General features: G+C 38.6%; 3 protein-coding genes and 1 long non-coding RNA gene across 8 annotated transcripts; 3 read left to right on the top strand and 1 right to left on the bottom strand.

The window, feature by feature from the left end:
- Positions 1 to 31,149: 31,149 nt before the first annotated feature.
- Positions 31,150 to 33,066, bottom strand: LOC121984769 (protein IQ-DOMAIN 22-like). Its single transcript, XM_042537899.1, has 3 exons — positions 32,665 to 33,066; positions 31,998 to 32,303; positions 31,150 to 31,928 (listed from the first exon to the last, which is right to left on the bottom strand). Exons 1-3 carry the CDS (start codon positions 33,025 to 33,027, stop codon positions 31,356 to 31,358), a joined length of 1,242 nt encoding a protein of 413 aa, XP_042393833.1. The 5' UTR covers positions 33,028 to 33,066; the 3' UTR covers positions 31,150 to 31,355.
- A 4,505-nt stretch (positions 33,067 to 37,571) lies between these two features.
- LOC121984768 (protein COFACTOR ASSEMBLY OF COMPLEX C SUBUNIT B CCB2, chloroplastic-like) lies at positions 37,572 to 51,971 on the top strand. Of its 5 annotated transcripts, none has more exons than XM_042537894.1 (6): positions 37,572 to 37,830; positions 37,908 to 38,020; positions 38,125 to 38,196; positions 39,615 to 39,755; positions 39,870 to 40,020; positions 51,653 to 51,971. In XM_042537894.1, exons 1-6 carry the CDS (start codon positions 37,596 to 37,598, stop codon positions 51,688 to 51,690), a joined length of 750 nt encoding a protein of 249 aa, XP_042393828.1. In that variant the 5' UTR covers positions 37,572 to 37,595; the 3' UTR covers positions 51,691 to 51,971. The 5 variants fall into 5 exon arrangements, with proteins under 5 accessions (XP_042393828.1, XP_042393829.1, XP_042393831.1 ...); XM_042537895.1 differs by having other exon boundaries at positions 51,646 to 51,971; XM_042537897.1 differs by having other exon boundaries at positions 39,860 to 40,020.
- Positions 51,972 to 58,105: 6,134 nt separating this feature from the next.
- Positions 58,106 to 59,052, top strand: LOC121984767 (dehydration-responsive element-binding protein 1G-like). The gene has a single exon (XM_042537893.1). It carries the CDS (start codon positions 58,169 to 58,171, stop codon positions 58,817 to 58,819), a length of 651 nt encoding a protein of 216 aa, XP_042393827.1. The 5' UTR covers positions 58,106 to 58,168; the 3' UTR covers positions 58,820 to 59,052.
- A 1,493-nt stretch (positions 59,053 to 60,545) lies between these two features.
- Positions 60,546 to 61,861, top strand: LOC121987581. The gene is made up of 3 exons (XR_006113665.1): positions 60,546 to 60,629; positions 60,736 to 60,944; positions 61,616 to 61,861. It is a non-coding gene; the product is annotated as an uncharacterized LOC121987581 (long non-coding RNA).
- Positions 61,862 to 72,089: the final 10,228 nt, after the last annotated feature.

Here is a 72,089-nt window from a genome sequence, read left to right as displayed (position 1 = left end):
AAGAAAAGTCCAAGTAGGTCTTAGGGAGTGACCGGATACTTGGCAAGAAGAAAAGTCTAAGTGGGTCAAAGGGATTGACCGGACACTTGGTGAGAGAGTCCTAGCTGGCCAAGGGTGACCGGATGCTAGGTCTTATGTACCAACAAGTCATGGTTGACTAGATGTTGGTTTAGGGGCTTGGGCTTGGTTTTGGGCAAAACCAAGGTTCGATTGATCCGTGGATTGATCCAGAGGTTTGGATTGATCCGTGATTGATCCAGCAGGTTTGGATCGATCGCTGAATCGATCCGGAATCCGGATCGATCCATCGATCGATCCGGTGAGTCCTCAGAACCTCGGATCGATCCGTGGATCGATCAGAGGTCCCAATCGATCGCTGGATCGATTGGGAGGCCGTCACCAAGTGCCGGATCGATCCGTGGATCGATCCGAAGTTTTTTCAGAGCGAGGCGCCCGATCGATCCGTGGATCGATCCAGCCTCCCAATCGATTGGGAGCAATCCAATCGATTGGGATTCGACCGTTGGCATAGAATAGGCGTGCGATTTCTTCAGCAGAACTTCACCGATTCATTCCAGCTCAACACCCCCCGGACTCTCTAAGCTCCTCACCGCCAGTTCTTGAAGGTTCTTGGAGGTTCATCCAAGTCAAGAGGCGAGTTGCAACGAGAAGAAGAAGAAGCTAGGGTTTTTACTGCATTTCTTGTAAGCTTTTGCTTATTCTTTACTACCCTTTCTTCTTCTTGTACTGAGAGTCTTGTAGGGCTTCTCCGCCCTCGGTAGTTACCGAAAAGGAGTGTTTTCATAGTGGAGGGTGCGTGCGTGGTGTGGATCCTTGGATTAGTCATCTCCGTTGGAGGTGGATACCAAGTAAACTCCTAGTGTTAGCGTGTTTGTGTTTGTTTATGTATTTTCCGCTGCGCATTCTTGAAGAAACAAGCAACACCGAGCAACGAGCATGCGACGAGCTATTCACCCCCCTCTAGCTACTTTTGGTCCTAACAAGTGGTATCAGAGCGAGGTCGCTCTTCATCGGATCAACACCCGTGGGAGCAAAGCTAGAGAATGGATCTCTATGGAGAAGACATCACCATTCCACCCTTCTACGAATGCGGCGACTTCGCGTATTGGAAGGTAAGGATGAAGTACTTTCTTATGACTAACATAATGAATTGGTTTTGTGTACAAGAAGGTTTTACTCCTCCGGTGGATAAGGAAGGAAAACCACTTGAGAAGAAGGAGTGGACAAGAGAACAAATTCACAAATCCGAAATCAACGAAGAGGTAACGAGAATAATTGAATTTTCATTGCCTACTAACATCTTGTGTAAGATAGGTTACAACAATGCCAAGGAATTATGGGATAACTTGGCCAAGTACCATGAGGAGAGCTCCACTTCAAGCCATGAAGAGGAGCCTAGTGAGCCAAGTAGCTCACATCATGGAGGGAGCGAATTGGGAGTTGAGGGCTACTCAACATCCAAGGAAGAAGAGGAGGAGAGTTCTTCTTCAAGTTCGGAGCAAGAAGAAGAAGCTTCTACCTCCGAAAGGGATGAAGAAGAGAGCTCGCATCCACCCTCAACCCTAGGTAACTCAAGCAATTTAAGTTCAATTAAATTACACATTATGTGCTTTGAGTGTAGGGAACATGGACATTACAAGAGTAAGTGTCCGAAGAGGGTAAGAAAGACTCCACCGGCGCCAAAGGTCAAGGGAGCCGGAGTCCCGAAACGCAAGGGCAAGGAGCACATCGTGTGCTTCCAATGCAAGCAAAGGGGACACTATAGGAGCCATTGTCCGAGGGGGAGGCAACCTCACAAGGGCAAGAGACCGGGCACATCGATAGGGGGAGCTAAGGCAAACCCTAAGGTAACCTCTAAGGTTCATTTTTGCAATTCTAATAAAATGCATGCTAGGAATTTTATTGCACTTGTCGATAATAACAAGCATGATAACCTTAGGAATCAATACATGTGCTTAGGAGCTAAACATGTGAGTCTAGATAAGGATAATTCTAGAAAGGCTAACCCTAGAATTAACTCATCTAAGGCTAAGGAGAACCTAGGTAGAAACCCCAAGACAACTAGACATATGCCTAGGAATACCTCAAAGAAAAATGATAAATCAAAACTTGAGGTTGTTGGTGCAACATCCCTCAGGTCAAGGTTGACCTGGTTGACCAAGCTAAGTTTTGGTTTGGGTTTAGATGTTTGAAAATAAGATATTGATTGAAGAAGAGTCAAGTAGGTCAAGGATGACCGGATACTTGACTGGGAAGTCCTAACTGGGATGTTAGGCAGGAGGAAAATCCTGGTGAGTGAAGCCAGGTGAAAGACCTAGTGAGTGAAGCTAGGCAATTGGGAAGTCCTAGTGAGTGAAGTTAAGCAGGAGAAAAATCCTGGTGAGTGAAGCCAGGTGAAAGACCTAGTGAGTGAATCTAGGCAATTGGGAAAGTCCTGGTGAGTGAAGCCGAGCAAGAGAAATCCAGATGGGTCAAGGTTGACCAGACATCTGGTGAGAGTCCAAGTAGGTCAAAGGGATTGACCGGATACTTGGCACGAGGAAGAAAAGTCCAAGTAGGTCTTAGGGAGCGACCAGATACTTGGCAAGAAGAAAAAAGTCCAAGTGGGTCAAAGGGATTGACCAGACACTTGGTGAGAGAGTCCTAGCTGGCCAAGGGTGACCGGATGCTAGGTCTTATGTACCAACAAGTCATGGTTGACTAGATGTTGGTTTAGGGGGCTTTGGGCTTGGTTTTGGGCAAAAACCAAGGTTTGGATTGATCCGTGGATTGATCCAGCAGGTTTGGATTGATCCAGCAGGTTTGGATTGATCCGTGGATTGATCCAGCAGGTTTGGATCGATCAGTGGATCGATCCGGTGAGTCCCCACGAACAGAACCTCTCTGGATCGATCCGTGGATCGATCCAGAGGTCCCAATCGATCAGTGGATCGATTGGGACGCTGCTGCTTCGCGCGATAAGTGCTGGATCGATCCGTGGATCGATCCAGAAGTTTTTCCAGAGCACAGAGGCGCTCTGGATCGATCCGTGGATCGATCCAAAGCCTCCCCAATCGATTGGGAGCAATCCAATCGATTGGGATTCGACCGTTGGCGTCGTTTATAGCTGTTGGCGTGCGATTTCTTCAGCAGAACTTCACCGATTCATTCCAGATTCAACACAGCTCCTCCCCAGCACTCTCTAAGCTCCTCACCGCCAGTTCTTGAAGGTTCTTGGAGGTTCATCCAAGTCAAGAGGCGAGTTGCAACGAGAAGAAGAAGAAGCTAGGGTTTTTACTGCATTTCTTGTAAGCTTTTGCTTATTCTTTACTACCCTTTCTTCTTCTTGTACTGAGAGTCTTGTAGGGCTTCTCCGCCCTCGGTAGTTACCGAAAAGGAGTGTTTTCATAGTGGAGGGTGCGTGCGTGGTGTGGATCCTTGGATTAGTCATCTCCGTTGGAGGTGGATACCAAGTAAACTCCTAGTGTTAGCGTGTTTGTGTTTGTTTATGTATTTTCCGCTGCGCATTCTTGAAGAAACAAGCAACACCGAGCAACGAGCACGCGACGAGCTATTCACCCCCCCTCTAGCTACTTTTGGTCCTAACAAGTGGTATCAGAGCGAGGCCGCTCTTCACCGGAATCATCGCCGGAAGGGTCAAGCATATCAAGAAAAGCTAGAGGGTGAAGAAGTTGAAGCAAATTCTTCAAGTTCAAGACTTTATCAAGCTCAACTTCAAGATGCAATTCCAAGATGGACTTGGATTTGACACAAGGGTGGCTCCACCATACACTTCTACGAGTTTCGATTCTTGGAAATCAAGAATCGAAAATTTTCTTATGATGGAGATAGAGCAATGGTTTGCTCTAATGGAAGGCTTCAAGGCTCCAAGAAATTCAAAGGGCAAAGTACTTAAGAGGAGCAAGTGGAGCCAAGACCAAATCCAAAGGTGCGAGGCCAATGACAAAGTGACCAAGCTTTTGGTCAATTTATTGCCAAGCACCATCCTTTGCAAAATTGGAGAGTTTGAAGATGCAAAGGAGCTATGGAGCAAATTGGCCAAGCTTCATGAAGAGATCCCCTCCACTGTACAAGATCATGAAGAATCCAGAGAGGGTGACTCTTTGGAGCAAGACCAAGAGGAGGACTCCGAGGTTGAGAGATGCTCAACCTCCGAAGAAGAGGAAATCCAAGAAGCTTCATCCTCAAGGGAATGCAACGAAGGGAACAAGGAGGGAGCATACTCCTTGTTTCATGTTCAAGATGATGAAGTCTCCACCTCTAGGATTGAGGGGGAGCAATCCTTGGTGACGCCGGATCAAGAAGAAGGAGAAGCTTCTACATTCGGGTCAAGAGACGAAGAGGAGGAAGAAGATTCTACCTCCACAAGTCAAGAAAAATCAAATGGAGGAGAATCAAGGTCCGATCAAGAGGAAGCTTCTACCTCCGGATCCAAAGGAAACGATGCCACCCCTACAAGCAAAGGTATAAATATTTCAATTAATAATAAAAATCATATTATATGCTTTGAGTGTAGGGAACATGGGCACTACAAGAGCAAGTGTCCTAAATTGGCCAAGAAGAAGGGCCAAGTGGCACAAAAAGGTAAGGTGAAGCCCAAGGAGACCATCCCCGGAACAAAGAAGAGCAAGGAGCACATTGTGTGTTTCTCTTGCAATCAAAAGGGGCATTATCGGAGTCAATGCCCTAAGGGGAAGAAGATGGTCAAGGCTCAAGGAGGAAGCTCAAGTCAAGGGGGAGCCTCTAAGGTAAAAAGGAAGGTAACTTTTATTGAGCCTACCCCTTTACATTATGGTAAAAAGCATGATAGTTCCAACTTATATCATTTTAATGCTATTTACCATGAAAATAGAAAGCATGATAGCGTTAAAGAAAAACATATAGCTTTTCATGCTAAAACTACTACACCTAAGGCTAGGAATGTAGGTAAAAGTCTAGGCAAGAACTCTAAGGATTGTAGCTACAAGCCTAGAAACAAAAATGCTCATGAACTTAATGGAAAACCAAAAACTAAGGACTTAGTGATGGAAAATCAAGTCTTGAGGTCAAGACTTGATAAAATGGAAAAGACCCTAAAAAGGATGGAAAATATCCTATTAGGGCAAAATGAGCATAACCTAGGTTTAGGGGTACAAAAGCCATCCAATGGCCATAGAGGTTTGGGATACAAACCAAAGGCTAAGAAGGATGTGCCCTCTTACCATAGAGTTCCATATAGTTATGGAACAAACCCTAGGTCTAGTGGTCAAGCCAAAAATACTAGGGAAGTCATCCCTAAGAGTATTTTTGCAATAAATGTGACTAAGACTTCTAAGAAGTCTAAGAAAGTCACAAACAAGGTCACAAGGGAGGCTATCCCTAGAGTTGACCTAGAAAGTGTGACCAAGGCCTCCAAGAAGCCAAACAAGGTCACTAGGAAGGTATCTAGGGAAGTTATCCCTAGTGAATACCTAGAGCATCCAAGGAGCACCAATAGGTGTTGGGTTCCTAGGAGCATCTTCTCTAACCCATAGATGGGTTAGAGAGTGTCAACTCCGATTAGAAGGGTAGTTAACCCAACTTTGAGGAAATTGACACTCAAGGAGCATTTTCAAGGTTTTTGTTAACCTTTGAAAATGAAATGGAATTATTATTTACTCCTTGAAAGAGTAAAATGTATCTAATGGTGGAAAATTGATTTTATCTTAAAAAGGCATAAATTGGGAAAACCTAGAGAAATACCAAGTTGGGATTTTGGTATGTTCTTAAGAAATTTAAGGCAATCCGGGCCTTAATTTAAAAGTGCTACTCTTGTGGAAAAATGGAATATACCAACATTTGAGGATAAGCTTAATTTCAATTGGCATAAATTAATCAAGAGAATTAGAAATGCCCATTTAGGTTTTGGCACTCTCTTGAAGCACTTTGGGCAATCTAGGGTTTAAGTTTTAGGATTAACTAAGATTAACGATACTTAGATAGGTAATCTAGGTATATTTTATTTATGCTAAACCTTGCCATGATTGTTTGCTCATAATATGCCATGACATCATATTTTATCTTATTTGTATTTTGCATTCATGACTTATCATGAAAAATACAAAAATACCATGTCATGCCATACATACATCATGTAGTTATAGGAATCTTTCTTTTGAAAGCTATTTTATTTTGATGTATGCCATAACATTATCATGCATTATGTTTATTTCCTTAAAAATTAAGGACATATGGCATTAGTTAAACAAGTGGCATTTGTTTACAACAAGTGGAATAAACAAGTGACATTTGTTTAACAAGTAATCAACAAGTAACATCCTTTGTGGATGTCTACCTCTCAAAATGCCTAGATAGATATGCATGATCCCTAGAATAGGGCAAAACCAAAATCTTACATCTCACAAAGACCTATAAGATGACTTGTATGTGTTTCAGTGCACATTAGATATAAGTGAGATGTTAGGATGATGAACAAAACTCAAGATGTTGATTTAGTGCATTCTTTTGAGTTTTAAGTTCATCAAAACACATAGTTATGTGTTTTCCCATCATTGGGAAAGCTAATGTACAAGTCATGTGCATTATGCCCAAGGAACATGATGGGATATTGGTTTTGAAAATGTTTTTAAAATGTTTCTGGAAAACTTTGGTGAAGGCTATCTTTTGATAGTAATCACCATTGAATAGTTAGACACAAACTTGAAGAAAACGCTAAAGTTTTTGCAAGTTTTCAAGTTTGTGTCAATCTTTGAAAATATAAAGTATTTTCATAGAAAGCTATTTTTCCATGATTAAGTATGCCCTAAATAATGTCTACACGAAATTTCATGATTTTTAGATTTTGTAGAATTTTCTAGGGGTTTCTGTTGACCGAAATGGAATTTCAGCAACTATCGAACTCCGATCGATCCATGGATCGATTGAGTTCTGAATCGATCCGTGGATCGATTCGTGGATAGCGAGCGGAAGCTCGCTGGATCGATCAATGGATCGATCCACACATACCGAATCGATCAGTGGATCGATTCGGTTGGTTCAATCGATTGGATCCCAACTCAATCGATCCAAGTTGCTGATTTTGGTGGGAAGGCCTTCAAGATCTTTGAACCATGGTTAGTCTATGTAACCATTCCAAACCCTTAAAATACATTTGTATACATAAAAGGGTGTTTTCGTGTTGAAAACAAGGATGGAATGGTTAAGGAAGACTTCATTGAAGTTTAGGTTGAGGTTTGTTTCAAATTTTGAACATTTGAACCTCAAAACTTCTAAATCTGGGTTTCCTAAAGGTTTAGGGATTCCAAGTCATTGTTGGTGCAATGACAGAAGTTACCACCATGTCTTTAGGGAGGGACTCTTTAAAGGCATGAAAATTATTTTTCATGAACCTTGGAAGGTGGTTAACCTTCTTTAAAGAAAATGCTCATGGACGAGCTTTTGAACTTGAAATGGGGAGTGGATATCCTCATTATTTCAAGTGGGAACTCAAGATGTTAGAAAATGCTCAAGGTTGGGTATTTGTCTACATTGAGGAAGAAGTTAAGGATAAATGAAGGGTATGGGACCTTCATTATCATGTTGGTTCAACGAGTGAAGTTGTAACCAATGATGAGCAACTCTTCAGGGGGAGAGTTTTCAACAAATGGATTTGTTGAAGTGTGCCCAAAGAGGGGGCATAGGTTGATGTGTGCCAATAGGGGGAGAATGAAAGGACGTGTGAAAGGGGAGTAAGTTAGGCTTTCATTATCTAAGAGGGAGTTTTCCCTCTTAGGGGGAGAATGAAAAGCTTAATTTATGCTTTCATTACCTAGTGGCATGAAGAATGAGGCTATGGGATTAGCCTAACTTACATGTGGCATTGTAAGTGTTATTGTGGTATTGTCAAACATCAAAAAGGGGGAGATTGTTGGTGCAACATCCCTCAGGTCAAGGTTGACCTGGTTGACCAAGCTGAGTCTTGGTTTGGGTTTAGATGTTTGACAATAAGATATTGATTGAAGAAGAGTCAAGTAGGTCAAGGATGACCGGATACTTGACTGGGAAGTCCTAACTGGGATGTTAGGCAGGAGGAAAATCCTGGTGAGTGAAGCCAGGTGAAAGACCTAGTGAGTGAAGCTAGGCAATTGGGAAGTCCTAGTGAGTGAAGCTAGGCAGGAGAAAAATCCTGGTGAGTGAAGCCAGGTGAAAGACCTAGTGAGTGAATCTAGGCAATTGGGAAAGTCCTGGTGAGTGAAGCCAGGCAGGAGAAATCCAGATGGGTCAAGGTTGACCAGACATCTGGTGAGAGTCCAAGTAGGTCAAAGGGATTGACCGGATACTTGGCACGAGGAAGGATAGTCCATGGAGGTCAAAGGGATTGACAGGATACTTGGCAAGAGGAGAGAAGTCCAAGTGGGTCAAAGGGATTGACCTGACTCTTGGTGAGAGATTCCTAGCTGGCCAAGGGTGACCGTATGCTAGGTCTTATGTACCAACAAGTCATTGTTGACTAGATGTTGGTTTAGGGGCTTTGGGCTTGGTTTTGGGCAAAACCAAGGTTTGGATTGATCCGTGGATTGATCCAACGGTTTTGATTGATCCGTGGATTGATCCAGAGGTGGATCGATCGGTGAATCGATCCAGAAGATGGATCGATCCACCGATCGATCCGGTGAGTCCCACGAAAACCTCGGATCGATCCGTGGATCGATCAGGTCCCAATCGATCGGTGGATCGATTGGGACGCCGCTGCTTCGGTCTTTGGATCGATCCGAAGTTTTTCAGCAGGCGCTCTGGATCGATCCGTGATCGATCCAAGCCTCCCAATCGATTGGGAGCAATCCAATCGATTGGGATTCGACCGTTGGCATCGTTTATAGCTGTTGGCGTGCGATTTCTTCAGCAGAACTTCACCGATTCATTCCAGTTTCAACACAGCTCCTCCCCAGCACTCTCTAAGCTCCTCACCGCCAGTTCTTGAAGGTACTTGGAGGTTCATCCAAGCCAAGAGGCGAGTTGCAACGAGAAGAAGAAGAAGCTAGGGTTTTTACTGCATTTCTTGTAAGCTTTTGCTTATTCTTTACTACCCTTTCTTCTTCTTGTACTGAGAGTCTTGTAGGGCTTCTCCGCCCTCGGTAGTTACCGAAAAGGAGTGTTTTCATAGTGGAGGGTGCGTGCGTGGTGTGGATCCTTGGATTAGTCATCTCCGTTGGAGGTGGATACCAAGTAAACTCCTAGTGTTAGCGTGTTTGTGTTTGTTTATGTATTTTCCGCTGCGCATTCTTGAAGAAACAAGCAACACCGAGCAACGAGCACGCGACGAGCTATTCACCCCCCCCCCTCTAGCTACTTTTGGTCCTAACATGGGGCTCGGTAACCCCTCGGCAGGCTTTCTTTCAAGATCTGGGCAGAGAAAGGTACCTTATCGTCAGGATTTTCGGGCAGATCCTCAGCCAGGATCACGGCCTTCCCCTTTCCTGAATCCCGAGGCGGGTGTAGAGAGCTTTCCGCCACTGAGGCTGGCGGCTCCTCCTTCTTTGGACTATGCCCGCGAGGTCCGGACCGATGATAATCGCGGCGGGGCTCTCGGAATGAAGCATGCGGAAGTTCTTCCGGCCGCTTCCTCTTTGAGCTCCTGTCGGAAGCGGGAGCTAGTTCTTTGGATGCCTCAGGGGCTAGGCGAGGTCGTGAAATTGTGCCTTGTCTTTCGGAGGCGGCCTGCTTCCTAACCTCCTTGAAAAGCTCGTACTCCCCCGCAGTCATAGTTACGTTGATCCTCCGGCTAGAGCTTCGACCGGAGTCCTCCATCTTCACGCTCCGGAACAGGTTCTTGTGTTCCCACAGACGACGCCAAATTTGATCCCGTCCGGAAGCTGAGTCGGACGGAGGCCGGTCGCGGTGGACTGGGCATTGACGAAAAGTCGCGGGCGGTGCAGGCTCCCCACGGGTGGCTGATGCGGCTGCAGGACCCTGCGCACACTCAGACGATCGCCCCTCTCACGTTAGAGACCAAAACCCAGGGAAAAAGTCCCCGGATCAGGCCCTCCGACGCTCAAGTCAGGTCCTTTTTCCCCAGAAAAAAGCAGACAGAAGGAGAAAAGGAAAACAGTTGTGGAAAAAAGTGACAAGGGAATGTGTGCGCGTACCTGCGTACGAGGGATTTCTCCCCTTTTATGCGTCCTCCTGCTAGAACCTGCCCCCCTGTCAGAAAACGTTAGACGCCCGGCTTTGTCCTCTAGTCCTGGACACCTGTCGCGCTGCTATTTGTTGTGAAAGCATCTTTCTGTTTAGGAACCTCCGCCTTCGCACTTGGGTTTTGTCCTGTAATGAGGGACAGCTGGCAGGCTACTACTGGCTATGAGAGCATCTTTTCGTTTCAGGAACCTTTGCCTTCGCCCGCATCGTTGGTATGTAATGATTACCCCTGACGGACCGTTGAGATTCTCCGCTCCCGTATTACTTAGCTCCTCCGATCCATTGTGTCCCCGCACCAGCCGGCACCTGTGGTTGGCATTTCCAGGCCTCCAACTCGCAGACCTGCAGCCCTAACTGTCTAGACATAGCTACGCTGATCTTCAACCTGCATCCTGCGCTTTGTACTTCCTGGCCCTCAATCGCAGGTCTGTAGCTCGGGCTGCTTCTGATCAGCTCTGCCGCTTCCGACCCATTGGCCTGTACTTCCAGTTCTTGGCCTCTGCTTAGCTCTGCCGATCCCGACTTGTATCCTGCGCTTTGTACTTCCTGGCCCTCAACCGCAGGTCTATGGATCGAGCTGACTCCGCTCAGCTCTGCCGATACCGACTTGCATCCTGCGCTTTGTACTTCCTGGCCCTCAACCGCAGGTCTGTAGCTCGGGCTGCTTCTGATCAGCTCTGTCGCTTCCGACCCATTGGCCTATACTTCCAGTTCTTGGCCTCTGCTTAGCTCTGCCGATTCCGACTTGCATCCTGCGCTTTGTACTTCCTGGCCCTCAACCGCAGGTCTGTGGATCGAGCTGACTCCGCTCAGCTCTGCCGATCCTGACCGGCCTCTGTGCTCTGTATTTCCGGGCCCTCTACTGCAGGCCTGTGGATCGAGCTGACTCCGCTCAGCTCTGCCGATCCCAACCCGCTTCTGCCTATGCTGAGCCCTGACTGCCCTGTCAGCCTGCCTTTTTGACCGTCAAGTCACCATGACTATTGACCGCCACCTCCTCGTGACTTTTGACCGCCACATAACCTGGACTTTTCTAATCCTTTCCTCTTGGGCCTCTCCATCACTAACCGTATCAATAATAATAATAATAATAATAATTCAAAGGCATTGTTTACTATAAAACAAACAAATGGTTACGTTGATTATGAAAAAGAATTACCAATAAATTATATAAACCTCAACGAACTTTGTGCAGACATTTGCTCCTAAACATCCATAAAGCATTCTGATCTGTTGAATTTCATTAGCAGGATCCAAGGACCTGGTTGATGGTGTTACAGGATATCCTTAAAAAAAAAAAAAAAAAAAAAAAATATGGAATCGTCGCACCTTTAGAATTGATCTCACAAATATGAAAAAAAATAAATATAAAAAATTTTAAACTTTTATGACATGTTCTACAATTGGATGGGTAGAAGCCTATATATTCTCATGATTGACTATATATCCCTGGATGATTGATTTAATCTTATGAAAATTTTCTATTGATTATCAGGATAAATTGAGAAGTATACGTGACGATTAACCTAAAAATCTAACATCCTTTAATTACATCTTTTATTTTAAAAAAATTAATAAATAAATTATAACTGAAGATTAAATTAAGCGTGAATTCCTACAACTTAAATATCCTGAGGGATCATATGTGCTTCGACACGACGAAGCTTACCGAGAATCAATTCATACATTCATCAAAAAAAATTAAATCACATGCCAGCTCAGCATCATTATCTCTTCTAGGCTAGCCTCCAAAATACACAACATCCAATAAATAAAATGGCAAATAAATATTTTTTGGACTCAATCACGTGGAGAAATATAATGCACCACCAACCATTCATAATTAATTAATAATTATCACTAAACTCATCATCAATCATCATTTTGCCACCCCATTAATTCCAACACTCAGAGAGTAACATTTTTTTTTTTAAAAAAAAAAGGTGCTTTTTAGTATTTAATTTCATCAAATAATATTGGGTAATTAAATTTTTAAAATATAATTGTTTATTTTGAATAATAAGGTGATCATGGAATAAAAATAAATAATACTTTTTTAGTTCTATATAAAATCAAATTTAGTAGGCCTTAATGAGTACTAGAGATGAGAAAGTATAGTTTGAGCTCTTTCATCTCTTCATTCTCTTCATTGACTAAGTCAAAACACAATAATCAAATGATTCCATAAAATATAAGAACAAGTTGCTAGGAAAACGATGCTACTTAGACTTAATTGATCTTTTTATAAGTCTATAAACGTAATCTCATCCTACTGTCGGCGCGATCAAACTATACATCTAATCATTAATTTTCTGTTTTCTTAAGTTTTTCTCAAGGCCCCAAAAGAAAACACAAAGTCACAATCCTCTACCTTTCACTTCTTTCGTCCTTGCAAATAAACAAGTTCATATGTGGCTTTAGATTGTGACGATCCAACAAAAAGCTCATTATAAACCAACTTAACTTATAATAATAGTTGCTTTTTGTTGGAATCAATTTACATGAATTTAATTAACATACAATGATCTGTACATTAATTTTTAAACCAACCTTTTTGCTAGATTCGCTTGCCAGTTGCCACATGATTATTTTTATTTAAAATTATCTTATTTAATTTTTATTCGCACTTTGAATGATTTCTTCTTGTTGGTTTCACACGTTCTCAGGATGTACAGACTTTAGACAATTCGTAGAATCGGTCTGCATTAGTCAAATAGGCATGAAATAATTCATAAATTTATATTTTAAAAAATAAAAAACTAATTATTTAAATAAATTTACAATTAAAATCAGTAGGCCGGCAAAACACTATCTTTGACTGAAAATCAAGCGCCGACAGTATCTTTCTCTCTATATGCCGGCAGGTGTTGTTGTTGACTTTGGCGCCTTACAGCATTAATTAAATCTTCGAATTCAAATAGAGGGAATTGAAGTCTCCTCCAATTAACCTCGTCCTCTCTCCTCCTCTAAAATGGATCAAATATTCTCTCAAGGGATCGATCCCTGCATGATGGTGGAAATTAATACTTAGCAAGCGTGATAAATGCCTCCATCGATGTCATTAGGGATCGTAATTTATCTTCTTTATCAGACCGACGATGAGGAGCACTAATTAATATGAGCATTATCACCTTGCCACAAATATTATCAAGGGTCCCAACCGTATAGTTGAGTTGATTTATAAAAATGGATATACGGGTCATGAAGCTAGCAAAAATATCTTCCTAGGTGATGACTTATTCAATTTTTTTAATTTACTTCTCTACATACGACTATAGGATTGATTGTGTAGGATACAAAAGGTTCGTGTATGACCTTTTAAAAATAAATATATTATTAAGGGAATTGAAAACCTGATAATGGTGCAGCAATAGACTATCTTCTTAGTTTATTAAGTATTTAAGAATCGAGTCCCAGTTTTCGATGAATTAACATATGAATTTTTTTTAATGGGCGGTTGATCTAAAAATGTAATTAGGTTAATGAGTTACTCACTATAAGTGTTTCTTAATTTACCCTGGTGACTGATGAAAAACTTCTGTAGGGTTGGTCAATCACCTGCACTATTAGTCAGTATAAATTGAATATCTGATATCTACTAAAAAATTATTAAGGGAAGTACCTTGAGATATAGCTCAATGGTAAAAAGTGGGACGAACTTACAAGATAATAAGAGCTCAAATCTCACCCAGACACATTACACTTGTGAAGTTTAAAAATTTATGACGTTGCCCCATCTGCCATGACCCATCTATACTTTTCAATTTACTTTGGTGACTTGTAAAAAACTTCCATGGATCTGGACCAATCACCTTCAGCATCGAATTATAAGAGTTGGATATTTGAATTACTAAAAAAAATATTATTAAGGGAAGTGCTCCCAAGCTACAGTGCAATGACAAGGAGCTTTCGCAATTAATCAAACACCAATGAATCAATTCCTAGTTACGACACACTGCGGATTAATTAGCTCTAGTGGGAAGACAATCCTAGGGAACTAGCTGTGAGCGATGTGTCGTTCGCACCTCCAAATTTATTCAAGTGGTCGAGGGGAGACTTCCATTGGACGGAACTGTGTTTGTATATAAGAGAGAGAGAGAGAGAGAGAGAGAGAGATTTGTGTTGGTGCAGTGTGCACTAATGGTTTAACTCAGGATTTGATGAATGATAAATGAGTTAAGTTGGTATTGTTGTTATCTAATTACTTAACCAAGTGTGCAGGAGTTGACGGGTTGGAGGACTTGACACCAGGCTAAAATTCAGCTAGGTCCACGGGACCCGATAGTTGGTGTGAAGCCTAGATAGATTAAAGGGCCGACCAGATATCTAACAGGAAGTCTGGTTGGGTTTGCAGGATTTGACGACCGGCAGAAGTCCAGTTGGGTCTGCAAACCTGACAACTAACATGAAGAAATGGTGGGTCAAAAGGCTAGTCAACCAACTGTAAGTTGGTAAGTGAAAGTAAGTCACTGGAGGAAAGGGACTCAATGAGAGTGCGTCCCGGTTAAGGGACAGTAGACGTCAGCCCAATTTAGGTTCATTTTGGATCTTTAAACTAAGGTCTTGACTGGTTTCTGGTTCAGGGAGGACAGGAGCTAATTATTATTACTCATGATTATTGTGCTAACACTTGCCTTGCAAGTTATTATTTTGTTTATTGGACTAACATGTTTTACAGGACAAAAAGAGCACAAAAGCCTCGAGTGAACGATACTCGAGGCGCCTTCAAGCATTGGAAGGTGTCTTGATACTGTTCATGGAAGGCGCCTTCGGCCTATGGAAAGGGCCTTCAGCAGAATAAAATTCTGACCTCTTCGACGACAAGGATCAGCTCTTTTTGGCTTCAAGTTATACACGCTGGAGGCACCTTCAACCCTATAGAAGACGCCTTCCACAGTCTTTATAAGAGCATCTTGACCACCGACGGAGGCAGGGGGGCGCGAGGGGGTGCGGAAGCACCCCCTTGCTTTTGGAGAAAAAAACATAAAAAAATTAATTTTGATTAAAAAATAAAGGAAATAATTATAATTTTTAAAAATTATTGGACTTTTTCACAAAAATATCATTAAAAACATCTTTTTCTCTCTTTTTTTTTTTTTCAATTTCGATTCTTTTCCTGCCGCAACTTTTTTTTTTTTTTCAGCCGCCGAACCTTTTTTTCCCTAAGTTAATCCTTCTTCTTTAAACCAAAAACCTTAATCGCACTAAGAGATTTCATTATTTCTCCTTGGTCTCCTCAAACCGTTGCCCTCATCTTTATCACCTCTTCACTTCATCGACGCCTCACGCCAGTGACGCCACTACTGTTCACGGTTCACCTATTTCGTCAACGCCGCTGCCAGCCTGCCACTGTCGACGCCGCTACCACTGTGCTCCGCCGGTGATTCTCCACAACAAGCAGAATCTCTTCAATTTTAGGTGAATCTTGTACCTTATTTCATCTAATTTCTAATTTCATATGGTTCGCCTATTTCGTCGACGCCGCTGCCAACCTGCCACTGTCGACGCCGCTACCACTATGCTCCGCCGGTGATTCTCCACAACAAGCAGAATCTCTTCAATTTTAGGTGAATCTTGTTCCTTATTTCATCTAATTTATAATTTCATAATTTATACTGGGTAGTACATTAATTTGTTATGTTGATTGCATAAATTAATAATTTTGAGAAATTGATATAAGTTATAGAGAAAATTTTAAAACGAAGTATTGAGTCTTCTAAGAATTCTATGGAAGAAAATAGTAAGAAAAAAATATTCTCGTGTTGAATTCAACTCGGATGATGTTGTTAGTGACCCAGGGCTACGCACTTGTAGGATCCAGTTGCCTCCTCTTGTTTGTATGTCTAGATTTGATGCTGGTGGTTCAAGTATTAAAAAATAATTCCTTTATTGGTATGCCCATATTTTTATGTTTGTATCATTATCATTATCAACTTAGTATTCTTTTAATATTTTTGTTGATAGCAAGAAATTTTTTTTAGTCTCTTCTTTGAGCACCCTTCTAAATTTTTGTCTGGATCCGCCACTGATCTTGACCAAGCTTCAAAACATAACTTATACACAAGCTTCTATGCATCTGATTGAGCCCCCGACTGCTCCAACTTCCTACTGTGACTCTGCTACAACGCTGCTATGCCCGTCTACCACTGAGAAGCTGTCTAAACAACGAGCTCAAGCCTACCAACTTCGAAAAGAAAGTGTTTGGTAACTTTAAATTCTATATTTAATTATTGTAAAAGGACAAGTGTAGTGTTGCACTTGCTCCGACTTTCTTTGTACTCAATCCCCTCTTCCGACGCTTTTGGAAGAGGTATTTTAATGGATTACCCATCGATAGGTACGCGAGACTTGAGTCTTGGAGTAGGAGTCGATGAAGACTCCGAACCAAGTAAAATCGACCATGTATGTGTTGGATCGTGATGTTTCGATAGAGGGGGGGGTGAATATCGATTACGAAAAATTCTTCGATAAGAGTTAAACGCAGCGGAAAAATTAATCAATGCTAACATAGACCAATTTTACTTGGTTCGGAGCCTGTGTTGACTCCTACTCCAAGGCCCGCACTCTTTGAGTGCTTTCGGTGCATGGGCAATCACTAGCAATTCGAAATTTATTACAAATTACGTACATGAAATGCTAATGAAAAAGAAATACCGACAAAGGAATAAATCGAAAAGGAGAATTGTGTTGTCGGAACTTCGTTAGCGTTGCAGGAGCGCAGAGCAGCAGAGTAAGCAATAGAAGATCTTCTTTTCAGTTGTTGTTTTGAGCTCCACCCCTGACCCTCCTTTTATTTGAGGCTCGGGGCGCCCTGGTGAGACGTGGCAAGTCCAACCAGCGAGCTCCAAGTGGCGACGACGCGATAGGATGAAACTTGCCTCTCGGGCGCCCTGATCCCCTCCGGGCACCCGGACCACCTTTCTCCAGAAAACTTCTTCTCCTGCAAGACAAGGTTAGTCCGAGGCAAATATATAATTTATAACCTGCAAAACAGAGTGTTAGTTCAGTTTATAGTTTAACAAAAAGAGTATGACTTAGATTCCGTCTTTCCGAGACCGGAATCTAGTCACGATCTTGACTTAGATATCCGAAATGGATCTAAGTCGGATCGATGCCTAATGTTTCCTTCCTGGGAACGCGCCCTCACAGCCATTCCCTTCCAATGTCTTACCTTTACTCACCTGCCAGACGTCCGGTCAGCCCTTCGACCCGTCTGGACTTCTCGCCAACTATCCGGTCAGCCCGTCGACCTAGCTGGACTTCTCGCCAAGTGTCCGGTCAGCCCGTCGACCCGCTTGGACTTCTCGCCAGCTATCCGGTCAGCCCGTCGACCTAGCTGGACTTCTCACCAAGCGTCCGGTCAGCCCGTCGACCCGCTTGGACTTCGTGTCAGACATCCGGTCAGCCCGTCGACCTGTCTGGACTTAGCCTGCACACTCGTTCAGAGTGTTAGATAACGACAAACCTAACTTAACCTGATTTGTCATTCATCAAAATCTGAGTTAGACCGTTAGTGTTAACCGCACCAACAATCTCCCCCTTTTTGATGGAATGACAACCTTGTTAAGTTAGTGAAAAAAAATATGCAAGTAAATAAACAAGCATGATTTTTAAGGTTTAAGTTAGGTTTTAAATTTGATATTTTGTTTCTCTAACTTAACCACCTATCCCTCCCCCTTTGGCATTCATCAAACAAGGACATAAGTCAAACACTTAAAAAATACAGAATACAGACAAAGTTAAAATGTAAGAAATGATGTCAAGTTAACTTGGGGGAGTTTTAAATTTTAACGCATAGTAATTTAACTTTTGTAACATAACTAAGTTTTGAAAAATAACCAATTTAGCAAAATAACTTAGTATATTTTGAGTAATTTTTTTAAAAATAATGAATTTGCAAACTCAAAGAGAAAGCTAATTTTCAAGTATAAGTTTAGGGAAGTTAAGTTTAGATAGTCTAATTTTCAAACATAAGTGTTTAAGTTCCAAGTTTCAAGAAATTGAATTTTCAAAATAAGTTTCGACTTGGAACACTTTACAAACATGAGTTTTTCAAGATCAAAGTTTCACGATCAAGGTGTAAATTTTTCTCTCCAAGTTTCAACTTTGAAACGCTTTTCAAACTTAAGTTTTTAAAACCAAAATTTCAAAATTAAGGTTTAAATTTTCAGAATAAGTTTCAATTTTGAAATACTTTTCAAACATGAATTTTTAACACCAAAATTTCAAGGTTTAAATTTTCAAAATAAGTTTCAACTTTGAAACACTTTTTAAACAAAAAATTTCAAGGCTGAGTTTAAAAACTATTTACTTTTCAAAACTGATTAAGACTAAGTTTGCAAAAGATTCTATTTTCAAAACCTTAGTTTATAAAATCCAATTTACAATCTTAGTTTTATAAAGTCTAGTTTTAAAAAAATAGATTTTATCAAATTAGATTTCCAAAGATCAGATTTAAAAAGAAATTTTAAGAGAGGACATTATTTTTAAAGCGGGGAAAATAATTTTTGTGCTAAGTATGAAAATAAGTTGATTTAATCCTCCCCTAAACCTGACATTTAAAATAAATCTTTTGAAAATATTTGCTAAGAATATTTAATATAAGATTTTCAAAGTAATTTTTTTTTAAGAAATTGAGGTAGAATTTTCTAAAGAGATTTTTTTTATAAAAAAAACAACACTTAAGGAGATAATTAAAAGAAATAAACCTCCCCCTGAATTTGATACTCCTTTAATTAATTAATCCTCCTTTAATTTATTAATCCTCCTTATTTTATTACTCCCCCTTAATATAATGCTAAGGTTTGGGTGTGTTAAATTTCAAAGCCTTAACACATTTTTCTACCTGAGTGTTCTAGGGTATATAGTAACACTTATATTATTTACATAATTATCTTTGTATCCTTGGTATAATTGTTTATTTGAGTTTGATTAATCAATAATTAATTTTAGATTCAGGTGCTTAAGCTTCAGTTTAAGATTAAATAGGATTAAATTTTATTAATTCGGTAACAGTTAACCATTATCAATTATTTATTGATTAATTTTTACTTGATTTGATACTTAGTAAAATAATTTAAATTTCATATTAATTGATTGAGTTGGTCAATGAAAATGTTAATTAATTTTTTTTTTATTAACTTCCTTTTAAGTAGGACTAATTTAGTTTGAAGTTAGCATAAATTAAGTTGAAATTATTAAACACAGTTAAGTAAGGTTTAATTCAAGTCAATTTTAGTTCTTAAATAAAGTTAGACTTAAACAATTAAGTTCTACTTATTAATTATATAATTAAGTTTAAAGTTTAAGTTAATGGAATTTAAGTTTTTAAGTTAGGTGTCTAAGTTTTAATTTTTTTTATTATTATTATTTTTAAGGGATTTCTAAAATAGTGTTTAAAAGGATTTCAAAATGATTTTCATAATATGTTTAATGGCAATTAACATATGTTCAATTCATTTTAGATTTAAATTAATATTAGTGGTTAATTTAAGTTTAAGGTTAATTTTAAGTTTAAGTTAAGTTTTTAAATATTAATTGTAATTTCAATATTAAGTTTTAATTTTTAGTTAAGTTAAATTAAGTTTGAAAATAATTTTAAGGTTAAAATAATGTGTAAGGTTAAAAATAAGTTTAAAGGCTAAATAATAATTTTTAAAGTTAAAATAATCTATAAAAATATATTTTTTTTAAGTTAACAAAATTTTATTAAAGTGAAAATAATAATTAAAAGATTTTTTTTTTAAAAAACACTTTTAAAAGAGTTTTTAAATATTTTTTTTAAAATAATTTTTAAATAAATTTTAAATATTTTTTAAAATAATTTTTAAAAGAATATTTAAATAATTTTAAAAATAATTTTTAAAATGATTTTTAAATGTTTTGAAAATAATTTTTAACATGATTTTTCAAAGTTTTTAAAATAATTTTTAAAGAATTTTTAAAATGATTTTTAAAAGAATTTTTAAAAGAATTTTTTAAAATGATTTTTAAATGTTTTTAAAAAATTGATTTTTATATGTTCTTAAAATAATTTTTAAAAGAATTTTTAAAATGATTTTTAAAAGTTTTTAAAAGAATTTTTAAAAGAAATTTTTAAAAGTTTTTAAAATAGTTTTTTAAAATGTTTTTTAAAAGTTTTTAAAATAATTTTTAAAGAATTTTTAAAATGATTTTTAAAAGTTTTTAAAATAATTTTTAAAAGTTTTTAAAATAATTTTTTAAAGAATTTTTAAAATGATTTTTAAAGTTTTTAACATAATTTTTAAAAGAATTTTTAAGTAAAAATAATTTTTAAAATAATTTTTACGTTAAAATACTTTTTATGTTAGAATAATTTTTAAAATAATTTTTAGGTGAAAATGATTTTTAAGTTAAAATAATTTTTATGTTAAAATAAATTTTAAAATAATTTTTAAGTTAAAATAATTTTTATGTTAAAAAAAATTTAAGTTTTAATTTAATTTTAATTTAATTTTAGTTTAATTTAATTTTAATTTTAATTTTAATTTTAATTTTAATTTTAATTTTAATTTTAATTTAATTTAATTTTATAGTTAATGTCCTTTGTCATCTCACCCGATCTATGTTTTCAATTAGGTAATCATATAATTTTGTGAGATGAATTAGGTTAAATTTTAGGATTTGTTTTTAACTTGTGTTAGATTCAGGTTTAACTTTGGGTTCAACAAATAGGCATTCTCTGGATAAACTTCTGGGCTATGGTGAGTCACTTTGACATCATTAAAGTAACCATGCCTTCGAGGTTTTCCCATCCACTGAACTTAATACAAAACATTGGTCTAACTGGTTAAGATCCGTAAGGGGTAGCTTCGGCTAGTTCCACTTTGCCAAATGCACCAGGTCGAAGCCATATCTTCCTAGACATGCATAGACTGAGCTTCCCTAACGTACTATCATCCAAAACTTTATCAGTACCATTTTTCAAGTTAAACTCGAACCCTTTTCTAATTAATCCTAAGTACCCTGTCGGGTAGATATGTTTGGGTTACCCTTTCAGGTAGGTTAGTTTCGGAGGTGCCAGCTATTTTGGAGCCTCCCCTGACTTATTGGCTTTCCTTTTAAGATTTTTGTATAATTAGAGGTGGTTTTAGTTAAGTTTTAATGTTTCATTTGTAATTTTAAATTTAAGTTTTTAATTTTAAATTAATTAAATTTATCAAATTATCTTTCTTTAAAAGAGTGTATTTAATATTTAAATTTTCATTCAATTTCAATTTTATTAGGTTAATTGAATTATCTTTCTTTAATAGCTTCTTTTTAAAGTTTAAGTTTTTATTAATTTTTAAATTTGAATTAATTAAATTGTTTGAATTATATTTCTTTAAAGGTTTATCTTTTAGCTTGTTATTAATTGTTAATTTTGAATTTTCTAGATTATTTTTGTTTGATATATTATCTTTAACATTTAATTTTAAGTTTGTTAAATTTCGTTTTGATTTTATCAGAGTGTTTGAGTTTATCCTTATATTTTCTTTACCTTTTAAGTTGATATAATTAGTGGAATTTATTAGATAAGTTTTATCTTTAATATTTAATTTTTTGTTTGAATTATCAAATTTGTTTAGGTTTAAATTCAAATTTTTAGATTTATTAATTATTTTCAGATTTTCTGTATTTTCTGAATTAACTATATTTGTTTTATCAGAAAATATCCTAGGGGTATTTTCTGTATTTTCTGAATTAATTATATTTATTTTATCAGAAAATATCCTAGGGGTATTTTTGCAAGTATTGTCATGTATGCTATTTTCACATATACTTTCAGACATATCCAAATTAACATGCACATATTTTAAGCTACTACTAGCAAGGGTGTTTTGGTAAATATTACTAATCTTGAGCGCAACCCCTAATTCAGCAGGCTTCTCCGTTGGATCTGACTCGAGTTCGGATTCGCTTTTGACTTGATCGTCTGACTCCAACGGCTTCTCGTGAAGCTTGATCAACTGGGTCAAAAGCTCACACGCATTCTTGCACTTTTCTAGTCTGCATAAAATATTGTTAGGTAAAACACTACAAATAATTTTACTTATATTTTTGTTCAGTTCCGAGTCCTGAGAGGGTTTTCTCAATATTAGCACATAATCGAAATCTAAGCTTCCTAAGAAGTATTCCATTAATTGCTTTCAGTAGTTGAAATCTTGATCGTATGGTGGTGGTTCGTGAGGGTTACGTCCTTCTAGAAGAGTCATTGAATGCTGAAGATGGAAAACTAAAAAGTGGTGCCAAGACTTGGTCATGGATTAGCAGTGCGGGAAGAAAGAAATATAGTATTGCACTAATTTCGAGAAAAATAATAAAATATTAATAAAAATATTAATAAAAAATATTATTTCAAAAATTTGAAAATGTAATATTTTGTCAATACTAAGCAATGGTGAAAAGATGTCGATGTATTTTTCAAAAACAGTTTTGGAGGGAAAAAAACGGAAGGCGTAAGGTTTTATTTTAAAGATCAACGATATCTAAATTTTTCTTTAAAAAATACCCCCTATGCCTGATTGGTGGTTGCACCAAATCAGAGCGGTACCTGCTCTGATACCACTTGTTGGATCGTGATGTTTCGATAGAGGGGGGGTGAATATCGATTACGAAAAATTCTTCGATAAGAGTTAAACGCAGTGGAAAAATTAAGCAATGCTAACACAGACCAATTTTAATTGATTCGGAGCCTGTGTCGACTCCTACTCCAAGGGCCGCACTCTTTGAGTGCTTTCGGTAGGCAATCACTAGCAATTCGAAATTTATTACAAACTACGTACAGGAAATGCTAATGAAAAAGAAATACCGACAAAGGAATAAATCGAAAAGGAGAATTGTGTTGTCGGAACTTCGTTAGCGTTGCAGGAGCGCAGAGCAGCAGAGCAAGGAATAGAAGATCTTCTTTTCAGTTGTTGTTTTGAGCTCCACCCCTGACCCTCCTTTTATTTGAGGCTCGGGGCGCCCCGGATCCCTTCCGGGCGCCCTGGTGAGACGTGGCAGGTCCAACCAGCGAGCTCCAAGTGGCGACGACGCGATAGGATGAAACTTGCCTCCCGGGCGCCCGGATCCCCTCTGAGCGCCCGGACCACCTTTCTCCAGAAAACTTCTTCTCCTACAAGACAAGGTTAGTCCGAGGCAAATATATAATTTATAACTTGCAAAACAGAGTGTTAGTTCAGTTTATAGTTTAACAAAAAGAGTATGACTTAGATTCCGTCTTTCCGAGACCGAAATCTAGTCACGATCTCGACTTAGATATCCAAAATGGATCTAAGCTGGATCGACGCCTAATGTTCCCTTCCCGGGAATGCGTCCTCACAGTCACTCCCTTCCAGTGACTTACCTTTACTCACCTGCCAGATGTCCGGTCAGCTCTTCAACCCGTCTGGACTTCTCGCCAGCTATCCGGTCAACCGTCGACCTAGCTGGACTTCTCGCCAAGCGTCCGGTCAGCCCGTCGACCCGCTTGGATTTCTCGCCAGCTATCCGGTCAGCCCGTCGACCTAGCTGGACTTCTCGCCAAGGGTCTGGTCAGCCCGTCGACCCGCTTGGACTTCGTGTCAGGCATCCGGTCAGCCCGTCGACCTGTCTGGACTTAGCCTGCACACTCGTTCAGAGTGTTAGATAACGACAAACCTAACTTAACCTGATTTGTCATTCATCAAAACCTGAGTTAAACCGTTAGTGCTAACCACACCAACAGTATGTCTCTATCTTCTTACTTGTTTTTATTTCTGTGTTTTTTCGCTGCATAGTTTGATCTCAAAATGAAAAGAATAATTTTTTTTTAAAACCACGTAATTCACCCTCCCATCCCCTCTCACGTGCGACTCGATCCAACAATTTGTTAGCCTACATACCCTTACCCTACACACTCATGGGCGACCTCACAAGCCGGGGCACTCGGATGCGCCTCTGGCCACCTCGATTCATTTTTTAGAATCAGGGCATCCAAGGGTGCCTTCGGACATTCGAACCTGTGAGGGTCACCATGAGTGTGCAGGGCAAGGGTGTTATATATATATATATATATATATATATATATAGGGAAGTGCCCCATGATCGATGCAACGACAAGGAGCTTTCGTAGTGAATCAGACATTCATAGGTCAATTTTTAACTGCGATTGTAGAATAATTTCCTATAGTGGGAAGACAAGTCTGAGACATTGGCACCTCTAGCAAATTGTCGGGCCGGTTCCAGTTTCATTGGTGTAAAACCGGTGGACGCTGGCTCGGCCCGCCGGTTCAACCTTTGTTTTTTTTTTTAACGGCTTGAACCGCCGGTTAACCGACGGTTCATAGCCGTTGGGAGAGGGTGGGGGGTTTTTTGGGCATTTTTTGTAGGTGCAACGGAGGTCGGCAAGAGCAGGTGAATTGCTTCAAAAAAATATTCTCCTCAAGACTTTCAACTCAAAATAATAAGCAACAGTAAAATAAACAAAGAAACAAACTCAGCGATTTACTTGATTACAACCAAGACGGTTGTTAATCCAAGGCAGAAGAAAAGCGCTTTGAAAAGATCTCTTTCTCTGAAGGCGGAGAAGCCTTTTACAAATGGAAAGCTCAGACAAGTTGCTAGGAATGACTACTGAGTTGAAAGACCAATTGATGAATAATTCCTAGCTCTAGGGGCCTTTATATAGCCTTTGGAAATTCTATCTCGGAGGTCCAAGGCGCCTCCAATAGAGGTCCAAGGCGCCTCCAATAGATGTCCAAGGCGCCTCCAAGGGAGTGAGTGGATAGAACTCTATCCACAGCGCAAATGGTCATTTTGACCAGATGAAGGCGCCTTCATCAAGCCTTGAAGGCGCCTTCAAGGTGAAGGTACCTTCAAGCCATGATGAAGGCGCCTTGAGCTGCCTTTCCAGCTCGTTTTCTTCTTTGCTTCAACTTCCGAAGTTCTACCCTTTTGGGTGATTCCGACCAACCGAAATAGGGCTCACCCGAACCCAGTTTCCGGCCTTCTCCTCGAGTAGTCTTCCAACCCGACTTAACGTCCCTCGAACGCCGCACACGTTCTTCTTGCCCACCGGTGTACTCTTCCGCAGCTCTCTCATCCTTCGGACGCACCGATCCCATCGACTCCCTTCCCGTGCCGTCATTCTCGCTAGCTGCATCTTCCGCTCAACTTCCTACGCTATTAAGCTCCTGCACACTCAGACACAGGGGTCAAACACAAAGCAGGACCTAACCAACTTGGTTGATCACATCAAAATGACCACGGGGTCTAACAATCTCCCCCTTTTTGATGTGCATCAACCCAAGTTCAAGTTAGGGGGAAAAATAGACAAACAGTAATTTTAAAGAAATTACTAAACTAACATTTTTAAGCATAAATTTGCAATTAAAAAAATTGCAACTATTTAATTAAGAGTTTAAACATAATTTTTCAAAAATATTTTTAAAACTCAGAGTTTTGAAAAAAATTCTCTCCCCCTAAACTTGTATGTTTCTCTCCCCCTTTGATCACAGCAAAAACGGGATAATAATAAGAGAATATGATATTTATTAAAAAAAATATTTAGCAAATTCTTAAGTTAAAAATATTTATGAGCAAAATGAATTTTTAGAATTTTGAAAAAAAATCTAAGTAAAAATGACCTTAACAAAATTCTAAGTAAAAATTTTGAAGATTTTCAAAGACAATATTTGAAAAACTTTCAAAGCATTATTTAATTCTTGTTTAATGTTTTTTCAGAAAGTTAATTAAACATTTTATTTTAATATTTCAGTTTCCAAGTCGTGGCGATGCACTAGACCTTCTTGATTATTGTAGCAACAACCACTTCCTTAGACAAAGACTCATAGAGAAATTTTAACGTTTAATTTTCTTGTTGGAAGCTTTAATAATAAAGGAAACTTAGTCTAATAAAGCTTTTGGAACCCAATAGAGATTCCTTCCTATTGGATTAATCAAAAACTTAGGGGGCATATAATTCTTGGGTATTTTCCTAAGTTGACCTTGATGATGTTTAACATACCAGTTTAATTTTCCATAAATCCTAAGTTTTGACTTTTGAAAAACATTTGTTTTAAAACATGCATCAGTTTTCAAATTTTCAATTTCTAATTTTAAATTATCATTTTCTAATTTTAATTTATCTAAAATTCTATTTAAGTCAGCATTCTCTTTTTCTAATTTGAATAAATCTTTAGAAAAAAACTTAATAAATTGAAATGACTGAGTCGGGGTTAGATTACGTACCTTACTTACCTGATTTGGTGATGCTCCCCCTTCACTGCAGCTTTCTTCCTCTGATGTTCCTCCCCCCTTCATCTATGCTCATCTCTGAGCTTGACTCTTCTTCCAGCTGATGGTTAGCCATTAGCGCTAACCCCGAGAAGGCTTCGACGTCTGATTCGGAAGAAGACAAATCTGACCAAGTGACCTTCAGGTTCTTCTGTTTGGAGGAAGATTGTCGCTTTTCCTTTACTCTTCCCTTTTTCTTTAATTTTGGGCAGTCATCTTTAATGTGCCCTTCTTCGTTGCAGTTGTAGCAACGAAGCATTCTTCTCTTTCGCTCATGCCTCTTTATCTGCGATCTAAATTTATTAGAATTAAAAAACTTATTGAAACGCTTTACTAGTAGTGCCGCTTCTGATTGGTCAATCGAGGCTTCGGAGTCAGAAGAGTCAGAATCGTTTGTTCTTGCCTTTAAGGCAATGTTCTGACTTGTTTTCTCCACTTCATTGGGCTCTGCAATCCAAGATTCATGAAGTTCAAAAGTTGAAAATAAATTTTCTAAAGTACTTAGCTCGAAGTCTTTAGAGATGTATTATGCATCTACTAAGGACGCCCATGCTGGAGTTCTGGGGAAGGCGTTGAGCGCGTACCGGATTGAGTCCCGGTTCGTTACTTCTTCTCCAAGGTTGCTTAGTTGAGTTATTAGCTCCTTAATCCTTGCTTGGAGTTGCGCTACCTTCTCGCCTTGGTTCATCCGGATGTTCGTAAGTTGAGTTCGGAGGATATCACGTCTTGCAAGCTTCGCTTCGGATGTACTTTCGTGAAGCTCCAGGAATTTTTCCCAGAGGTCTTTCGCGGAGTTGTAGCTTCCGATCCGACTGACCTCTTGTGGTGGCAGCACGCTAAGCAGGTGGAACTCTGCCTTTCCGTTGGCGACAAAATCGGCTTGCTCCTTCTTGCTCCACTGATGCTCTTCTTTGTCTTTCGAAACTTCAAAATCATATTTCATAGTTAGTAAAATATCGAAGTCGATTTTAAAAAATACCTCCATCCGACGTTTCCACGTCACGAAGTCTCCGTCAAACTTCGGGGGATGAATGCTTGTTCCGACCATCTTCTTGATCTTCATGCTTCAGTCGGCGGTTAGTCCTTCTGAGGCAGTCTGACTATGATACCAATTGTAGGTGCAGCGGAGGCCGGCAAGAGGGGGGTGAATTGCTTCAAAAAAAATACCCTCCTCAAGATTTTCAACTCAAAATAATAAGCAACAGTAAAATAAACAAAGAAACAGACTCAGTGATTTACTTGGTTACAACCAAGACGGTTGTTAATCCAAGGCAAAAGAAAAGCGCTCTGAAAAGATCTCCTTCTCTGAAGGCAGGAAGCCTTTTACACAGTGGAAAGCTCAGACAAGTTGCTAGGAATGACTACTGAGTTGAAAGAACAATTGATGAATAATTCCTAACTCCATGGGCCTTTATATAGCCTCTGGAAATTCTATCTCGGAAGTCCAAGGCGCCTCCAATATGACAGGAACGGAAAATGGAAGTAAGTGACAATGCAAAAGAATGAAAATGTAAAAGAACTATGTGGGTTTTGACTCCCCTAAAGAGATACTTAGGCAACTTAAATAAGTGCAAGCCCTTTTTTCTAATAAATTTTAATTTGTAGTTTGTAATGTTTATTTTTAATTTTTAATTTTTAATTTTTTTAACATAATAATCTTGAACTGTGACGAACCGTGAACCGGTGGTTCCGAACCGTGAATTATAACCATCTTGGACGGTTAAGGTTAAGGGTCGACTTGCTTAGAATCGTCGAACCGGCGATTTCAAATCGTCGGTTCCGAACCGTGGTCAGGTCTAGTTTGTAGCCTTGGTGCACTACTAAGGTGTGGTACTGGTTTGTAGAAATTAGCACCACCTTGGTGCTAATTTCTTAGTGGTGGTTTCTATAAACCAGCACCAAGATGGGTGATACCCGTACCACCTTGCATGCAAAACAAAGTAGAGAGAAGAAAATTGTTGCATGCAAATAAGAGAGAGGAATAAAAAAAATGGATTTTAGCTGTGTCAGATCGTCCATGTTGGATGTCGACCCCCCTCTTGTAAAAGTGTGCAGGATATATAGCCGTGGGCGACATCCCACGTGGATCATTTGACATGGCCAAAATTATTATTATTTTTATTCCTCTCTCTCATTTGCTTCCAATTCTCTTCTCTTTCCTATATGTAAATCTCTCTCCAGCATGTAAAGTGGTGTTATTTTTTTTAAAACATCACCATGCGATGCTGGTATGAAATCAAAATAGCACCGCATGGTGCTATTTTGAAAAAAAAAAGGCACCTCGTGGTGTTGGTTTGAAAAAAAAAATAGCACCATGCAGTGCTATTTTGATTTCATACCAGCACCACACGGTGTTGTTGGGAAAAAATAGCACCACTTTGGTGCTATTTTGAATATTTTTTTCAAAATAACACCAATGTGGCGCTCAAACTAGTACTGTGTGGTGTCGATATGAAAAAAAAATAGCATCATGTTGGTGTTATTTTGAAAAAAAATAACACCAACGTGGTGATGTTTTGAAACATGGTGTTATTTTGAAAAAATAATAACACTACGTTGATGTTGTTTTTAAAAAAATAGCACCAACATGGTGCTGGTTTTTTCAAAACAACACCATGTGGTGCTATTTTGAAAAAAAAAATAGCACCGTGTTGGTGTTATTTTGAAAAAAAATAGCACCAACGCGGACGTGATGTTGGTATGAAAAAAATAGCTTTAACATGGTGTTGTTTTGAAAAAAAAATAGCACCATACGGTGTTGTTTTGTAAAAAAAAAAATATCATCACTTTGCATGCAGGAGAGAGACTTGCATGCAAAAAGAGAAGAGAATTGTATGTAGATGATAGAGGGGAGAATCAATTTTGTCGTGTCAGATAATCCACATTAGTGTCTAAATACATATATATATATATATATATATATATATATATATATATATATATATATATATATATATATATATAAAACAACGCCACTGTGGTGCAAAAACCAACATAGCAGAGTTTCACAAACCAACGTCATGTGGTGCTGATTTTCTTAAACCAGTACCACTTACATGCCATGGAGAGACTTGCATGCATGCAAGAGAGAGAAGATAATTACATGTAAATGAGAAAGGGGAATAAAAAATTTAATTTTGACCACATAAGATGATCCACTTGGGACCACGATCATTCGCCTAGGATATATATATTCAATTTATTAATATTTACTAACATGTTAAATTTGTTTTATATAAATTATGTACATTAATAAACTTCCCATCAATACAATAAATAAATAAAATTTTAAATTCAAATTCATTTACCAACTATACAAATCTAAAAATATAATAAATTTAATTAATCAAACCAGCTTAATTTAACTAACTAAATTCAATTTTTTTTTAAAAAAAAAATCAAACCAAGTATCCTTACTATTTAATTTAGAATATGACCCTATAATAACCATCCTTCAATTGATTTGGTAAAATTTAAAATTAAATTATGTTAATATTATTTTTATACTTTTACATCAAAAATAATTTCAAAACTTATTAGTAATTTTTAACTTCTTATCATTTTCAAATCATAGACGCATAACCTAATTTTTACTATCTACGTCGATTCTTTTTGCCGCCTCAATCCTCAACGGTTCTTCATCGTTCTCTCCTCCCCTCTCCTTCTCTAATTTTTGCTATAACTTTATCCTACTTATCTGTTTCAGCTTTTCTGTATATCAATATAGTTGTATCAACTCATTTGTATCTTATCGATTTTTTGAGAGAAATCACAACCGTATCTATCCATTTTTATATCTCATCAATTTTTCAAGTGATATAAGATATTCTCGCTACATAACTTAACTTAATGTATAATTAATAACCTAATTTCTATTTTATTTTTAGATTAAGATTTTTATAAAATAAAATCTTGAATAATATTGTATAATGATTATATTCACATGCAACACATGTCCGTGATGACTAGTTTGAATAACTATTCCAGCTAATTCATTTTAAAATCGATTTGAACCCGTCTTACTTTTTGATAAACAATCTTGATCATGATGGCAAAAGGCGAATACGCTATGTAAATCATGGATGACTACTAGCCTTTGGTAAATCATGGGAGGTAAATCTTGATCCTGGTGGCAAAAGACGTATACGCTCGCCCCCAGCGCCCCCGTCAATCCGTCCGAGGGCTAACACGAAGGAGGTAAATCTTCCAGGGCTAACACGGAGGAGGTAAATCACAGGCGACTACTAGCCTTTGGAATAGTAACTAGCACATAAGGGAAATATTTACCTCGACTTTACTGAGATTCGAACCCCAGACCTCATGATGACAACATCTCATATGCTAACCACTAGACCCATCCGAAAGGACAATAAACAATCTTAATCCTGTCCCTACGAGTAGTTGATACGTACATAAATATTTACTTCAATAAATATTTAAATTAATTCTCTATGATTATAAAATACCACATCTTCTCTCACAAAAGATCTATTTGTATCTTATCATGAAATCCACAATATTAAACCGCTTAAGATAAACAATGTCACCCTATAAGCAACCTTGATCCACTCTCGTTTTAAAACATATTAAAAGCACAGGGTTGATTCTAAATGGGAACTAATCTTATCTGGTATAACTTAAGATTATTATTCTTTAATTATTTTTTAAAATAAGTATTTTTATTTTTTGACTGAACACTCTTAAATCCTCTCAGTGCTCAACTACGGTTTGGATAGAATCCACATTGTTAGTTCAGTTTGACAAATTCAACTCTGGCCTCGCATGAAGCCATGATCAAGATCGAAAAGCAAAACATCTGAACCCAAATAAAAATGATGGATCATAACCGATCGCATAATACGCTAACTCGATCATACTCTATGAGATCATAGATAGATACTCCATCAATCGCAGTTACAACGCCATCAGATTCTTATCGGCGTCCCCAATCTGTCCAACCTCCCCGATCCTGGATATGCTTTGTTGGTGAATTTCGCATGCAAAGACGATGAAGAAGATGAAGAGGCACTCCTCTGAGGCAACAATGGCGGAAGCTGACCGCTTCTCACCAAGGGCCCCTGCTTTTCCATCTCCGGCCTCTGCCTCGGCGCGCTATAAGACCGCAGTTTCGCCCTCGACGACTCCGTGTTCGCCATGTAGCTCGGGCAGCAGTCCATGTAGTCGCTCCACAAGCTCTGAGCACAGTCCTCGTCGGCGGCCTGCTTCAGAGACGACGTTCCGTAGTGTAAGAACGGGCTCTCGCCGGAGGAGTAATTCGACGGCGAGGCGAGCACGGTGGTGAAGCTCCGGCTGTTGCCGGAGTGGTTATGGTGGAGGTTGCTCTTCTTGCGGATGTGGGAGAAGCATTCTATGTCGACTTCCATGATTTTGGCCTTCTTCTCGTCGCCGGCCGGCGAGAAATTTGTGAGCTTCCTTCCTGCGGCGCGGTCGCCATCCCACAAACATGCTCTGTCGACTTCCGCTCTCGATGAATTCCTCTGCAGAGATTGAAGCAAATTTACCAAAAAATTTGAGCGTTAAAGAACACACACCCGAGATTCACTTGCCCTGAGAGTGAAAGATCCATCGGAGGCAATTGGTCGAATAGCACGTTCATAATCCTCATCAGTTGGAGGAGAACAGAAAGCGGGGAATTGAGTAGCCGAGCTCCCGCGCGCGCGGGGACGGGAAGCTTTTGCCGGTGGACGGCTCCTCGACAAGCAGAGAGCCCGACACGCCCGGGCTCTCGCCTGGACGCGCACCAGCGCCTGCATGCACCGGAGAGTCTCCGCCGCCTGCTTCCTGACGATGTTACCACGGACCAGAGCCTGGAGCTTCACCAGTCCCCTCAACGCCTTGAGCGCTCGCCTCGCCTTTTACAAAAACCACAAAGATAGCAGGAATCAATGGACTGGAAGTGACGAATCAGAGAGAGCGGCAATGGAAGGCAGGCAGAGCTTAAAGACTTGGATGAACTGGAAAGCGTCTTTCAGCGGCCTGAGCAAAGATGGGAACTTTGAAGAGACAAGCTCTACTGGAAGCACACAAAGCATCTCTGCGCTCCCAGTGAGCCCTCTGTTGCTTCGAAATCCAAGATCAGATTGGGAGAATTGAGAAAAGATGCAATTTTGCTTCAAAAATTTATACCCTAATTTCCCAATTTCGCCGGCGCAAGGAGATCAAACGAAGGCGCAAAATCGAAACTTGGTATGGGAATAAGGGTTGAAGACAAACCAAGTAACCGCGGAAGCCGGACTGGATCTTGACCGCCGCCCGCTGCTCCTCCCGCTTCCGCTCCGCCCTTCCGCCGCTCGCCGTCAATCTGACCACCACCGCGGCCGCCTGCGCCGCGGCGACTGCGGCCTCCGCCACCGCCGCGGTCGCAGCAGCCACGGCGATCGCTCTCTTGCTATGCTCCCCCGCGTCCGCTTCCGGCACGGGGAGCCGGACCTCCTCGCCGGGCGGCTGGAGGTGCCGCTGCCGCTGCTTCTCCCGGTAGGATTTCCCGAAGCCCCACCACCTCTTCTCCGCGAGCGGCTCGCCCGCCTTCTTCCCGCCGAGCAGCAGCCCCCGGATCCACCTCGCGGCGCGGCCCATCACCGCTCCTCCAGCGACTCCGCAATCACCGGCGCAAGCGCAATTTATAGAGGCACTCCCGATGTGCTCGCGACTTGAGTCGTGGGGTGGTGGGTCCTTGGGGACCGCGCCTATGTTAAAAGAACTTAAGTTTAGTGCTCGGCGATCCTGTTCGGAGTATCAGTTAAGGTCCATCGAGATATCAGTGGTATTGAATATCCCTATGTATATGTCTGAGAAAATGAACCCGTGTGAGATTAACAGACTGCCGTGATTAAGTCGGTGGTACTTAGATTCTGCGCATATTCAGATAAATACATGGAAGGTTAGAGATTAGAAATCAGGAGAAAAGTTCTAGGCAAAGGTTCTTCAACGCTCAAGTCAGATATTTTTTCTTTAGAAAAATAGTGTACGAAGGAAAAAGAACTGTAGAAGACAAGTGCGAATGTGCACGTACCTGCTCAAGGGAGAGGACCTCCAATTTTATATGACCGTGTGTATGTCTGGAGTCTGATCGATGTCAGAGAATGTCGGGTGTCAGAGTTTGTCGGGTGATAGAGGACGCTTGACACCCTCTTATGGACTGAAAGAAAGTTCCATTCGCAAATGACAATAGACCATTGGAATATTCCTTGGCATATGACAACTATTCTCTGACAGTCAGTTACGATTCCCTGACATTGTTGTCGCCTAATGCCTTCTGTACCGCCCATGTTTAGCTACGGGCAGCTCGCGATAACTGTTAGGATGTGGCGCCTGGTTCAAGTCTTTATGAGGGAGACGAGCTGCGATGGGGGCACCCTCTTTTACGCTCGGAGTACTAAAAGGTCGGCTGGGGAGCTATCTTACTGAAAGTTCCAAACCTGTATATGCAGATCGGATTGAACGAACTAAACCAGTCGAGGAAGGTCAGGCCTTTCTCCAGGCTACGTCTTATGCCTCTAATATGGGGTCTTGATCTGTAAGCACCCGACCGGGAATTATGTACTTGATGAGTCAGGCGGTCCTACTCCTTCTTTCCCTAATTGCTGATTGTCACGTCCTCTTGACTTCTGACTGCCATGCGCCCTTGACTTCTAACTATCATGTCCCCTTGATTTCTGACTGTCACACTCTCTTGACTTACGACTGTCACGTACTCTTGACTTATGATTGTCATGTCCTCTTGACTTCTGACTGCCTGACCTTATCAGACCCTACATTTATACACCGTATCATTCAACTTGGTAAGAACTTATTTATATTCGTTCAATATAAATAAGATTAGGTAAATAAATAAATATGAATAACTTATTAGACTAAACAAACAAACTTGAACATACATATGTTCAGCTCATTAACATTAGTGAACAATGTTTGTAAATAATATTCATGAACTATATTTATTAATAAAATTCTTTTCAATGTGATAATAAATAATAAAATAAATAAATAAGTTTGAATTATTAAACTCAATAACCAATTAAACAACTAAAAGTTTCAAATAATCAAATAAACTTAAATTGAGAGATCGATAACACTAAATAAATCAAACTCAAGTCAAGCTTAAATTAAGAGCTCGATAACATGTAAACGAATCAAGCTCAAGCCAAACTTTAAATAAGCTCAAACTCATAAAAAATAAACCAAGTCAAACTTGAACGATCATTTCAAAGGCTTAATTCATTTTAAGTTTGGCTCGGTTACCTTATCAAATAAGCTTGAACTCCCTAAAGCTCGGCTTGGCTCGACTCATTTACAGCCTTAACCATGCGTAGAAGAATCAGACCATCTTCGTAGATGAAAGTACGAGGCTGCCCCTGTGTGGTCTCTGCAATTTCATGTTGGATATATGTGAATGGAGAATAGGTGGAACATGCATAGAGCTCCATTATGAATGAGACTTTAGTCCCACGTTGGGAGTTTCAAGGTAAATTGGTTGTAGGGGTGTAAATGAGGCAAGCCGCTCATAAGTTATTCAAAGCTCGATTCAATAAAAGCTCGTTTGAGTTTGTTTAATGAGGCTCGTTAAGATAAACAAACCAAGCTCAAGCTTCACAATATTCAGCTCGTTAGCTCATGAACATATTCGTTAAGCTCATGAATAAACTTTTAAATAAAAAAATAATAGTTTTGATATTTAATTTATAAATTTTACCCTAAACATATAGATAAATATATTAAATTTCTTTATTAGAATAAAATTATAAATTTTAATAAGAATATTATATTTTTTTCAAATATATAATTTAGTTTTTAATAAATATTTAAATTTATAATTTATATTTATTAAGCTCGTTTATGCTCGATAAAAGTTCGAATAAGCTTGTGAGTCATGAATATAATTGTTAAATAAAGTTCGAGCTCGGCTCAATTATAAATGAGTCAAACTCAAACATTCAAGAGTTTGGCTCGGCTCAGCTCGATTACACACCTAATTGGTTGGTTTTATATTGATTCACATACTTTGATGATGTGAACAAATGCATGGAGAGAGACTCTCTTTCATGTATGGGTGCGCAGGTAATGCAAATCCAGGGCTCGGATTGCACTGAACCATGTTGACTCGTGTGCGAGCACGACCTGCACGCTCCGAATGTCGGACCGGTCGGGGCAAAATTTGTCCAAGTGGAACAACCAATATTTTACCATGTAAATCTTTTTGCTGCTTGTGTAACGGATGTATTAAAAAAAGATTAATGCAGCCGAGTGAAACGTTGCATATTGGTCTTAGCTCATATATAAGGAAGCTACGATCATAGGTAAAGGTTACACGCTTAAAAAGTTGAAGCTCTCCACCTACGTTCCTCTTCTCTTCTGTCGTGCATCTCTTGCTCGGCGGAGTGCCCGTGGTAGCAGACAGGTATCGTTCAATTCGCTGTGACCATCAGTGCTTGGTGGGAATCACGGTTCACTGTTGTATCTTGGGAAACAGACGACCCAAGGAAATCTCGAAGCATAGCTGGATGTTGGGCGAATCTGTTTCAAGGAAACTGCATATCACAGGACTTGGTTCGCACATCCGGCCGCTTGCATCGCTCTTCCGCTCGCAGTGCCTGCCTGGCTACTCTCTCAGTGCGCTCGTTCGGTCGATTTTTACGCTTCGCCCACCCAGTCGTTTCGTTCATCCGTCCGGCAGAAGCTCGCTCAGCCTCTTGCTCGTCAAACTAGCTCGCTCATCTTCTCTGCCCAACCGACCTCAATTTCGCTTGGCTTCTCTACTCGACCGACCTCAAGTTCGTTCGGCCGCTAAGTCAGTCGGTCTTTTCCGTTCAGTTGGCTGCACGCCCATCCGACCTCTCATTTGCTTGATTGTTCACTTGCTCGGCCTCTTTGTCTGCTCGGTCGTGAGCACGTCAGGCGACACACTCGCCTGGTAGATCGCTCGATTCGCTCGACCGCTCAGCTCGCTCGACCGTTCGCGTCACTCGCTTGGCTGCTCACTAACTCGCTCGGTTGCTCAGTTCCTCTGCTCACCCGACCGCTCGCTTGGTCCGTTCGGCTGTACGCTCGCCCAGCTGGTCACTTGCTCGGATACTCTGTCGGGTCGACCTAATTGCTCGGTCAGCCTGACTGCCGAGCCGCTCAGCTTGCTCGGTTGCTCTGCCCGATCAGACTCTTCGTCTGCCCGAACGGACTATTTGGTCAACACTTGGATGCTCGGTCTCGACCGCTTGGACTTTGCTGCGTGGACGCTCTGCTTGCACAGCCACTCCATGGACAACACTTAGTAAAAATTAATATCTACTAGTAACTTGAGATTATCAACTTAAGTTATTTCAATGAATAAATTAAATTAAATTTTAATTATTTAAATTCGACAAAGTCTCAAATATATCTCTGGTAGATGGTTTTCTTCACCATTTCATTCGGCGTGTCCGCCGTACCACCCCCAGGCAAGGCTATGGGCGTAGGATCACGTGTGGCGCCGAGGCTGACGCTGTCGAGGAATGGCAATGGTAGGACAGCCGTGGGCCGTCAGATCTGCGATGGTGCCGTACGGTGGATTACCGCTGCCGGCAAAGATAACGACCTCGTTAACGGCGCCGTCATAATGTGCATGTTTTATCGTCGTCGGTGTCAGATTCGTGTCGTGGTCGGTGGGTTAGTTGGCCGGATGATAATTAAACCGCGGTTGTTCCGGCTGAACTGGTCGTTGAGCTTCTTTTCTGGTGGCTTGTGCATAGCTGCACCAGCGCTGTTAATTCAATAAAAAGTTAACAAGCACAGGAAGTCACAAGAGAACAGAAAAATCCAAGCCCCAATACCTAACCATGGATATGGAGGCTTCAATGCAACAGAATCATCGGCCCCAGCAGGGTGCAGTGGTAAGCATTTATCTCTAGGGGATTATGGACAATGAACGCCCGACGTCTCGAATTTATCCTACGATTAAAAACTTCAGTGGGCTGAGCCATATAGGGGTTTTAAATTGGGCTTGTTTTACGCAAATGTTTGAGACAATGGAAATTTGGGCTTGATTATGGCCCAATTAGCCTAATTATTGTCCAACTGCTAAAAAGGCCAAAATAGATAAATAAATAAATAACGAGTGCTTTTATGAATTTTGCCCAAAATTTTCATCGTGGCCGACAAATATCCGCCTCCAAATGACGGTGAGCGGTTGCAGTTCGTCCGCCGTCGCCGGTGTGAAATGGTCCTTTATCCGTTCGCTTCCTTATCTTCCGACGAGAGCCCCACCTCCCTTCCTCCTCCTTCCTCGATCCACTAGCGCCCTTGTCCGCCGCCGCTTCCTCTTCGCAGTCGTTGCCCGGGACTCCAATCCCCACAACAAGCAGCAGCAGAAGCAAGAGATCAACGTCTCCATCCTACGTTTCACGCTTGGTTCTCTGACTCCATTCCCTCTGTCGCTCCATCCCTCTCCGGCCGTGTTTCACTTACTCATCTTTAGGCATTGACAGGGATTCCGGGCCTTGACGAGTCCTACCTTCCGAGATACCTCAGGATTGCACTTGGCACTCTAATCGTGATCAACCACGTTTTCTCCGCTGCCACCGCCACTCCTTCTCAGCTGGTAATTCAGTGTTCCTTTTGGTTCTCTTGAATTCGATTCGACCGGAAGAAAGTTTCTTATAAGAATTGATTTTTTTGGGGGGGCCTTCTATTTTTCCAAACCAGAGAACTGAGGCTCTAGGGATTTTCTTGGCTACTTTCTCGATCGTCCTCCCTTATCTCGGGAGGTTTCTTGAGGTATGTAAAGCTTTGAAAGACTTTTTTGTATGGTGCATGTGTTACAATCCAGTGGTCCTGTAGACCTGTACATTTAGGATAGGCCGAATGTTCATTGAATGATTTCACTGGCTGTTCCTTGTAGACTCATTTTTTATTGTTCATGCTATCATGTTTCTTCCCAAAGTTAATATTACAATCTAGTTAGCTTCTTGTTTGATGGTGATGGTGAGTACAAGACCCTTATCTCTGCCTTTTTGTGGTACCTTAAAATATTGACAAAATAATTTTGCTCTTTGATTCGTTCCTCATGACTACCATCATTTGATATATCCATGTATCAAATAGGACATTTAACCAAAGGTCCAAACAAAAAATGGTAATTCTCCTAAAAAACACTGACCAAAGAGCTAACAAAGAAATAGCATTCTCCTTAAAATTAATTTAACTCAAAAAGTACTGATTGTGCGGTCTAGCTTCTTGACATTTTTGCTGGGGATCAGGGGGTCGTAGAATTGCAATGTGCATTAGTTTATCTCATGTTGGAGAATTACTACAAACAACTATGCAATAATCCATCTACATTGATAGATATTGATGTGAAATATAACCATTTTGTTGCCTCTATAAGAGTAGATGATTTACTTTTTTGATGTAGCATGAAAGTAAGAATATAATTTACAACATTTTCTTCTTCTTTTTTTCCCTGTGAAAACTTCTCATATAGAGAGCAGGTTAGAGAACAGGAGTATAGAATTGAGTAACTATTCTGAGCAGAGGAAAATTAGAATTTCATGATGATGTGCCAACATAAAGACAATGGAAGAGTCACTGAGCAGTAAAGTCTTCCTTTACATGTGGATAATATATTTCTGGTCCCTGTCTCACTTGTGGTTATTTCTGATTTTGGAAAGCTTTGTTTCTTATATATTCAACCTTCTGCGAAGATTGGTTTATTTGAGTGGATTGATTGTCACTCCGTAGAAAACCTAAATTCAAAAATGTCTGAAGGACTTACACTAGTGAATAATACTGTGTGAGTTTGTTGCTGTTGTCTTACTCTTTCAGCATCCTAGGCCAAGGACTGATTGTTACCTACCTTTGATCCATTGTGGCAAAAGGCGAATACGTTCGCCCCCAGCGCCCCCACCAACCCGTCCCAAGGCCAACACGGAGGAGACCTACCTTTGATCCAGAACTGTACTCTAGTTGTTGGCATTTATTCTTATGCTAGGTGATGACTGTGCATTATCTCCTCTCTAAGTTCTTGATCACTTAGCAACATAGTTAGTCCAATGATCTTTGTGCAGAATGTGCAGGGACTAAAGAATTTGTTGTCGTCCTGTACTTTTTTTTTAATTATCAACATTTGGTAAATTATCGTCCTCATTAATATTCTCCGTTTTATTATATATGTCCCGTTTCTTGAATTTCATCAGGGTGCAATAGCGGATCATACCTCACTGCCAAAAGGAAATAGGCAAATATTTCTCATGTCCAATAACATCTCAGATGATCTCAAGGAAGATATGGCATGGGCCTCTTATGCTCTTTTACGCAACATGAATAGCATATCAGTGGTATAACTTCACATTTCACTAAAAATTAGGTGCCAAAATTGAGATGATAGTATATTCATAAGGTACTATTGTCCAGTACATTTTTATATATCTCTTTGTGCTAGATTATAGCAGTTAATGATGTGCTATGTATACGTGGATATTGGAACATGCCTGAAGATGAAGACGATTCTGAGAGATCATCTATTGCAATGGTTTGGCAATGGGATTCAGCAAAGTGGCTTTTTTGACCTGAAAGAAACACTATATTTTCCTGAAAGCCTAGGTATGATAAATTTTTCTTCTTGGAAAGGATAAATACCTATGTTCCTTTCAACCTTTATCATCTAGTCTAAATGAGTTAGGATGGATTGCTTCAAGAAGAATACCCTGTTCATAATTCGCCCAATTGATGAACCGCTGCCTAAGATAATAAAGCTTCAATTGATGAATAAAATATTAGCTAAATTCTTGGAATCCATGCAGTTTTTAAGAAGATTCCATTATGTGTTAGAATGAAACAAACAAAAGAGTGCCATTTGTACATGTAAATGCGATGACAATACATCGTGAGTCCTAAACCATTTGTGGTAGGCAATATGTGCATGTAAACTTACAATTCCTTAGTTTCACATTGAAAGTTTCAAGGTTTGATGGTTGATTTATATTGTTTCACAAGAATGTATGTTGTGAACAAATTCATGAGAAGACTCTCTCTCATATGTGAGTACGTAGGGGGTACAAATTTAGGGCCTAGATTTGTCCTAAACCAAGTTGGCTCGTGTGTGAACGTGACCTGCGCACCCAAACGAATTAACCGATATTTTGCCACCTAAATTATTCTTTTGCTCAAATTTATTACATTAATGCTTAATGTGATTAATAAGAAACACATATTAATAAATGCATGTAGTGTTTCTTTAGCAAATAAAAAAAATAACGTCATAAGGTACCTTATAAAAGACCCTGAGCATGAGAGGAAAAGAAATAAGGAAAAAAAAAGAGAATACTCCATCCACCTTCCCCCTTCTCTCTTTCCCTCTACCGTGCATCTATTGCTTGGTAGAATACTAGTGATAGCATTCGGGTACTCATTTAGTTCGCCGCAACTACTAGTGCTTGGTGGAGACTCGCGGTTCGCTGTTGTATCTTGGGAAACATACAACCCAAAGTCAACCTCACAGCACCGTCAGAGGTGGGCAAATCCTCTTGATTTTTGAACCCTCAGAAACCCATTCGGGCTTGGCAGTCTAGTGACTTCTCTCCCGACTCTGCACTCAAACTTTGGTGAACTCAGCAGTCACTCAGCACTGGCAACTTGAGATTATCTGTTCAGGTCATCTCGACAGATAGGTTGAATTTGATTTGGTGTAATTTCAATTCAGCTAATTACCTAAAATCTTCAGCAAATTGTCCAGCAATCTTTAAACAGATACGGTTTTGTTGAGATCACAGAACAAAGTGAGAGGTGCAACAGACTCAACACATGATTCCCTCTGTTCCGATTGGAAATATTTCAATCAATCATGGGGAAAGGCTAGAGAAGTTCACTGGGTTGAACTTTAAGAGATGATAGCAGAAGATGCTCTTCTACCTTACCATGCTCAATCTGGCTCTGTTCTTGACCAAGGACCTTCCTAAGCATACTGAGGATGCTACTGATGCTCAAACCATCAATGTGGTGGAGGCATGGACTCATTTTGAATATCTATGCCAAAACTATATCCTCAACAACCTTGTTGACTTGCTATACGCTGTGTATAGCATGGCAAGAACGACTAAGAAGCTGTGGGAGTCCTTAGACAAAGAAGTACAAGACGGAGGATGCAAGGGCCAAAAAGTTCATCGTGAGCCGATTCCTGAACTATAAAATGGTTGACTCTAAGACTTTGATCATCAAAGTCCAAGAGCTTCAGGTGATCTTACATGAGATCCACTCAGAAGGTCTGATTATGAGTGAAAGCTTTCAGGTGGCGGTAATTATTGAGAAGCTGCCTCCAAACCGGAAGGACTTCAAGAACTACTTGAAGCACAAGCGAAAGGAGATGAATGTGGAGGAACTCATTGTTAGACTTCACATCAAAGAAGACAACAAGAGTTCATAGAGAAAGTTGTTTTCTCAGGCTACTGTGAAAGCCAACGTGGTCGAGTACGGTCAAAACTCGAAACGGAAGAACCCTAAAACTTCCAAAATGGGAGCCAGAGGAGGTATAAGTAAGAAATTCTATGGGAAGTGCTTCAACTATGGCCGAGTCGATCACAAATCTTCGGAATATAGAAAGCCAAAGAAGAAGCAGGAAGCTAACTTGAAAGTGGGATTAGAAATGGATGACCTCTGCATTGTTGTCTTTGAACTAAACTTGATCGGTTCAAATCTGCGATAATGGTGGATTGATACTGGATCCATCAGACATGTTTGCTGCAATAAGGAGCTGCTCCATAACTTTGAAGAAGTCAAAGATGGGGACAGGCTATTCATGGGGAACTCAACAATCTCAGTCATCATGGGATAAGGAAAAGTGGTGTTGAAGATGACCTCGAGCAAGGACCTTATTCTGAACAATGTGTTGTATCTTTCAGAGATTCGGAAGAATCTAGTGTCTGATCACTATTAAGCAAGCATGACTTTTGCATTGTTTTTTAATAAGACAGAGTTGTACTGTCCAAGAATAGAATGTTTGTAGGAAGGGGTTATGTATTTGATGAGTTGTTCAAGCTCAATGTAATGACCATTAGACCTAAGATAAATAAAGATGAAAGTTCTTCCACTTATATACTTGAGTCTTCATATTTGTGGCATGGTAGATTAGGACATATTAACTACGATGTATTGGTAGTTTAATAAACATGCAAAGCATACCTACATTCTACCTTAACTCAAAACACAAGTGTGAGACTTGTGTTGAAGCGAAATTGACAAGATCATCCTTTCAATATGTTGAGAGAAGCAACGAATCATTCGGGCTAATTCACACAGATGTGTGCGACCTCAAAGATACACCAATATGTGGTGGGAATAAATACTTTATCACTTTTGTAGATTATTATACAAAATACTATTATGTGTATCTTCTCAAAAGTAAGGTTGAAGCTATAAAAGAATTTATTTTCTATAAAAATGAGGTTAAAAACCAACTTAATAAAAAAATTAATGTGGTTCGAAGTGATCGAGATGGTGAATATGTATCACCATTCCCTGAGTTGTGTGTTGAATATGGAATCAGAATTGAAACAACAACTCTTTACACTCCTCAACATAATGGAGTTGATGAGTGAAAGAATTGTGCTCTAAAGGAGATGATAAATGTTTTTCTATTAAGCTCTGAATTGTCAGAGTTCATGTGGGGGGAAACTGTGTTAACAGCTAATTACTTTTTAAATAAGATATCTCGAAAGAGAATAGATAAGAGCTTTTATGAGTTGTATAATGAAAGATAACCGCCTACAAATATTTGCAAATGTGGAATGTCTTACCAAGTTTTGGTGCTTGATCCGAAAAAAGTTAAGATCTGATAAAAAATTATTGCTAGTATATTTATTGGATATACACATAACAACAGTGCATATTGATTTTTTTGTGTATAAGTCATAAATACTGGATATACACAGGAACTCGATAATAGAATAGAGGAATGCCTTGTTATTCGAGCATGTGTTTTCGTATAAGACTCGAAATGATGCTAGTTCTTCAAAATGGGAATATAAAACACAAGAAGATTATGATGAACCAGTCGAGGTTGAGCTTAGACGAAGTAAAAGAGCTCGGGTGGGAAAATCCTATGGAATGAATTTTATCACTTTCATGTTGAAAAGTGAGTTCCGCAGTTACTCAGAAGTAGTAATCTCTTCTGATGGACCTTATTGGAGAGAGACAATTGCACCTGAGATAGACTCTATCTTGCAAAATCATATTTGGAAACTAATGGATCTTCCTTCGAAAAGTAAACCACCATGTTGCAAGTGAATTTTTAAGAAGAAAATCAAGCCAGATGACACAATTGATAAGTACAAGGTCATATTGGTAATCAAAGGATACTGATAACGAGAAAGCCTTGATTACTTTGATACATATTCTCCGATAGTGAGAATAATTTTTATTAGAGTGTTGTTGGCTATTGTCATTCTATGAAATCTGGAAATATATTAGATGAATGTAAAGATATTCTTTCTAAACGGAGATTTAAAAGAGGAAATCTATATATAACAACCTGAAGGGTTTTTTATACCAGGACAAAAAAATAATGTTTGTAGATTGATGAAGTCATTATATGGAATGAAACAAACACTAAAGTAGTGATATGAGAAATTTGACAATGTCATGAAGGAATGTGGATTTAAAATCAATGAATGTGATAAATGTGTCCACATGAAAACCACATAGAATGACTATGTAATCATATGCTTATATATGTAGATGTCATACTTATCATTGGAAGTAATGATAAGATAATCAAATCACTAAGGATATGTTGAACTCAAGATTTGACATGAAAGACATGGACCTAACTGATGTGATTTTAGGAATCAAAATTCTTAGAACAACAGAAGGACTTGTTCTTAGTCAGTCTCATTACGTGGACCTAACTGCCTTAGTACGAACGCCGATAGATATGAGTCAACATCTATCGAAGAATCGAGGAAAAAGTATCTATTAGATAGAGTATTTTCGAGTGATTGAAAGTTTAATATACTTAATGAGTTGTACACGATCATACTTAGCCTATACAGTAAGTAAACTAAGTAGATACACGAGTAATCTCAGTGTTGAGCACTGAAAAGGGATAACAAGAGTACTGAGGTACTTAAGGTATACTCGTGAATATGAACTACATTATAGGAGATATCCTGCTATGATTGAAAGATACAACGATGTGAGTTGGATATCTGACATAAAAGACTCTAAGTCTACGAGTGAATATATATTTAGGGAGGTGCAGTCATTTCATATAAATCTTCTAAGCAAATCGTAATAATCAGATCCACGATGGAATCTGAGTTTGTAGCTCTTGACAAATGTGATGAAAAGACTGAATGAATATGACAATTCTTAGAAGATGTTCCTAGATGGCCGAAACCGGTGCTGACAATTTGCATATATTGTGATAGTTAATCAACAATTGACCGGGTACAAAGGCATCTGTATAATGATAAGTCTAAACATATACGTTATAAACATAATACCATTATACAACTACTCTCAATAGGTGCTATCATTGTTGACTATGTGAAGACAAATGATAGCCTAGTAAATCCGCTAACCAAAGGGTTAAATAGAGAGTTAGTTGCAGGTTTATCACGGAGGATGGACTTGATGCTGATGAGAAATGTTGGTGCAAAGGAAACCCAACCGATGCAAATTGGAGATCCCAAGAACTAGGTTTAAAGGGACAACCTAACTACACTGACAAAGTTGCTCACTATTGGGGAACAACCCAAAGGATCAGTGAAGGATGGAGGTTAAGCACATGACTTTTAATGATCCAGTAGAGTAATATGGAATACTCTTAAAAGATCATCTATGTGAGAAAAAAGTGGGGTCGCTTCAAAGAGAATTAGACGCACAATTCTTAGAACTTCTCACGGAATCAGATGTGTTCATGGCCAAGAACGGATACACTCATGAGAACTGAGTTGTATCATGGAGAGTCCTGGGTGAAATATGTCAAAGCTTACACCAATGATAGAACAGTTTGTGGACATTGTGTCTACCGTTAGCCAGTAAGCAAATATATTTTCACAAGGGAATGTTCAAAGGATAAAACCTACCTATCTTATACTGGCTTAACTATTGAATACTATCACATGTCATGTTTTCATTCATGCGGGGATTGTTCGGAAAATGTGAATGAAAAATGGTGGAATGGATGAAGGAGGCTTCATTGTGCATAAGACTTTAGTTCCACATTGGAAGTTTTAAGGCTTTATTATTGGTTTATATTGTTTCACATGAATGTATGTTATGAACAAATGCATGAGAAATGACTCTCACATATGCACTATAACAAATATGAATTTCTGCAGCGCGTTATTGACAATGCACGATTAAGGCGCACCGTTAATAATAGTTTTAACAGCGCACCTAATGTCGATTCTCAGGAACTGACGCCGTCTGACGCTACCTGCATGTACCTCCCTCCATATCCGTGGGGCCGACACTAGAGAGGTCGTTAATGTAGTGGATCTATATTTTTTTAACGACGTGCCCAATTATGTGCGCTGCAGATAGTATTATTTTTTTTACAAACAATAACATGCAAAAATAATATGTTGTCAAATATACTTTTGACAATGCGCAATGTGAAGGATTGAAATGAAGCGATAGAGGAGGGGTGAATATCGCTCATTAAAATTTTTTGCTTTTATCGAAACAAACAAATCAAAGTAAAGCAGCAGAAAAAGAAAGAGTAATAAGAATGACTCAGATGGTTACTTGGTTCGGAGCCTATATCGACTCTTACTCCAAGATCCGCGATCGTTGATCGCACTGTTGGGCAATCCACTATGATTTTTTTTTCAAAATCTTCGGAAAGAAGCAATGCGTACAAATGCAAGTAGAAGATAGTAACAAACTACTATCTTCTTTCAAACTAAATACAATGCAAGCTTGAATAAAATATACCGACAAGAATAGTGATGGAGATCATTAGCACTTCGTTGGAGCAGTAGCTTGCTTGAAGATAAGTAGCAAAGCAGCACGAACGAGAGCTTTGGCACAGAGTGAATTAGAATTCGATTAGCTCCCCTTTATAAGCATGGTTCGATTGATCGAAAAGTCATTTGGTCGATTGATCTCCCTATCGGTTGACTAAACACCTGGATTTCCTTCTTCGCCGAGATCCAATCTTCGCTGCATTAAGTGCATTAATTTTTTGATCGACCAATCACCTTGTTCGGTAGATCGAACATAGTACTTTCCCTGTTCGCCGAGATTCGCCATTAATTCTTCATTAAAGCTTTTATTGTTTGGTTATAAGTACAGATGAATTATAAAGAAGTGAGAAAAGAAATCAATCTTAAAAGTTGTCTAAGTTGTGCCGCAATAAAAGTCCAAACTACAAATACTTTATACTTATCTGAGAAGGTAATGTTGGTCCGTGGCTTCACGAAATCTTAGTCTTTTGAAGTTTGAATTTATGGATCAAAATCAGTGGGGATTATTTGTAAAGTGGGCACTATCATCTACCTTTCACGTAAGTATTCATTAACAAATGTTACTTTTAATGATTAAAGTTTCTTCTATTATTTTATGTATTTCATATATATTATTTAGTTTTACATCTCAACTGCATTGTCATATGTTTTTGGTGATAGTTATAGTTCTAACGTGAAGATAGGTCAATAGGTTGGAGTATATCTTTTTAAACTTTCGACTTTAGTTGACTGCTTCACTATTCTATTGATCTAGAAAACAATGAGAATGATGAAGTACGCTCATGATACCTGTATGAGTGTAAATTTGTTCCTAGAGAAACTACTGCATGTGTAGAACAAGGCACAACCTAACCATAGAAATAAAGGTCATGTTTGTCAGATCATGTAAATAAACTAGAAGCTATTTTTGGCCAATAGGGAGACGAGTTTTAAGAACCTTTAAAAGATGATAGACTATAAATTCTTAAATCTAGACTAAAAATTTATTATTATGTGTGGCCTAAAGTTCTAAGTAACTAATTTGGCAGGAACTTTCAAACAAATTTAACAAACTTTAAAACTCCTGAATTCCAATTAGTTCACTTCATCGATGATATTATTTGTACAAGTTTATCTAGACTATTACCATTCTATCTAAATGAATTGCTATTAAATCTATTTTTATCCCATAATAATTAAAACCATCACACTAAGCCACTTTTAATTGCAACGTTAACTAAGCATGCTATCCAAGCAAAATTACATGTGCATAACCATGAAATCAAACAACTCAAGGATAGGATGACACTGGCACATCCAGTACACTGAGCTATCTAGCTAATTTGACTAAACACTAATACAGGAACACACTCTAAAATAGTTTGATCTTCTGGATGAATCATTATCACATAATAATGCAAACTAGTGCAGTTTTAAATAAACCATAATTTTCACCATTACAATTAGAAAAGAGTCCATAGTTTGATCTTCTGGATGAATCATTATCTAGCTTTGTTCCTAGATAAATTATGCCATAGATGTGTTTGTTTACAGAAGAATGAAAGACTCCATGCATGCTACTAGCTTAACTCTTTACTTTGCCTCAAGAAACCCATTTGTTGCTCCATTTGCTTCCTCAATGTGAAGGTTAGTTTAGGGGATAGGATCAGTTTCTGGTCATACAATTTGAGTCGATTTTATTTCCTACAGAATTTCTTCCCTAATGTTTATAGTTGCAGATTGCAAAAATGTCGTGCACTGTGATGCATAATTTCTTCCCTAATTTGAACAAAAATCATAGACAAATAAAATGGTCCAACCAAAATTCCAAACAGCAACAAATATCCGTACAAGGAGCCGAATGTAGCTGGGTGTTCCTGTACTTCCAAAACAAAGAGCTTTCTCAATAGAATAACCCTCAAACTGGCCTCTTCAGTCATTGTAGCAAAGAGGAAATGTTGACTCCTTACACTTCCACATCGCTAGAACTTCCCTTTGCTTCCATCTCCGGACTTCCTACCCTTCAGCTTCTGTGATCCTATTACAAAGAACAAGAGTATGCCATTCTTAATGCATTAAAGCTTGCAGCTTCTGTGATCATATTACAAAGAACAAGAGTATGCCATTCTTAATGCATTAAAGCTTGCAGCTTCTGTGATCCTATTACAAAGAACAAGAGTATGCCATTCTTAATGCATTAAAGCTTGCTTGGAAGCATTAAGGACTTAGAATATTGTGTGAAAACGGTAGTAGTGCAGAAGATAATTAAATGCATTGAAGCTTTTGCAATGGACTGTGATGCAGAAGGGTTATTAGTATTATTGCTACTGTTTTTTTTTTTTTCAATTTCATGTTTTATCTTTTATATCTTAATTACTACGATTTCTTTTCATTACTTGTTTAAGTAATTATTATTTTTTTATCAAATAGATAATTAATTATATATGAATATTTAGACATATTTTAATTTTTAGAAAAAAAAAATATAAAATTCAGAACAATGAGAGAAAATCAAAATCATATTCATGCAATGAGCCGTAGAATTTATGTCCATTTGGCTTATATGATGGTAAAATTTATTATTTATCAAACTTGATGAAAAGTTGTATAGATACACTTAATTAGTAATATTATTATTTGTTCTAACAATTTTTATGTCTTATACTTGAGGAAAAGTAAATCCTACATATACACTAATTACACGATCAGAAGTTTAAATTAAAGGTCACAATAAAAAAACTGAAAAACCTAGTAGTCAAAAATGGTAATTAAACTATCTCTTTATTATTTATAGAATTTGTAAGAAAAAAAAAGATGATGTAAATTTCTTATTTTATCAAAAGTTCTCTTTTATATTTGTAGAAAAAAAATAGAAAAGTATCCACTTGAATCTCACAACATAACTAATATTCTTGATGATGTAATTAGTCTTGTATTTGGCAACGAACCTTAAGATAGAGTGCGCGAAATGAGCTCTGGAGTTATACTGTCAAAAGTTGGAGCTTATGTGCGACAAAATAGAACTATTAAACAACTTGAAAGTACAGTGACTAATCATCAACAAGAAATACAAGAAATACAAGAAATAAGGTTATTGTTTTTTTAAAATATGAGACAACAAAATGAGCAAAAATAGATTAGTAAATAACAACATAGATAAAATATAGAAGAGTTTTGCTATTTTTTGTTATTTGATATTATTTGTCTTAATTACTTCAAGTTTTTGTGTTCTTGTTAGTAAAATTATCTTAGGGTGATATTAATTGACATAATTTGTTTGTAAAGTTAGGTTATTAGTGGTGGCATTGGTAGTGGTATTGAGAATGAAGTTGGTTACGGTAGTCGTGGAAAAAAAATTGTAATGTTAACCAACCTCTAATTGTAGTTCAGGTAATTATTTTGAAATTGTGTTTTTTCTAAATTATAAATTTGTTATAAAAATATGCATAGTAAATTAATAACTTTGTATTGTTATATAGTCAAAAGTGATGGATGTGAGTCATGAATATATTAGTGATAATGCTAAATCTAAACTACTACTTATTGGTGCATTGATGGAGTTGTTGTAGAAGGTCAAAATACATCCACAAATCCAAAAGCAAAAGTGCATCACGTTCTTCTTGGTGGATCATGTTGAAAGTTTGGGTTGATAGAGTTTTTGTGGAGAAAGTGAACCTAATTCGATCAAATGATGAAATACTTTTTTCTCGAGGATGTAATAGGAAGTACAACTGCTTGGTTATCTAAGTTTATAGTTTTGCATGACTGATATGAATTCTACTTATTTTAAAGTCGTATACTCTTTTGTAAGAAAGAAATTATCTTACTAAGTGAATTTTTTGTTACTAGTTTGGATTGTTTTACTTAAATGTGATGTTTATGGTTGAATGTGTATTATAATTGTTTGAGTTTTGATTTTATAATTGTGTTTATGTGGTATATATATGTGATATTATAATTTGTATGTGACATTATAATTGTATGTGATATTTGTATGTAGTATTTAAATGATAGTAACCATAATGCGTTTGTGTTATCTGTATGTGGTATTTGAATGACAGTAACCGCAGCGTGCGCCACACGTTGCGAATGCTCTAATCGCAGCGTGTGGTGTGCGCTGTGAATGCTGTCGATTGCTTTTAATTGTAGCGTGTGGCACACGCTATGAATGCTCTTAATTGCAACGTGCAGTGCGCCTGCGAATATTGTCGATTGCTCTTAATCGTAGCGGGCGTCATGCATTGCAAATGCTCTTAATCGCTGTGTGCGGCGCACACTGCGAATGTTGTCGATCGCTCTTAACTGCAGTGCGCGGCTTGCTGTGAATGCTTGTAACTGCAGCGCGCGGTCCGCACTGTGAATGTTCGTAACCACAGCACACAACACGTGCTATGAATGCTCTTAACTGCACCGCCCGACGTGTGTTGTTGATGTTTTATCTTTTAACAGTTTGTACTTGTGCAGCGTGCAATGCATGTTGCGGATAGTATATTTGCGTGCTGCGGAAAGTTATATTTGTTGTAATGGTGGTGCACAGGAGGGGTACAAATCTAGGGTCTGGATTTGTCCTGAACCAAGTTGGCTCATATGTGAGCATAACCTGCGCGTGCCTAAACGAATTAACCGACATTTTACCACATAAATTATTCTTTTGCTCAAATATAATGCATTAATGCTTAATATGATTAATAAGAATCACACATTAATATAAGTAGCGTTTATTTAGCAAATAAAAAAATAACATCATAAGGCATCTTATAAAAAGCCTTGAGCATGAGAGGAAAAGAAATAAGAAAAAAGGTGAATACTCGTCCACCTTTCCTCCTCTTTGTTCCTCTCTATCGTCCATCTATTACTTGGCAGAATACTGGTGATAGCATTTAGATACTCATTCAGTTTGCTGCAATCACTAATGCTCGGTGGAGACTCGTGGTTCGCCGTTGTATCATGAAAACAGACGACCCAAAGTCAACCTCACAACACTGTCGGAGGTGGACAAATCTATTTTAAGGACATTGCATTGAACGCAGACCTCGGGCTCTTGATTTTTGAACCCTCGGAAACCCATTTGACTTAGCAGTCGGGTGACTTCTCTCCTAACTCTGCACTCGGACTTGGTGAACTTGACAATCAACACTCATCACTTGATAGAATCAACCTCGCTAGCAGTATAAGATTATCTGCTCAGATCATCTCGACAGATAAATTGAATTTGATTTAGTATAATTTTAATTAATTAATTTTAAAAATCTTTGATAGATTGTCCAATAATTTCTTACAGTTTGCAGGTTTTAGTTTCATATATTTTGATGGCCGCCGGATCTGAGTTAAGGATTCCACTACCTACAGGGCTCTTTCAATGCTGGTGCAGCCAGCAATCAGAGTTTCGATGCAGTGACCAATTCGATTCCACCATTGGAGAATTAAGGGTTTCTCCCACTGGCATCCAACGTCAGATATGCATATTCCAAAAAGGATAGAGCTTGGATCAAGGCAGTTGCAAATAAGTTCTTACACACCAGTGAAGTAAAAAATACACAAGGATTTGTAAAGGTATTCAGATATTTGTAATCATTTCTGTTCTAAGCATTTGAATTTCAGGTCTTAGGTTGATTGTTCGCATGAATTCAGGTTGAGTTTGTGTGATTGAGTTGGTTTAGTCATCGGGTAGAGGTGAGCTAGGCGGTTCCTTCATGTTGAGTTGATCAAATTGAATTGACTGAGTTGCCAATTCCTCCTAAACCACCTAGATGACCTAACTTGATCGTCCCACTCGACTTAACCAGGCCGAAGCACCTGACTAACTTGACCTACCTTTATCGCTTGACTTACCTAGAAACTCTAGCTTATCTATAAAGCAAAGATATCAAAAGACTCCATGATAAAAGCTACAAGACTTACATCAATATATTTTACTTTTGAAAATTATTTTTATTTTTTTAAACTACAAGTTTATAGTTATAGTTGTCACAACGTAGATATTTTGACTTTTTATCAACACTAATAAATTATATTATAGCATTTATAGGTCATAGTTACTACAATATATTATAGTAGCACTTTTACTCTCATCAACACTAATACCACTTTGTTATAAAAATATAGTTCATAGTTCTTATAATATGGATGATCCATCTCTGTTTAATACCGATCAATATTAGTCAACAGAGATTAACATCATGTTAAAATAGTTATGTTGTAACATAGACAATTTATTTTTAATTAATACTAATTAAATGATAGTTGCTATAATTGTGTAGTACTTATGAGATAGTAGCGGTTATAATTATATAGTAGTTATGATTTTATAATTACTACAGATGCGGTGATAAAGGGGGATCATTAAGTGCGGGTCAAAGGACGGAGATAGCAGCCGACATGGAGGTCAAAGTCAAGGTGGTTAACGTCAGGATGTCAAAGGGCTCACCTATAGTGGCTAAGCAGAGGTCGACTACAATGACCGATTTGTGCGGGGCAGTGTCCGATCGGCAATAGGCTTGTCCGAGCAGAACAATAAGGCAAGATCGTCAGACGCTCAGTGCGGATCGCAAAATGCTAAGGTCACCGAAGCGCTTGTCCGAGCGGAAGGAGACAAGCTACTATACTCAGTCACCACAAGGAAGAACAGTTGAGACTGACCGAGCGGAGGAGTTCCAGCCGAGCGGTTACCCCGCTCGGCCGAATAGGAGGATCATTGTTGTATCCATCAATATCTTTCTGGGAGATAGTGCCGCTGATACAAGGCATGGTCAACGAGCGGATCGTACGACGGAAGCTTCTATTGTCTTGTAAGGGATATGCATGTCCTGTTAAGGTATGCTGTTAGAAACACTTTCTTGACATGTCCTTTTATAGGACAAATTGGATAACGTGTTCACGGTCAATTGGAGAATGTGTCCATGTTTTGAGAGAAGTGCGCACGTTGTCCACCAGGGTACTATATAAAGGAGGTATATATACAGACGGAGGTACGTATTATTTATCATGTCTGTGTCTACTGTTGCTCCATTTTTTTCCTCTTTCTGATGATTGACTTGAGTATCGGAGGGCCAACGCCGAGGACACCTTTCTTGGTTCGACATTGACGTTTTTTATGTTGCAGAACGGAATAAAATTTATATTGAGTCAATACAACAATTATATCTCTAGTTTATCATCTCTATGATTTTCGAACAGGATCTATTATAATAACATCAAAAATAAAGATAATTTTTTACAGACGTGGAATAGGATAATTTTTTAATAATAAATGAAAAAGTGGTGTTGTTCATTCCGATAAAAAAAAAAGTTCTTTTGAATTATAGTTTTTTATAAAATAAAAATTATATTTTTATTGTGAACTATGGGTGATAAATTTATATCACACTAAATATTTAAAAAAGGTGTTTTTTAATATAAAATAAATGAAGCTTCGGCGATGAAAACTTGTTGTTCATTTCTGAGCTGCCTTAGCAGTTGGCTCCACCCAGGCACATCCAACGCCCAACCCAAACGGCAAGTGGTAACAGCCGCATGAGTACGGATCCGTGTTCAGGGATGTCGCGCGTAGGATTTGACCGTTACAAACTGGCTCCTAACTGTCACTCGTCCTCCGCTCTTAAGGAAACTTTAATTAAAGTCAACAAATTAATTGCATCATCGTCATAAAAAATAACTCGCACGTGGGCCATCTCTCCCGCCCTCTAGCTCCACGTGCACGTTTTTTTTTTGCTTGATGCTTTGCCACGTGGAATACACCGACCAAATATCTAAGAATAAACACCGAAGTAACTGATTAGATTCTATTATCTATTCGTTTAAATCACGTGACCTACACATTAAAATTAGATACCGAATCTTTGAGTGTATTTAGGTAATAATTTATAAAATCAGCATTCTTTAAGTATAAGTGGGAAATCAATCTTTTATTAACTTAATGGCCTTATGTGTCCCCTAAACTATTTTAGTGTTTTGGAAAAGAATGGTAAAGGTGAGGGAAATCTAATGACATAGAATAACTAAGGGTATCTTTAGTGAAAACTCCTATTAATAATGTGATATAAGGGATAAATCTCTCTCAAATGACGGAGCGGCTCAGCGTTTGTAAAGTGACTCTGTGGTAGTAGTTTTTTTTTAATATTTGTTATAAAAAAATAATACACACCCAACACGTCCAACAATAGAGTGTCACTGTTTCAACATTCAACGTTTTTTTTTAGTTTTTCTTTAAAAAATAAAAATATTTAAAAAGCAAAGGGCTAGTGAACGTTAAAATTGAACCATTAAGCAATGACTACTCAACGGTTTATTTTTTTATTTAATTTTTTTTCTATAAACATACTCTCAATATTTCTTTCTTCTTATTATTTTTCAACTCTCTATTTCTTTCAACCATGAAAATATCTTAGAAGACTTGATGGTTGAAAATACAGATCGATCTATACTCCGTGAATTCTAGATAAATCAATTGAAGGAAGATGCAGAGGATATAGATGAACAAAGAATACTCCGACTATATGAGCAACAATACATGGTATGTCAAAGAGCTCAAAGTTTTTCCGGCAAAACACAAAAGAGAAGATATTTAAATCGGGATCTTGAAGTCGGACATGCTCATTTTTTAATGATTATTTCTCTGATGAGTCAATATATCTTGATTATATATTTCGACGTCGATTCCGAATACAAAGAGGGTTATTCCTTCGTATAGTCGAGGCTTTGAAAAATCGTTCAGAATATTTTCAATGGAAGGTCGATGCGACAGGAAAAAAAGTTTGTCGTCACTTCAAAAATGTATGGCGACTATCCGTCAATTGACTTATGGAGTCCCTGCTGATTATTATGATGAGTACCTACGGATTGCTGAAACAACTACCATCCAATGCTTATTCACCTTCTGTCGATGTGTAATTAAAGTGTTCGGGGCATAATATTTGAGAATACCTAATGCTGCTGATATCCAACATTTGCTTGAAATGCATGAGCAGAGACACAACTTTAATGATATGTTGGGTAATCTTGATTGTATGCATTGGCAATGAAAAAATTGCCCCGTTGCTTGAAAATGCCAGTTTACTTGGGGAGGTCATGACGTTCCAACAATTGTGCTTGAAACAGTCACATCTATAAACTTATGGATATGACATGCCTTTTTTGGGATTGCAGGGTTACGTAATGATATCAATGTGCTTAACGAATCACCTTCGTTCAACAATGTCTTTGCAAGAAAATGCACCCGAGGTTAATTTACAGTTAACAATACACAATATACAAAAGGATACTATCTGACCGATGAGATTTATCCATAATGGGCTACTTTTGTCAAGAGCTTTCCGTGTTCTCAGGATCCTAAGAGAAAAATATTTAAGGAACAACAGGAGATTGCGAGAAAGGATGTTGAGCGAACATTTAGAGTGCTCTAATTTCGATGGACAATGGTAAAAGGTCCAGCATGATTTTGGTACAGGGATAATTTGAAAGATATCACGCATACATGCATTATTTTGCACAACATAATTATTGAGAATGAGGGAAATGTAGTAGTCAATTGGTCTGATGATGAAAGAGATCCTCCGTCACAAATATTTCAAGACTCCACCCAAGAAATCCAAGAATACCTCTGAAGAAATTGTGATCTACGTGATAATTAATTGCATCATCAACTTCGAGCCGACTTGATTGAACATATCTGAGCACGCTATGGTTGTCAGAACGGATCCTCTAGCCTAGGATCTTCTAGACTAGGGGAGGCCTTGCAAGCTCATTGGTGGGGTGAGCTGGACCCCACCTGTTTAACAGGTGGGATATAGTCTACCCTACTAATGAATGGGCAAGGGTCCAAGATTGGTCCAGGGATCCAGGACTAAAGGATCCTTGTTGTACGGTTGTAATCAGTAAATTTTTTTATTAATTATGATAATGTTATATTTTTTATTTGATATATGGTAATATTTACATATTTTTTTAATTATTAATGTTATTCCGCTTGTTAGTAATTTATGAATTTAAATTCTATAAAAAGTTAATTATATATAAGTTAAAATATGAAGGAGAGATAAGAAATATATATAATGAAAAACTATAGAATCTTAAACAAAAAGTCCAATGTTTACCTTTTCTTGAGAGAGTAGTTCAATTTTGAGAGAGTTTTTTTGAATAATAATAAATTTTATGGTATAAATTGAGAATACTATATTTTTAAATAAATAAAATTTTATTTTTTTTAAAACAATGAAAGGAGGATATAATGAGGAGTTCAGATCCTCATTCCCTTTCCTAGTCTATAAAAAATTTGGATATCTCTTATCTAGTGAATTCAGCAGAAAAAATTATCATATAAATTATCTCAATTTTGTGTATAAATTATATATTTTTTATTTTATTAATGTATTTAATTAGATTTTTTTAAAACTTTTATCCTGAAAAAAATCCAATTAAATACGTTAATAAGGTAAAAAAAAAATACAAAAAATTATAATTTATGCATAGAATTGAGGCGGATGAATTCATTAGATGAAAGACATCTAAAATTGTTAGCGGACCAGGAAGGAATTAAGGGATCTGAAATGCCCGGTGTGATTTGAGTTATAAAAATTAAATACTCAAAATATAAAATACCAAAATTTGCATGTGCACAATTTAGTAAAATATCGATATCATTTACGATCCTGTTTAGAAACGCTGATAGGTGAGTCATTGATAAGTTGGCGTAGGTATTGACTGGACTGCCAATCGTTAGGCTACAAGAGGACCAAAAGAAGATCTGCTGATGCTTGTGTAGGAGAGAAACACAAAGAACGAGAGATTAGAGCAGCAGTCGGGGAGTTATCTTGCGTTGCCATTCTGACGTTCATGTTAAGATTTTGGTGGAGTGACAAAAAATATGAACAATATTAGGGTGCGAAAATGATATGCGTATTCTTGTGCCTCTCATTCTTCACGGCCGGTGTCACGTTCTCCAAAATAAATAATCATTACGATTCATTTATTTCAGAGTAAATAACTATGTTTTCTATCTTTCTTGTGATAACGATTGCATTATCTACCCCCTCAATGAATAACTGTTTATTTCTTTAATTATTGATATCTGGGATCGTTTCAATTTAGCGAAAGGGCACTCGGAACTCCTGTTAGGAGTCCGAAGTCGAGTAGTCAGGAGTACATCTTTGACTTCTAACCGCCCCTTGACAAGACTATTAATCGATCGGAACTCGGGTTGGTTTCCCCTATCAATTTATATACTTTTTAAAAACATTTAACTCATATGTTTAAAAAAAACAGATTAAATAAATAAAATAGTAAATTAAAACCTATGAAAATAACTAATTTAATCCTGATTTTTTTGAACTATGAATAGATCGATTTCCAGATCAGATCATGTTCACTATTTCTAACTTTTCTATAATTTATACGTTAAATCATAACTAGAATTCAATTAAATTAACTACAATCTTCCTTAAATTTATCTTTCTATTTATATTATAATTTAAAGATCAAGGACCAACAGAATCAGAACTCGTCGAGTTTCTCACAATAATGCATCTTATTAAATCATATTATTTATAAATTCAAGTTAATGCAAACAATAAGGAGGTAACTAGAAAGTTTACCCACTCAAAATGACACGACCCCGAGTCCAACACACCCACAGCTGTATCCTCCACATCGCGACCACAATCCAGGACCAACCTGTCAATCCGTGTGCTGCGTCCCGCGTCCCAACAGCGACACATTCTCCTATCTCGCCACCCAAATTTATACCAACTCGCTTCCCACACTTGCCGCCATCACCGGGAAATTAATCAAACCAACTGATCAAATCGCAAATGGACAGCGACTCGCTCGACTCGCCGACGCTCCCCCGCCGATCGGCGTCCGACGAAGAAGTCTGCTACGCCACAGTGTCGTCTGCGCCGCCGAAGCGCCGGGCCGGCCGCACCAAGTTCCGGGAGACGCGCCACCCGGTGTTCAAAGGCGTCCGGCGCCGGAACGGCGACAAGTGGGTGTGCGAGGTCCGGGAGCCCAACAAGAAGTCCCGAATTTGGCTCGGCACCTTCCCCACCGCCGAGATGGCTGCCCGCGCGCACGACGTCGCCGCCATCGCCCTCCGCGGCCGCGCCGCCTGCCTCAACTTCGCCGACTCCGCCTGGCTCCTCCCCTCCCCGGACTCCTCCAGCCCCATCGACATCCGCAAGGCCGCCGCGCTCGCCGCCGAGGCCTTTCGCCCCAACTCCACTCCCTCCACCGCCCTCGCCCCAGCCGCCGCCGCCGCCGATCCCTCAACCTCATGGGCCCATGCCGGGCCGTCCTCGACGCCCTCCAGCGACCCGCTCTTCGACGACGGCGACTTCAATTTCGGGATGCAGGACTACCTGGACATGGCGGAAGGCTTATTAATCGGACCTCCGCCGCCGCCGCCGGCACCGGCCAATGATGAGGACTACGACGACGTGTCCCTGTGGAGCTACTCCATCTGAAAAGTACTACTTGGATCCTTCACTGCTACCACTACACACAACCACTGTAGCATAAATAAAAACAGAGTGTCTTCAGTGACAGAGTTCAGTTTGGATTGTTATAATTTGGAAATCCAAACATTGTAATGCTTGTAATCACCCGGGCCAATAACGGTTCGGTCAGTAGTTTCGATAAAATGAAACTCCTGGTAAATTTTAAAGTTTATAAATAAATCGAATGAATTATATCTCAATGTCAATGTGTCACTCTTGGCACAAGAGAGTCGAAACACATAGTATGTTCACTTATTCATCCTGATGGAGATGATCTGGAGACAGTTAGATTCCGCGGCGGTTAGGCAGTTTCAAAGGGTTTTTATTTGTAGTAGTCAGATTCGGGACGAAGGTTGTAGATTTCTTTGTGTTGTCTTTTCATGGAAAGGACGTCTCAGATTCAGTCAACTCCGTTTGGATTTTGTCTATCCACTTGGTCTCAAAACAGCTCATCACAAAGAGGCGCGTGACAGGGACGAGAATATTGGTGAGGAAGTCAAAATAAAACACCGGGAACTGAATCAATTTTTCTTTAAAAAAAAGGGGGCAAAATCAGACTATTTCTATTTCGATTTTCTTTTTAACAACTTTACAAAGATGGGTGAAAGAATATAATTGGCACTAAAACATGAATTTCTTTCACTATTTTTTAAGATTAAAATTAACTAACATTTAAATTAACAACCGAGCTCAATTTGGAAATTTATTTATTCACAAAGTCAAGAATATATTTCCATCGTTCCAAACTAACTTATAACCGTAGCCTAAAAAATAAACATAAATTATAAAAATTATAAGAAAATTAATTAAATTCTAAAAGCAACTTTGAAATTTGAATAATAGTTTTGATGAATTATATAAGGTAATTATATGCTATTCGATCTTCATACTCGATGTGTGTTTGGATATCTTAAAATGATCTGAGTATTAAATTTTTTTAGTGTGTCATGCAAGGAGACACCCCATGAGCTAAGTCATATATATATATATAGTCCTGATATGATGTTTGACTCCTGTCCGTGACTAATCTCATATATATATATATATATATATATATATATATAGTGTTCGACTCACTTCCACGATAGATGAATCGAAGAATCCAAAAGTCACTACAGATGCCCCAATTCATCTTAGTCACAAAAATAAGGCACGAAAATGAGTTGAACATTATATCATCTCTTATATATACGATTGGAGATGTCTCCGCGCATGAGAGACGCTCATGCATGTCACCCACACGTGTCTAACATGTTAAATAGAGGAAGGTACCCCACATTTATTAGGATCATAAAATTAGCAACGGTTAATAAAATAGTTGTAAAAGGACACCCAATAGACTTCTAAAATCATTTCAATTGATTATCTTTAGAAGCAGTTCTTAAATTGTGTTTGTTGTTCATCTTTAGAAGCGATTTATATGTCCGATTCAATAAGTTACTTTTTGAAGCGATTTAAAACTGCTTCTAAAGATCATGCCCCATCTTTAAAAGCAGTTTTTATATCGATTCTATAAATAACATTTGGAGCGATTCAAAATTACTTCTCAAGATCATGACCGAAATAAAAAAAAAAAATTTACAAATCTCATATTATTTTTGCAATTCATCCGTCTCACTCGTTCCGGTCACATATTACAAGTTGAATCAGTATTTTATTTGTTTATTTATTTTTTTTAACCCAATTCCCATTTCTGTCACTCGCACGAAATGGGCAACTTTCTCCCAGACGCCTGGCGAAGCCACCGCTTCCTCACCGTCTCCGCCTCGCTCAGGAGGTAGGATAGACTATGCCATTCTCAGTAACTATCTCTCTAAGTTTTCACAAATCGATTCACACCATCCATCACCTTTGACTATCTCGACATTCACCTTGAGCTCCAGCATCAAGGCCGACGAGGACTCGAATACCATATAGATCAACGTGGGATTCCTCACCGAGACCTTTCCGTGGAAGCATTTCAAGGATGCCCCCGATTGCCAGAAGAAGCTGTTGCAGAAGGCCTCTCCCTTGTGCACTCTGACTTAGCCAATGTCGTCGCCCATGTCTGTTTCTGTTAACCCTAGATGGAAAGGGAATAAAATGACCCTAGGTGAGACAAGGAGTTTGAGATTTTCTTTCTTTTTACCTCATTTATATGCTTTAGCATTACCGATGTTTGGTTCTATCCGCCCAAGCTTTCAACTTTCTTGTGCGTTAGTACTTATTTGGATTCCTTGTTTACCTTCAGTTTTTTGAACAATGGTGAGTGCGATTTTTTAATGAAAAAGTGTGTTTTTATCCTTCCTTCCTTTGACCGAGTGATTGGATGAGATCTTCCTTTTGATCAACTAACATGGCCCTAATTTTTGCACAATCATATACAAGTACTACTATTTGGGCATATGCAATTGTATATCTATGAAAATCTTTCTGTTTTTTTTACTTTCATTATGTTTTTTTAGTTATACTCTTATTACTATTGTTTGCCATCATATTTGTTTTGAATTAGTCACCATTACTGATATGTGGACTTAGTTTCATTGTTGATATTATGATTATTCTTATGCTTTATATTATGAAAGTTGTTCTTGTGATTGTATGTGGTTGTCATTTATTATAGTAGGGTATTGCTCATTGTTGCCATACCAATACGTCAAGTTGATTGTTTTTACTACCTTTTAGTTGTGGATAATAACATATAATAAAATGTTATACATGCATTAAATCTTTCTTTAACTCTACTCAACACTTTCCTTTGATATCTGTTATTGTTGCCTCCAGAGGTGCTTTGTTGTTCACGTCACTGACTTGTTGAGGCGAGAAGTGACAGCTAGAGGTGACACTTTGACATTTATTTTAATTGTTTAAATCTTGATGTTATTTTTGCTTGTAGTTGTACAATGCTATTCCTAGTTAGATGTATGGTTTATTCATGCATTATTTAGTTTTCGAAGTTTTGATTGACTTGTAAGTTGTTACAATCATAGGGTTATGCCAGGTTGAGTGGTTGTTGTCAATGTTGTTTTATGCTTTATTGTTGTAGGTCATATCTATTGTTTAGTAGTCCTTTTCTCTTTAATCCTTCCCCTCATCAAACGAATATCAAACTTGCTAGAGTGTGAATAACAGGAAGTGCTAATATTTTAGAATGATTCCTGACACTTGCTTCTCATATTGCAAGGTTTTTTTTCTGGGTGCTTGAGAAAACCAACAACGTAATCTTGAAAAATTTTGTTCACTGATTCTGTCTTTCGGAATTACAGTAATACTACCAACATTAGCTATGTAACCTTCAAGATGGTATTCATTCTCTACATTGCAAACTTCAGAACTCAAATTCAAAAATCAGATTCATTTCAGAATTTCTAAAATGACTGAATTTTGGTTTTTCAGACTTTTATTATTTTTTTTAACAGCCACTTGATCCAATGAGTTTATAGATAAATCAGTAAACCCATATTGTGAATTTGTGAGTATCATTGAGATCAATGACTTGGAACTCGAACTTATACCCATAAAAATCCATTTCAATGTAATTCTTCATCCAGATTTCTTTGTTTCCGTTTTTTCCCTTCATTCTTCAAATCCAAATCTAGAATTTCAGAATTGAGATTGATTTCTGGATTCGGACTTTTAAATTTCAGTTTCAGAACTTGGAATCTAAGGTAATGTTGGCTTTAACTCAAGTAGAATTCAATCTTTGTCATGTCAAAGCTTCAATTGGCAGGTTGTGTGATGTCAACACAAATAAGCAAAACTTTCTCTCTACACAATTGTTAATGTACATGAATATACATTTCTTTGTTATTATTAGGTAACTTTCGAAAATGGCAAATAAAAGAATGCAAAAGTTAATCCAAAATAGCTAAAGATGATTTAGGGGAGAGGAATCAAGTAAAAGAGAAGTTGATAATGAAAATGAATCATGAGACACAACATTTCATTCACCATTGGAGATATGAAATGATACATAAAATGAGGAAGTTAACAAGAAAGGCGAAAAATATTTTTGAATATCAACAGTGAATTAATTTTGCAACACCATATAAAAGTTTACATTTTTCAGATGAAAATTAGGACATGTCTTCATCCCAAGGAATTATAATGCAAATGATGAGGGTCGCGTGGAGTCGGTGGAGGACCGAAGTGAAAATTACATCGAATAAAAGTTACATCAAATACTTCATTAGAAGGGCTTGTTGCAATATGACTCATTCCTCATGAGCTGTCGTTTCAAACATGGGAAGTTTTATTTAACTATTGAAAGTCATTAATTGTTTTTGACATATGTTTATAGATGTTTAAAATTATTTGTATAATTAAGTACATGATAGTAAATTTATTTATTACTTTAAATAAAAGCTATGCTTGCAAATATTATACAGTAACAAGTTCCATCAACTTCGAAAGAAAATAGGTGTAGATTCTTTCCACCATCAAAACTAGATAATCGATGATGTTGATCTTTAAATACAAATATTTTTGCTAGAGTTTTTCTGGTAATATGTTTTTTTTTTTTAAATTGATAATATTAGTCATATGGGTTTATACTATTCTTGCACTCTTGTTCGTGTGAAACTTATATTTCAACAATCTGGAAACTTGCATGTTCCTTAAAACTTAGTGGCACATTTAATTTGCGAGTAATGACTAAGAGATCCTATTTAATTTCCATGCACATTTTGATCTATCATTCAGTCTAGTTAACTAATTAAAATTGTTGAATCCATTTTCAATTGTTACTTTATCTATTTATCTATGCTACTGTCCTTGCCTTGATGTTTTTGTAAAAAAATTAGCACAACTAGACATTTTAATCTCTCCCACTCAATTCAATGTTTTAATTTAGTGCAAGCTGTTGTTAAATATTTTTTTATTATATATAGAATATGTTGATAGAATATATTGAAAATTTGTTATGGAAGATTATATATATTTTAGAGATGGAAGAAAATATTGTGTTGGTGGTATATTGTGAAGTTAAATGTTAATGAGATATATTAATATTTTGAAATGAAATATGAATATGATGTGTTAATTTGGTAATCCAATATTATGTGTTATGAATATGAATTAGGTTTGTGAAGTGAAATATGAATATGGTTAATTGATTTAATTTAAGTATTTGATTTTGAAAATCTATAGGTACAATATGATATAGGATCATATTAAAAATTGGTTTAAATTCAATATTAATAGTGGTTTTTAACTGCTCCTAAAAGTATTGCTATCGTTGCATAAATAACTTATATGATTAGTTTAAACCGCTTCTAAAGGTTGTCTTTCTGGATCGGTTTATAATCGTTTCTATAACTCATCTATCTGAATCGGTTTTAAACCGCTTCTAAAAGTTGTTCATTAGAATCGGTTGTTGACCGCTCCTATAGACCTACATTAGAAGCGTCTATACAGTTTAAATCACATGTTTGATTTACCGCTTTGGTTGGTATTAGCGTTGCCAACATCCGCAATGGTTCGTTAACCGGTGCAATATCTTTAGCAGTGGTTAAAAATCATTGCTATAGGCATTTTATAAATGCTTCCAAAACCCCCTTTTTAGTGGTGATTGCTTGGCCTCCTGTTGGTTTTCTTGCTATAGCCGCCACTAACGGTAAGGGAGGCGACAACAGTGCAGGGGGCGAAGGTGGCAGAGCGGTGGTGCGAGGAGCTATACATGATGTCAGAAGGAGAGACGGTGCATACCATTGGTGACAAGTGCAGCGACCCATTCATAGTGGAGTGCAACTCTCACGTTAACAACCCCGATGATGTCTTCCTTGGCCTCGTCATCAAACTCCGACCATCCTCCAGCTCCCATAATTCAAATATTTATATTGATCACGCTCTAAAATTATCGGGAGGGTGAGCCACCGATGAGCTATTTGGATTTGCTGACGATGACGATGAGTTGTCTTCTATAGGATCGAAAAGATGTTAGGGTGAGTAGTGTTCGCTTCTTTTTCTGAAATCACGAGAATACGTAGCAGAAAATAAATGAATGAAGAAAAATCACTAATACAAGTAGTTTTATTTGGTTCAGAGTCTTCGACGACTCCTACTCTAAGATCCGCACTCGCTGAGTGCTTACGTTGGGCAATCACTATAAGCTCGAAAATATTACAAGAATTTAAATACAATGTAATAAACTAAAATGTATTGGTAATAAGTAGTCTAAGCTTTAGTATTGATTGTCGGAGCAGCTTTTCGGCATCGTGGAGAGCTTCTTAGAGTAGTGCGTGAGAACAGAAGTCGAAGTAATTGATGATGTGAAGTTGCTGCTCAAAGACCTTTATATAGGACCTCTCCGGTCACCTTGAATCACCCTCGGGTGCCTGGAGTTACTGACGTGGTTGCACCTTGTCGAAAGTTTATCCTGTAAACTTTATCCACTTCCGGACAACTGGACCGCTGATGTGGGTTGGCCAATTGAAGCGTGCCACTGCAACCTATCGTCTGGGTGCATATACACTTGTCCGGGCGCATAGAGCAACTCTTGGCGCTTGAACCTCTGAGCGCTTATACAAGCTCCAGGCGCTTGGAGCTCCTTTTTCCAGCATTTGATTTTTTACAACACGAGCCCATTTTTCCAGTCTTTGATTTTCTGCAACACAAAGTTAGGCCGACAAGCAATAATATGAAAAATTAGTAATATGCATTTGACAGTCTTCAGACTCTCTGATCCTAACTTTGAGTTTTGCTGAAACTCTAAGTCGCATCGACACCTACTATTCTCTCAACCAGGAATGCGCCCTCACTGGATCTCTTCTCCAGTTGTTTACCTCTACTTACTAATTGCACACTTTCTTAGTGTCAAGTCTCTTGCTCCACCAGGACTTCCTGCTAGATCTCAACTAATCTGGACTTCAACCAATTATCAACCCAACTGAACTTTCTTCTGCCAGATCTCAGCCTATCTGAAATTCGTGCTAGCTATTAACCTAGCTAGATTTCATCTTAGTGTTTCGGTCCTCTAAACCCATCAAGTTCATATTCTACACACTTGGTAGATAAATTAGACAAACATAACATTTAACTTTAATTCATTTGTAATTTATCAAACTCTGAGTTTGACCATTGGTGTTAATTGCACCAACATCTTCTGTGACTTGGATCGTTAAATCTCCGAAGAAGAGGGTGAGTTGTTCTTGTCGTCGGAAGAGACAAAAGGTTTGTGGGGTGGATAAAGATTCCTACGAGGAGTACAAGAGCGAGAGAGGGGTTAGAATGGAGGAGAGCAGGGAGGCAGCGCGTGTGTGTGAGAGAGAGAGAGTGAGAGGAGGTGTTGTGAGAGAGAAAGAGGAGGCGTCGGTTGGTGAAGGGGGTGCGATGGTGGAGCGTGCTCGATGGCGAGGGAGGAGAGGAATGTGAGGAGGTGATGGCGGCGCCCCAAAAGGGGTTGTCCTAGTGGCTTGTGAGAAAAAGGAGTCTATTAGGCCGACAGAAGCAATGAGGTTGGCAAGCAGAAGGCGCGGGGAAGGGGGGTCGATCACTTGAGGGAGGAGGTTGCAAGCGATGGGGCGGAAAAGGATGATGGTGTGCAAACAGAGGAGAAACCCCTGGTTCTCGTCGCTGCAGGTGGTGGTTTTGGAGAGGAACTCTCGGCAGGAGAAGATGGAGTTGTCGATGAGCTCGGACCAGGGCAGCGACGGCGGTGACATGAGGAACAGTGGAGGTCATCGAGGGCGGCGTGATGGAGGAGAGCAAGGAGGTGGCGTGAGAAGTGTGTGTGAGAGAGAGAGAGAGGAGGCGTCATGATAGAGAGAGAGAGAGGTGTTGGCCCTATGTTTCATGGGGGTGTTGTACAAAATCCAAAATGCCCTTGTTCACTGTTCCTACTCACCATATCATAAGTTTCCCCCTCAAGTCTAGTCAAATGAGCCGTGAGTCTGACTGACTTGGACTATTGTGTTGTGATAAGATGGGTTTGCCATATTGGCATGCCTTCATGATTTATTCATCCGGTACCGAGTCTAGCAGCTTTGCGTGAGGGACGAAGGATTTTTTGGTTGATCATTCAAGGAATTTCTGACTGAGAAGTTGATGAAGAAGTTTTCAGGTCTATCGTAAGGCTGTATCACTTTCGATTAAAGAGTTAAGGATAATAATGATTGATCTCACGACCCTCGAGTACCTATAGAGTCTGTGAGAGAATAACTCGATTCATAATTTTGTTCGAGTTGGGAGAGAATAATAATGGTTGATCTAACGACCCTCGAATACCCATGGAGTCAGAGAGAGAATAACTTGATCTACTACTATGTTCTAGTTGGGAAAGAAGAATAATAGTTAATCTCACGGCTCTCGAACACCCATAGAGTTGAAGAGAAAATAACTTGATTCGTGACTATGACCGAGTCAAGATAGAAAAATAATAGTCAATCTCATGACACTTGAATATCCATGGAGTCGAAGAAAGAATAACTTGATCCACGACTATCCCGAGTCGGAGAGAATAATAATAGTTGATCTCATGACTCCCGAGTACCTCTGAAGTCGGAGAGAGAATAACTCGATTTACGACTATGTATGAGTCATGAGAGAATAAAAATGGTTGATCTCACGACTCCTGAGTAGTCGAGGAGTCGAAAAGAATAGCTGTTGGTGCGGTTAACACTAATGGTCTAACTCAGATTTTGATGAATGACAAAATAGGTTAAGTTAGTTTCGTTATGATCTAACACTTTGACTAATTGTGCAGGAGAAGCTCAGCTAGGTCGACGGGCCGACCAGATTGCTGGCACGAAGCCCAGCTAGGTCGACGGGCCGACCGGATAGCTGGCACGAAGTTCAGACAGGTTGACGGGCTGACGGATGTCTGGCATGAGGTCCAACTAGGTCGACGGGCTGACCGGATAGATGACACGAAGTCCAGACGGGTCGATAGGCTGACCGGACGTCTGACAGGTAAGTTAAGGTAAATCACTAGAGGGTAGTGACTTGGTGAGGACGCGTTCCCAAGTAGGGAACTTAGGCGTTGATCTAACTTAGATCCATTTCGGAAGTCTAAGTTGAGATCGTGACTAGATTCTAGTTTCGAGGAGACAGAATCTAATTACTCTAACTACTCTTGACTGTGATTGAACTAACACTTTATTTTACAGGGTAGCATAACTTTTATTTTACCTTGGACTAACATTTTATTACAGGAAAAGGAGTTTTCTGGAAAATGGTGGTCCGAGTGTCCGGAAGGGATCCGGGCACCCGGGAGGCAAAAGTTATCTCGTCGCAGATATGGAGCGTGCTGATTGGCTGAGCCTACGTCACGGTCCGAACGCCCAGAAGGGATCCGGGCGCCCGGAGCACTCCTATATAAGGAGCCTACCTCCAGAGCTGAATACAACAACTACTTCCTACAACTGCTCTATTGCGCTCTGCTCCTACGATGCGACAACGCTTCTCCGACAACTTGCGGTTCAAGTTATTTTTAATTGTTGTCGGTATATTTTCTTTTTAAATGAGTTCTTGTACTTTCATTTGTAAATACTTTTCGAACTGCTAGTGAATTGCCGAACGAAAGCACTCGACGAGTGCAGGCCTTGGAGTAGGAGTCGACGAAGGCTCCGAACTAAGTAAAACTAGTTCATGTTAGCGTTGTGATTTTTATTTTCTGCTGCTTACTCTAATTCGATAACGAATTTTCGATCGCTATTCACCCCCTTCTAGCGACTTCTATGATCCAACAATAACTCGATCCATGAGTATGTCCAAGTCATGAAGAATATAATAATGGTCCATCTCATGACTCTCGAGTACCCATGGAGTCGGAGAGAGAATAATTTGATCTACGACTACGTTTGAGCCGAGAGAAATAATAATGGTCGATCACATAACTCCCAAGAACCATGGAGTCATAACTCAATCTACGACTATATCCGAGTCAGAGGAGTTTGAGCCCTGAAAGGGATATTAACGATACGATATGCACTCGACCCTTATACAAAGGGAAGGTTGATATTACAACCTAGATCTCGACCATGATTATGTCCGAATCGAGAGAGTTTGAGCCCTATAAAGGATATTAGCGATACAATATGTGTTCGACCCTTGTACGAAGGGGAGGTTGATATCATAGTTTGGATCTCGACCCCGACTATATCTAAACTGAGAAAATTTGGGTCTTGAAAAGAACATTGGTGATATGATATGCACTCAACTCTTGTACGAAAGGGAGATTAATATCGCAACCTGGATCTCGATATGCGCTCAACCCTTCTACAAAGGGGAGGTTAATATAGCCTGAATCTTAACCCCGATTATATCCGAGATGGGATGTTTGGGCCCATAAAAGGACATAGAGGACACGATATACGATCGACCCTTATAAGAAGGGGATGTTAATATCATAGCTTATATCTCGACCCCGACTATGTCCGAGTCGGGGGAGTTTGGGCCATGAAAAAGATATTTGCTTATGGAGATCACTACTTCGAGACTAAGAGAAATAATTGGTGGAAGTTGTTGGATCGCGGCGGCCGACTAGAAGGGGGGTTGAATAGACCTGCGAAAATAAAAACAACCTTTCTCAAACTTTCAACAGAACACTTGTATAAATAAATTAACTAAACAGAAAGTAAAATAAGAGGCAAAGGGTTTTTACATGGTTACAACCGGGGAGGTTGTTAATCCAAGGAAAGTGTCGCACTAGTATCTCTTTCAGGCGGAGAAGCCTCTTACAACAGTGAAAGTGCAAAAAACAAAAGCTAAATTAACACGGAAGCGCACAAGTGTTGGAATACAGAAATCTTGAGTTGATTGAAAGCTTTTGGACCAAGGCTGTATTTATAGCCTTGGTCGGGGCGCCTGGAAGGAGTCCAGACGCTTGGAAGGAGATAAACTTTTATCCCCTTCGCAACGGATCACGCTTGACGCGATCCTGGTCAAAATCCAACTCTGGGCGCCCGGAATGGCTCCGGGCGCTCGGACCAGTAAAGTCAACAAGGTTGACTTTTGGTCCAGGCCCTCTGCTTTGGTGCTGCTTGTCTTGGTCCGACTCTTCCGCTCCGGCTCCGCTCGCTTGGGTGATTTCAGCCAACCGAAATAAGGCTCACCCGAACCCAATTTTGACCTTCTCGAGCAACCTTCCGCTCCGGCTTCTCATCCCTCAGAAATGCCGTGCACCTCCTTCTCATCTGCCCGCGTACTCTTTCGCTGCACCTCGTCCCTTAGACACACCGAGCCTGTCGACTCTCTCCCGTGCCGTCCTTCTCGCTAGCTGCGTATTTTGCTCGACTCCTTGTGCTCCTAAGCTCCTGTACACTTAGACACAAGGTTAAAAACACGACAGGACCTAACTTAACTTGTTGATCACATCAAAACAACCTTGGAGTTCCAACAATCTCCCCTTTTTTATGTGAGCAACATAAGTTAAGTTAGGGTAAATAGACATAAAAATGAAATAACTAATACTGTAATAAAGTGCAAAAAGATAGAAAAATTATAAAAAATTGGTCTACCTCCCCCTAGACTTATACTTTTCCTTCTCCCCCTTTGATCACATAAAAAATGGGATTTCAAGAAAAATCTAAGAATTAAAACTTAGAAAGTTTTGAAAATTATTTCAAATATTTTCAGAAAATATTTCTAAATGAAAGAAGATCTCAAAGAAAATTTCTAAGTTGAAAACAAAAGCTAAGTCAGACAATTTTGTTTGAAAAAATATTTTAAAAAATTTCTAAGTTTTTGCAATCAAAATTAATTTTGAGAATTTTCAAAAAAAAAACTTAAGCAAGAAAATTTTTCTAAGCAAATTTTTTTTTGATTTCCAACAAAATATTTCAAAGACTTTTTAAAGCATTTTAACTTTAATGCTTTATCAGAAAGTTTATTAAACATTTTATTTCAATATTTTGCCTTCCAGGCATTGGCGAGGCACTAGGCCTTCTTGGTTATTGGAGCAACAACCACTTTCTTAGACAAAACTTCATAAAAAAATTTAACTATTTAATTTTTTCGCTGAAAGCGCTAAAAATTATTAGTTCAAGTTAAACAAGACTTTGGAACCCAATATAGGTTCCAACTTACTGGATTAACTAAAAATTTCTTAGGGACATACCTTTTTGAAAATTTTCTGATTTGTCCCTAGTGATATCTAAAATACCAATTTAAATAATTATATTTTCTACAATTTGTATTCGATGAACAAGTATGATTTTTCAGGTTATTTACTTGTATTTTCAAATTTTCATTTTTAAATTTTACTTTATCTAATTCTTCTAATGAGCAAGATTTAGCTAGAATTACTTTTAAGTTTTTATTTTCTTTTTCTAATTTACAACAATCTTTTGTTAACAATTTAACGAACTTAAATAATTTGTCGGGAGGAAGAGATCGTACTTGACTTACATTGTCGATCTCGTTATTCGAGTCTCCCCCTGAACTGCTACTTTTATCCTACGTAGCTCCCCCTTCATCGATGCTCTCGATGCTCATTTCGGAAAAGCTTGAATCGCAGTCATCGTCTTGATGACTTGCCATTAATGCAAGTCCGGAGAAGGCCTCGACTTCCGATTCAGACGAGGTATCGTCCCATGTCGCCTTTAAGACCTTGCGCTTTTGGACAGGCTTCTTACCTTTGTCTTTGTCCTTGTTCCTTACCTTGGGGCAGTTGTCCTTGACGTGTCCTTCTTCGTTGCATTGGTAGCATCAGATCGCCCTTTTCTTTCTACCCTGTGGATGATTAGTATTTCTAGACTTACATAGTTTCTTAAAACGTCTTACCATCATAACCATTTCCTTGTCGTCGAGAGAAGACTCTGACTCCGGTTCGTCTCTCGATGCTTTGAGGGCGACGTTGTGATTGGACTCCTTCGTACCTGGACATCTTGATTCATGCACTTCAAATGTCGAGAATAATTCTTCCAAAGTAATTTTTTCTAAGTCTTTAGAAATATAAAAGACATCTACTAGTGATGCCCATTTCGTATTTCTAGGAAAAGAATTTAGTACGTACCTTAGCGAATCTCGGTTACTTACCTTTTCTCCGAAATTTGAAAGTTCTGTGATAAGGTCTTTAACTATCGAGTGCAGATGCACAGTTGTTTCGTCTTCTCCAAGTTGCAGGTTGGTGAGCTAGTTGCGAAGTAGATCCCGTCTTGCGAGCTTGGCTTCGGACGTCCCTTCATATAGCTCAAGGAACTTCTCCCAAAGTTCCTTCGTAGAGTCGTAGTTGCCGATTCGGTTGACTTCTTGTGACGGAAGTACACTTAGCATATGGAATTCTGCCTTACCGTTTGCCATGTAGTCGGTCTGCTCTTTT

This window comes from Zingiber officinale, chromosome 5B, assembly GCF_018446385.1.
Source record: "Zingiber officinale cultivar Zhangliang chromosome 5B, Zo_v1.1, whole genome shotgun sequence".
Classification (NCBI taxonomy): domain Eukaryota; kingdom Viridiplantae; phylum Streptophyta; class Magnoliopsida; order Zingiberales; family Zingiberaceae; genus Zingiber; species Zingiber officinale.
Note: the sequence above shows the minus strand (reverse complement) of the source record. Positions and strands in the feature narration are given on the sequence as shown.

What these genes read in the sequence shown, in the direction of transcription:
- LOC121984769 (XM_042537899.1), bottom strand. Translation starts at nt 33,027, where the DNA reads ATGGGCCGCGCCGCGAGGTGGATCCGGGGGCTGCTGCTCGGCGGGAAG. An exon ending in CCGGCTTCCGCGGTTACTTG is followed by an intron (nt 32,304 to 32,664) that starts GTTTGTCTTCAA and finishes TTTTTGTAAAAG; the next exon opens with GCGAGGCGAGCGCTCAAGGC. An exon ending in ATGGATCTTTCACTCTCAGG is followed by an intron (nt 31,929 to 31,997) that starts GCAAGTGAATCT and finishes CAATCTCTGCAG; the next exon opens with AGGAATTCATCGAGAGCGGA.
- LOC121984767 (XM_042537893.1), top strand. Translation starts at nt 58,169, where the DNA reads ATGGACAGCGACTCGCTCGACTCGCCGACGCTCCCCCGCCGATCGGCG.
- LOC121984768 (XM_042537894.1), top strand. Translation starts at nt 37,596, where the DNA reads ATGACGGTGAGCGGTTGCAGTTCGTCCGCCGTCGCCGGTGTGAAATGG. An exon ending in ATCTCGGGAGGTTTCTTGAG is followed by an intron (nt 38,197 to 39,614) that starts GTATGTAAAGCT and finishes GAATTTCATCAG; the next exon opens with GGTGCAATAGCGGATCATAC. An exon ending in ATATTTTCCTGAAAGCCTAG is followed by an intron (nt 40,021 to 51,652) that starts GTATGATAAATT and finishes TACAGTTTGCAG; the next exon opens with GTTTTAGTTTCATATATTTT.